This window comes from Dendronephthya gigantea, unplaced genomic scaffold, assembly GCF_004324835.1.
Source record: "Dendronephthya gigantea isolate DGI-Jeju-01 unplaced genomic scaffold, DenGig_1.0 000193F, whole genome shotgun sequence".
Lineage (NCBI taxonomy): Eukaryota > Metazoa > Cnidaria > Anthozoa > Malacalcyonacea > Nephtheidae > Dendronephthya > Dendronephthya gigantea.
The window spans coordinates 203,437-275,525 of NW_021163203.1; the positions used below are offsets into that span (position 1 = coordinate 203,437).

Here is a 72,089-nt window from a genome sequence, read left to right on the forward strand (position 1 = left end):
TTAAAACTCGCATATTATCTTAAGAATTTCTGAATTGTCCGTGCAAGATAAGATTGCTAATTTAAATGATGAAAGTCAGCAGTTACGTTGCCGTAATGCTTACGAATGGCTAATCAATTTGGAACAGTCGCAATACAATCACTTTGTACAATTAGGGGAAACATATTTACAGGAAGGAAAAAGTATAAAAATTCTTGATTATGCTTTACATTTTGACTTACTACAATTTCAGTATGATCGCTGGATGTATAAGATTGTTAGTGGCGCTATAAATACTGCCAGGCGTTTAAACTGTTCACCTGCTCGTGCACTTGAGACAAAGTTTTTTTCGGCCACCTTTTGGCAGTGGCAACATCGATTTTTGTTAGATGCTGTCGACCAGTTTGAGTTACCTGATGTTTTCATTACACTTAGCCCATATGAATGGTCTTTTCCATTTTCAACATGGATCGAAGATGTTAGATTAAAAACAGGCAAAGGTCCTACTCATCTTGCAGGATATGAAACTGCTCACATCGTCCACATCTTCGCTCAGATAGTTAGAGATTACTTGTGTGGCAGCAATAGCCAAAAGTGGTCAAATCATCCATTCAATTATAATCGCATCAGGTCGAAAAAAAAGGTAAGAACATATTTCTACAGATTTGAGTTTCAAAAACGGGGTACTGTCCACTTGCATTTATTAGTTTTGTTAGAAGACATTTCAAAAACAGAATTTCAACATATTCGAGCAGATATCCCTAATGATCAGCCTGAGTTATCGTATCTAGCAACTAAGTATCAGCCATCTGATAAACCATCTTCGTCCTTGCAATTTCAAACTGAAAATTCTTTTGTTGAACAAAAGGATGGCAAACAGCTATTGCACCTAAAACACCTAGCTGAAGCATATGCTCTTAACCTGCTTATATAGCTACATTACTGCCAGCATTGCAGTGTTCAATGGATTTTCAAACCACTGATGGGAGAGCAATGTTGTTGAGCTATGTGTCGTCTTATGTCACAAAGTGGCAAGATGGCATTGGCACAGATGCTCTTTATGCCTACAATATCTCTGGTGGGCAGGCAGCAATTAGATATGTAATGGACATGAAACCAGCTGAACCTGAGATGTGGTTAGCACTTTCATCAACCAAAATTGCATGGTCCTCTAGCAGAACAAAATGCTACACTGTCCCTCTTCCTGAGAGTGCAGCTGACCAAAAGACAGCGGAGAAGTATAGAAACCGTCTGTCTATGTTGTCCAATTACACCTTGTTGGACTGGTTGCGTATGCTTGACACTCAAAAAGCAGTTCCTAAGCTTTATAAAGGTGGGACAATGTTAGTAGGTTTGAAATTGGTGTCTTTCTTCAAAAAAGATTATTTTTTCCAATATCTTATATTGCATCTTGCACACATGCGAACTTCCCAACTAAGGCACCCAAATCATGACAATATACCTTTAAAACTACAGTGGTATGCAGCAGCTGTCCAACATGGTGGCGCTTTTTGGCAAAACAAGGATGCAATTAGTTCATTTTTACACGACCAAGGAAATTGTGAAGCGTTCATTCCAACTGCATTAGCTTATAATAGTACGTTAGAAGACATGCTTTTTCTGTAGCAAATGCAAGTACTTACCATTGAGACCATTGATATGCCTAATGAGGGAAAACCTGAGGAATTCATTTTAGACCCACAGCAACTATGCATGCAGAGACATGTGCTGAGATCTCTCGATGAATGTGCAAGAAAATAATCGTCATTTGTCGCTTCCAGTAACAGTGAACCTGTTTCTTCCTCTGACTCAGAATCTAATTTAGATTGTGAGCAACAGTTACTAGAATTTGGAAACATTAACCAGGGTGAGCCAACAGCAAATGTGTGGAACAAACCTATTCTCACTGGTAAACCCGGATGTGGAAAATCACATACTATTAGATCAATTGTCCATTGTGTAAGTTGCCAATATGCCCTAATACTCATAGCAGCTCCAACTGGTTTTCTGGCATCAGTCTTCAGGGTTAATGCGCCAGAACACGTCGTTTGTGACACAGTGCATGCTTCTTCCCATTTTCAAGTTGATTCCGATGTGTCTCCAAAAATTAACTGGGAATTGTTGAAGTATGACTTAATATTAATAGATGAAATATCAATGAGACCTGATGTTATTTTTAATCACATTCTTAAGACATTCCATGTTCTTTTGTTTCGCCCCGTGTTGTTACTTTCTGGTGATGCGGGGCAACAGCAACCTTTCACTCGAGAGAAAGGTAGAATTATGCAACTGAGTGGACCATTCGACAATGACAACCTGCTAAGAAATTGCTATCGCTATGACCTGCAAGGTCAACATCGAGTTGGAGACGACCAGTACCTATCATTTCTTAACACTATAAGGAAATGGGTTCCAAGTCAAGAATTACTTAATGAGATACAAAATGGTCGTGTAATCAGCCAAGGAGACAATGACATTGTTCATGCTTGCAATTTATCTCACAACACAACTATTCTTACCTTTAAAAGACAGGCAGCTAATAGAGTAAATGAATTAATAGCAAACACAATATTTAAAAATAGTAATGAACTAGCAATCGTTCAACTAGATTGTGACCTTCCGCCAATGCCAATATATTCCGGCATGCGTGTTGTCATTTCACAAAACCGTTACAAACTTAATGGCGTGGTGAACAGGCAATTAGCAACAGTTCACACAGTTCAGAATGCAACAATATTCTCAAAGCTAGCCACTGGCAAAATAGTTGCTATATATCCAGTAACAACCAGAATTCATGAAGCATCAAAAACTGTTTACCCTTTCTGCCTTGCATATACTACCACCATGTGCAAGGCACAGGGGCAAACATTGGCTAATGTGGTGTTATGGTTTGATATTGACAACATACCTCCTGGCACAGCATATGTTGCACTCTCGAGAGTGAGACGTTTAAATGATATCTTCTTTTTAAACAAACTAGAAACCAAATTTTTTGTTCCAGTAATAAGGATAGGTCAACTATTGTAGAAAAACTGACCACACGTACAATATACATTAATTAAAATTTTCAATCAATTTATTTCAGATGTACAAGAAAAAAACAAAGACGCCAGAGAAAATGTCAGCAGTTGGGTTTTTTAATCATTTTCCTTTCTCCTTTCTGAGGCTGTATGGACCTGTGTCTGATGCGCCCACAGAATAAATTCTCAGCAAGGTCAAACCGGTCAATTGTGAGTGGCTAGTGAGACCAAAAATCGGCGTCAGTGAATTTGCTCAAACAGTGTGGTCCAACCTTCAAATTCGCTCAGAAACCAAATCAGAACTCGTAAATGGTGAAAGATTTACAGATCTCCAAAGCCAAATGTCTGACCTGATCCACGTTCTGAAGAAGCTGGACAATAAATGCGAAGACGCAGGATCTGCCACACCCAATGATGTGAAATTGATGCTGAAAGCAATCATTGGTGCCGATGACAAAACACAAAATTTTTTCAACAAAGCTACAAAGCTAGGCGCAGCTATGTACCAAGTAGTGATACATTGGACAGTGTTACAGACAAAAAATCACGTTTTTTAATTTTTAATTATTTTCGCTCTATGGATTTTTTCTAACTGGTTCAAATTTTCTTTTTATAAAATAAAAAACTTTTTATAAAATAAAAAAATTGGGGTCAGTGAACTTGTTTTCGAGGAAAATGCGTGAATAGGTAAAATGTTGGCCATATTGAATCGTCATTGTTACCATAACAACGGTAATGACATCATGCTTATGGGCAATTTCTGTCCGTTAGAATGTTGGTTAATATATCTGAAAAAATTTCTTTTCGTTAACAAAAAATCTCGTGCTAACATTTTAAATCAAAACCACAAGTTTTCAATATTTTAAAAAATTGTAGGGAGCCATCTTAAACAAACATCCTTTTGGACGGCATATGATTTATATTTTAAATGTTGTGTTAAGGGTAGCATAAAAATAGATAATACACAAAGATGGAGATATTAAGTACTGGTAATTGGATTGACATGTTAATCTTGTTAATCTTTGTGTTATGTTGTGTGAAGAAGTTCCCTTTTGGTGCATGATTGCACATTTAATAAAATTGATGAATCGCCTTTTTAGGTTAACAATGAACAATTTATGTTGTTAGGAAAAAACCCGACATTTTTTGACAAAATCACTAATAAGCTTGTTTGTGATATTGGTTTTCAAGTACTCACTATTTACACGATTGATATGCCTAAAAAAAGAAAATTTGAAGAATTCAGTATAGACTTATAACAACAACTATGCATGAAGAGACATATGCTGTGCTGTCTCGATGCAGGTGCAAAAAAATACTCATTTGTCTTTTCTAAAAACAGTGGACCTGATTTTTAGTAGGATATGACACCGAGTGGCTGCCTGCCATAGCAAGCAGAAAACTCTACTTGACCACGGCAGGATTCGAACCCGCGGCCTTCTGTATACTAGACCGATGCTCTATTAACTGAGCTACATGGCCAACACGGGTTTTTGATATTTCGAAACAATACTAGTTTCTCGACATCAAGAGCTTATCGGCTCAATAGGTGAATTAATTATATGAAGATGACACCCCTAGCTTAAGCCTCTTTGGCTCGGATCGACCGGCCGAAGAGCGATCTTAATGCTAAAAAGTGGACATTGAGGTCCAGCTCCGCTTCACCGAATAAGTAAAAAATGATAAGAGTAGTGGTATTTCACCAGCGGATTGCTCCTCCCACTTATTCTACACCTCCCATGTTTTTTCACAGAGTCAGACTAGAGTCAAGCTAAACAGGGTCTTCGTTCCCCGCTGTTGCTGCCAAGCTTGTTCCCTTGGCTGTGGTTTCGCTAGATAGTAGATTAGGACAGTATGAATCTCGTTAATTCCATTCATGCGCATCACTAATTAGATGACGAGGCATTTAGCTACCATAGGACAGTCATAGTTACTCCCGCCGTTTACCCGACCTTATCGCCCATTGACAACCAACGTTGACGCTCGCTCGCCAGAAGTGCGTCGTCTGTGCACCGTGTCCAAGCGCGCCTCGTCCATGCGGGATCGAGACCGCGACCGTCGTGATGCGTGAGCGACTGAATTGCTAACTCAATTTGCAGGGGCGAATTGCTAACTCAATTCGCTTCCGTTTCAACGGTTTCACATACTTTTTAACTCTCTTTTCAAAGTCCTTTTCGTCTCTCCCTCACGGTACTTGTTCGCTATCGGTCTCAGCACATCGCAAGCGTTCAAAGATTTGCGTTCAAAGATTCAATGATTCACCATTTGCGTTCAAAGATTCGATGATTCACTGAATTCTGCAATTCACACTACGTATCGCAGCCGGCTGCATTCTTCATCGATGCACAAGCCAAGAGATCCACTGTTAAAAGTTGTATATTTTGTATAAAATGAAGGCGAAATGAAGCACTCATCCTGTTTCGAGATCGATGTGTCCATCCACCGAACATTGAAGAGTGAACGAGCGCTCACCTCCCTCGTGGTTTGTAAGTTCACAGCGCGTTCAATTGCGGATCGAAACGTTGATGATCCTTCCGCAGGTTCACCTACGGAAACCTTGTGACGACTTTTACTTCCTCTAAATGATCAAGTTTGACCAACTTTTTGGACCGTCCGTCAGATGGGTCTAAGCCCATCTCACAGTGCCAATCCGGAGGCACTAAACCATTCAATCAGTAGTAGCGACGGGCGGAGTGTACAAAGGGCAGAGACGTAATCAACGCGAGCTGATGACTCGTGCTTACTAGGAATTCCTCGTTCAAGATCAAGAATTACAATCATCTATCCCCAGCACGACGATGATTCACAAGATTACCCACACCTTTCGGTGGAGGAGCGACTTGTTGCCATCGTCAGTGTAGCGCGCGTGCGGCCCAGGACATCTAAGGGCATCACAGACCTGTTCTTGCCTTCCTGACTTTGGTTAAACACGCAACAGTCCCTCTAAGAAGTCGAGAGCGATTCGCGAATCGTCTGACTATTTAGCAAGGCAAGGTCTCGTTTATTAACGGAATTAACCAGACAAATCACTCCACCAACTAAAAACGGCCATGCACCACCACCCATAGAATCAAGAAAGAGCTCTCAATCTGTTAATCCTTACTATGTCTGGACCTGGTGAGTTTTCCCGTGTTGAGTCAAACTAAGCCGCAGGCTCCACTCCTGGTGGTGCCCTTCCGTCAATTCCTTTAAGTTTCAGCTTTGCAACCATACTTCCCCCGGAACCCAAAAACTTTGGTTTCCCATAAGGTGCCAAAGAGGTCATCAAATAACACTCGCTGATCCCTAGTCGGCATCGTTTATGGTTAGAACTAGGACGGTATCTGATTGTCTTCGATCCTCTAACTTTCGTTCTTGATTAATGAAAACATTCCTGCAAATGCTTTCACATTAGTTCGTCTTTCGTAAATCCAAGAATTTCACCTCTGACAACGAAATATGAATGCCCCCAACTGTCCCAATTAATAATTACTTTGGTTCCAGAAACCAACGGAAAACAGAACCAAAGTCCTATTCCACTATTCCATGTTTATGTATCCAAGCACAAGCCTGCTTTGAACACTTTAATTTTTTCAAAGTAAACGTCACATATCCAACACACACTCAGTTAGGAGCACGCGAAGTCTGCGAGAGGAAGGCTGGCGAAATTAGTCCTCACTGAAGTCAGTGGACAAAACTCGCCAAGCCCGAAATCACACTACGAGCTATTTAACTGCAACAACTTTACAATAGGCAATTGGAGCTGGAATTACCGCGGCTGCAATTGGTCCTCGTTAAGAGATTTAAATTGTACTCATTTCAATTACAAGACTACAAAAAAGCCCTGTATTGTTATTTTTTGTCACTACCTCCCCACGTCAGGATTGGGTAATTTGCGCGGCTGCTGCCTTCCTTGGATGTGGTAGTTGTTTCTCAGGCTCTCTCTCCGGAATTGAACCCTAATTCTCTGTCACCCAATGCAACCATGGTAAGCCACTACCTCACCATGGACAGTTGATAGGGCAGAAATTTGAATGAAAGATCGCCGGCAAAAACAGAGAAGGCCATGCGATTCGAACAGTTATTATGAATCACCAAGTGGGTTAGCGGCCGCAAAGCCGCATTGGTTTTTAATCTAATAAATACATGCTATCCGCGAGAGTCCGGACTTTTCGCATGTATTAGCTCTAGAATTACTACGGTTATCAGTAGCAAAAGAGTACAATCAAATGATAACTGATTTAATGAGCCATTCGCAGTTTCACAGTACAAGTGCTTATACTTAGATGCATGGCTTAATCTTTGAGACAAGCATATGATACTGGCAGGATCGACCAGTTAACTACCCTTGCGAACGAACGCCCTCCAGAGCGTTAGGTTGGTTTTAGGCAGGGCACCTTTATTCTGTGTGTTTCTTTGCCACGTCTTTAAACGTGCTCTTTCGTCCAAAAACGCAAAACGGGCGGGCAACCGCAGGTTTGCACTGGGAATGGTGCGTGCCAAGACGACCGATCGGTTGGTTGGGCAACAACCAACGGAACGGCCAAACTCGCGCTTTTGCTCTGTGTGTTCACCTTGTCCAATGGACATTCTGCACAACATTTGCGCCTCTTCAAAGCAAAACTTCGGAGAACGCAGCGCGTCTTTGACTTCGCTGAGAATGTTCGATTGTTGGAAAAAAAAAGAAACAAATCGTAGAACAAGAGCTTAATCTCAGCAGATCGTAGCAACAAGGCTACTCCTCTGCTTACAATACCCCGTTCTTTATTTAAGTCATCTGCAAATGATTTAGCTCTGGAAAATTTAGATTTTGATTGTTGTAGTGCTTTGGAGCATGGTCCGCTCTGTGGGCACGTTGTGACGCAGGAGGCGCGAAGGATTGCGTCTCTATTTGTGTTTGCTTAAGTCGTCCAGAGAAAAGGAATCGTTGCGTTCTAGCACGGATTCTGATTTAGAGGCGTTCAATCATAATCCAACAGATGGTAGCTTCGCACCATTGTCTTTTCAGGCAAGTGCATGAGCCAATTGTGTCTGCGGTTCCTCTCATACTGAGCAGAATTACTATTGCAACAACCATTCAACAGTAGGGTAAAACTAACCTGTCTCACAACGGTCTAAACCCAGCTCATGTTCCTTAGTGGCGGGTGAACAATCCAACGCTTGGCGAATTCTGCTTCGCAATGATAGGAAGAGCCGACATTGAAGAATCAAAAAGCAACGTTGCTATGAGCGCTTGGCTGCCACAAGCCAGTTATTACCACAAGACCTTCGGTTAATTCACTCCAAGGTTTACTTAATTAACATTTACAGTAAAGCACGTTTTGCACTAATATACCTTTGACCAGTATGCTCATTAATGTATATATATTATAACTTTTTTATCAATTTTGATGTGCAGATTTTTTTGGCCTATCTTATACAACTTTTTATGCTCTTTCAGAATCTGAAAAAAAATCAGGGGGGTACGAGTATTTTCTGAAATATAGCGGTTTTAGTGTCGCTATTTCATGCAGATTCTAATCCGTGTTAGATATTTCAATGTAAATTTCCGGACACAGTGTTTCGCATATTGCTCTGTTTTTTAGTCGTATCTTATACAACGTTTAACGCTGTTTCAGATTCTGAAAACTGTTTGCTCGCGCGGTTAATACCTTAGGAGATATAGTGGTTTGAACATTGAAATTTGTTAAGAACCATTATTGCGCAATCAAATTAAACAACTTTTTTAGTTCACCCAGTTGCTTTTAACGAATTGTCTTGAAACTTTGGATGGGTAGTTATGTGTGGAAAGTTAACTTGTTTGCTAAGTTTCTTGGTAATAGATAGCATAAAGAGAAATGCCTCTATGGGAGATTGGGTCTGACGTTGCTACCTGTACCTCCCTTATGTCAAAGATGTTGTATTTTGATCTATCTCATGGGCATGTATTTGGGCGCCCTGTGTTTCTATGCGCAATATAAGGCATATTATGTAAAAAGAAACCAATTTTACTTTATGACTGTTGAATTTTTAGTCTTGTATCACATAGAATGTAGTTCCTTTGACATAATTTGTGCTACTTCTGTTAGATTCTACTCCTGAGCGATGGAATTTTGGAAGTTGCGCATGGGCTCTCAAGTGAAAATTAAAAAATATTCTTACTGCACAAAAAAGGCTATTATTAAGATTCAGCACTGTAAAAAAATGAATTTTAAAAATTAATTTCCCTTTCTTGGGTGTCCTGTGCTTTCATACGCAATATGTTCTTTTTTATTGGAGCTGTTTGTCTAAATTGGTACTGTGCGAAATTTCATCTCTTTATGTCGACTATTGTGCCTGATATGCTATGATTTGTCCCCGAGCCGGTGCAAAGCACCGGGCGAGGGTAGTAATTCCGCCCGGAGATTTTAATTACGCCTGGGAATGCAAATGCGAAATGAAAATTGTCCGCCATTATGTCATGGACGTTGGGCGTTTTTGTAAGTTATGCGCATGCGTGAGTATAAGACGAGTTAAAACTGGTAACTAGCAAACGTTTACAAACGTGCGATTGGCTAAATTAAAATTTGGGTCACGTCAGCATAACTGATATTTTGAATTATAAACCTTTTTTAAATAATATTTTTCATTTGGATGGTCTTAAAAATATACGAAAAATTGACTCGTAAAATTGATTAAAATATAATGTAAAAGATACCTTTGGATAGAAAAATTTTAATTCTAATGGATGGTGAAATATCTACGATTTTGAAGCATTTTTAAAGTGTTTTTGAACAGGTAAATGGGTAGATTTCGGTAAACTATTGTTTTGTAAGGTATTAAATAAAGTAAACTATTGTTTTGTAAGTTTAATATGTGGATTTATCAACAAATGTATGACCCCTCTTTGAATTTATTCGTCAATATATCGTTGAAATGATTTGGATTTGAAAAGTATTTATTTTTAAAGGTGAATTTGTTTAAAAAGTAATTGAAATTTCGCTAAGAATTGTAGTATTTAAAACTATTCGTAGCACAATTATGATTATATTATAGTCGAATTTGATAGCTCGAGAGTCGACTTTATAATTCTACCAAGATATAGGATTTTACTTTACGACTTCGATCATTTAGCAGAAACGAGTATCATAGAATTTCAGTGATGGAAATATTGTTTATAGCTTTAAATATTGTTTATTGTTTAAAGTTTATTGCGTCAGGCGAGGGGACTTTGCATGCAATGTATTTCTAGTTATATTATACTCTTGAGGGATGCAATTTAGTAAACTCCTGAGCGATGGAATTAAGTAGGCCTGCATGCGCAGTTTTAAAAAAAAATTGGGTGTTTTTGCTGGAGAAATTTTTGTCGTTGTGTGTAATCTGCTATATTTTGGACATTTTTTTGACAAAATTCTAGTGGGAAAACAACGTTTCAGGTACATTTAAAGCTCTACTTTCCGTTTTTGACATTATTTTCCTTGTATTTGCGTGAAATTAGCTTGCTTTTAAGCTTTTTTTACTTCGTGTTTTCGAGCACAATTTTGTTGTTTTTAGTTCATGTGCAATTCGCAATATTTAGGACATTTTTCACTGAAATTTCTTTGGGAAAACTACATTTCGGGTTCATTTGAAAGTCTAGTTTCCGATTTTGACATTATTATCCTTGTATTTGCATGAAATTTGCTTGTTTTCAAGCTTTTTTTACTTCTTGTTTTCAAGCACTTTTCTGTCCTTTTATGTTTCCATAACATTTTCCGTTTTTTCAATTTTTTAAAATTTTTTTTCAGTGGAATAGCTATTATAATATTCTTTAAAGTGTTTTCTTGATGTAATAAAGGTTTTTAGCTATATTTTTCATTATTCCAAGAGGCGTTAAGCTATTCCGAGTGCATATCCAATTTGTAAATTCCACTCTTATGAAAGGGTTGTTTTCCTAGCCGCCGCTGTCCATTTTGGTATTTTCAAATGCAATTCTTCTAAAATGCATTTGTAATCGTCTGTAATTCTAATGATAAAGGCTTTTATTGCAATAGAAATTATTTTCTTCGAAATTTTCATGCAACTGATTCCTTTGCATTTATCTATATACTCGTTTCCATATAATCGCAAAGTGGAATGAAGAGTTGTCGAATTCCTTTTGGGATGAGAGACAGCTTTCTTCTGCTTTATGATAATCTCGAAGCTAGGTTAGAGGAGACATACAAACAACGCAACCAGCGAGAGGAATCTCAAATAGCGGAAAAGGAAAAATTTGCCACAGAGTACAAAAATTTTCTTCAGGCAGGAAACTCTCAACCTTTGCAGGCCACCGTTATTAGCAACAACCTTCGCTTTCGTATCGAACATCTCTCCAACCTCGTACCCAGGGTCTTCTGTGTTCACGGGGCGCGGAACTACGCGACGAAGACCTTGGTTGAAGCTGATGACTTCACATTTTGCCTGAGGGGGTACAGGGAAAATATCATATTACATGTTTCCACTTTCACCACTCTTTATTCCAGGTTTCGCCATGTTGGATTATATTGCGTTTTTGTCTTGCTTAGAATTTGCGGTTCTAAATAGTTTGTACCAAGAAACTATTTTGAAGCCGAAACAGGTTCTCTGCCTTGAGAACATGTATCTTAAAATTGATGTAATGTGCGTTTTGCCAACAGGTCATCTCCTGCCGATGTTGTTGCTCGCAAGGTTCAAGTTACGTGGCGATTTGCTTCTTTTATGGAGATCGAAGGGTATTTGTACGGCATCAGTTGATTCTATCGTCATTGTTGTGTCTCCACTAAATTCATTAATGAGTGATCAAATATCTCGTCTTGGCTTGAGCGGTATTCGAGCATCGGTTGTAAATATCAAACCTGTGAAGACTACACAGGATGAAACCAAAATCGAAGAAGATGATGTGAACATTGATTTCTGGCTTTGCGAAGAGCAAAAGTTTCGTGATGGTTATTACCACATTGTTTTCGCTCATCGAGAGTCATTTATCTCATGTAAACACGGACGTGATTCATTGATGAGCGAAAAATACACTGATAATGTGGTTGCGATTGTCATTCACGAAGCGCATTGTATACTAGACTGGTAAGTATTGAATTTAATTTGTATTATAATTGTATAAATAATGAATATATTCACCCTCACACATCATCACAAAGTTTTTGGGATTTAGCAACTTCTTGTATAAATTCAATCAGCTATTTTGATAGTCAATGATAATGACTACAACCAGTTAAAATATTGCCACTGTTTTTCAAAACATTAACAAAACCAGTAAAAGCAACTTAATTAAAAAATATTCATCTCTATCATCACTCACATTTTGTTTAAATATTGTTTTATAGGGGAAGTGACTTCAGAAAAGATTATGGCAAGTTAGGTGCACTATGTGCTTTGTTTCCTGATGTTCCTGTCCTTGCTATGACAGCAACAGCCAGTCGGGCAGACATGCAAGATATTTAATAATAATAATAATAATAATAATAATAATAATAATAATAATAATAATAATAATAATAATAATAATAATAATAATAATAATAATAATAATAATAATAATAATAATAATAAAATAATAATAATAATAATAATAATAATAATAATAATAATAATAATAATAATAATAATAATAATAATGAAAACTTTTATTCAATTTTTTAAGAAATACAATTGCAAATCTCGCTTAAAAGGTAACTTACAATTGGCTACTTGAGGTTACATATTTTACAAAGGGCTAAACTAGATTTCACATTACACAATATATTTTACAATTCAGATTTTCATCAAATCAGGACTAGACCATTCTTTGTTTCTAACACAGAAAATATAATAAGTTGATCGTATGGCTACATTTATAATCTTTCGAATTAAGTATTTAATATGTTGTTTATTTACATTTATATCTTCGAGCATGTCTATGAAAGAGGACGATTCTTTGTCAAAACACCAAGAGCACTGATTGATAGATTAATAAATTTAACAGATTTGAAGTGCTTCTCTTGCTCTTTAATAAGTTCTTTATATTTTGCGTGTTTGCGACTTATGTTATTTCTGAGGTTAGTTTCATATCCGACGGTTAGTTTAGTATATATAGCTGCTTGGCCTCTGTTGTAATGAGCAAATCAGGACGATACTTGTCACCAGTTATTATTGAGGGGTTAGAAAATCCGGGTATATCGGCAAATATATCTTGAAAATGATCTGATGGCAGATTATTGGCAATGAAATTTAGAATCGAGTCGTGTCTCCACGTGAATCGATCCAGGTATGAGTTGCAGCCAGCGACTACATGAAGCAAGGTCTCCGGATGGAGGCAAAAAGAACAATCAGAAGATGACGATATTCCCCATTTCGCGAGGTTCTTGCGGGTCGGTAAAGAGTTATTTATGTAGCGGATGGTGAAATTAAAAATGTTTTTGGGCAGTTTTGATTGGCAAGTTGACCAGATGGTATTTACTTGAGATAACGAGAACTTTGAAATACTGGAAAAGAATGATCCTTGACAGGATTTATTCTTAAGTTTATCTTCTTGCACTTTATGAAACGCTTTAAGGACTTCCTTTGTAGAGTTGTATTGATCGTATTGCAGATTAGTATGGTTATTAGTAGATTTCCACATATGTGATATAGACTCATTTGGAGACAACTTTAAGGCATTACGAATTGTTGACTGACATTGGACAAATTTCGTTGAAGGTGTGATAATGTTAAGGCCAAATTTATTACGGGTAAGATACACGTTGCTCAATGTTCCTGAGATGGGCACTTCGAGCCACTTACGGATGTGGTCATTGACGATAGGATCAAGGTTTTCTGTAATCCAAGTCTTAGAGAGGTTAGCAATCGTTAAATGCCAAGAAAGTTTGGATAAAACATACCGGATGTAAAGGATAACTTTGTTTTTGGGATGCAATGGCTTCAGGTCGATATCCGACATTAGATTTGTTAGAATAGATATGAGTTCCAATTTATGTTCACTATTAGACATTTCGAAGTCGAAGTATCTTCCTAAATAGCAAAAAGATTTTCCGAGTTCAATAGTTGGTATAAGACTGTTATTGATAATTAACTTTGGTAGATATTGGACAGATTTAGTGAGGATTTTTTTTATTCCAAATGTGCTGCATTTGTCAACGCGGACAATCATGTCAGACCATTGACACCAAATTGCGAAACGGTTTAGGAGGTGTTGATTTTCAGCCTCTTGAGTTGTAATTACGGCGGCGTCGTCTGCGAATTGGAACCAATGAACTGGGCTTAAAAGTTTATAGGAAAAACCGAATTGACGATACTTGTCTGACTTTATGTGTTGAACGAAAGTGTTAAAACAAAGGTTGAATAATAAAGGACTAAGGCAATCTCCTTGCAAAACTCCACGACCAACATAAATGAAAGGGGTGTTGAAATTGGATGTGATAATTGATGTTTTAAAATTGGTATATAAGCTTTTAATCAGTGTTTTGATATGAGCGGGTATGTGATGATAGCCAAGTACGGATTCGATTAGATTATGATTTACTTCACCAAAAGCATTCTTAAGGTCAAGAAGGGTTATCACAATTGATCGTTGTTTGCTTCTTGCTTGGTTTATATACGCCATTTGAGCAGTATGTTCAAAAGTTCCCGATATATGTGGTGTAAATCCTTTCTGAATATTGTGTTCAATAAAATTGTTTGCTAATAGGAATGAGAACATCGCGTTTCGAAGGCATGAAGTGAATACTTTTAGCGGTACTGACTGTAGTGTTATTGGACGGAAATTTGCTGGAGATTTAGCGTCATTTTTCTTATGGATTAATATTGTGCAGGCTTTCTTCCACACTTCAGGAATAGTTCCAGAGAGCCACACGGATTGAATTAAATTTGTCAAATATGTCCTCAAGTAAGGGCATCGTTTGAAACAAATGATTGAAAGCTGGTCAAGAGGACACGGGGAGCCGGATGTTTTCATCTTTCGAATGATATTTGTGATTTGTTGATACGTTGGGGGGTCGAGGTCAAATTCAACATTTGGATTAGGTAAGATTGGAATCCAGCTGGGTATTTGAAATATTTTATTTTGGTTGACTTTAGCTAAGGTTGTTTTGAAATACGAGATGCATTGTGACATATCAAAGTCTGGGAGAACTAAACTGGTTTGGTTAAGGACTTTCTTCACGTATCCCCAAAGATTACGCTCGCTCCATGAATTTATCGTGGTTGAACGATTCGTCGATATTACTATTATATTCATTATTCCGATTATTTTTCAATTTGTTTCGAAGAAGCCGAGACACGTATTTTATTTCTACAGGGTCAGAATTTGCCGATGATTTTAGGGATTTCAAACATTTCTTTAGGTCCTTCACGTTATGATTTTTATACTTATCTTTAGTTGAATCCTGAGGTAGGCTATCCACATAGCCAAAATTTTCGGCGAAATATTTATAAATAGTTTCATTTAATGCGGTTATTGATGTATTCAAATCGAGAGTTCTGATTGGTTGATTCAAGATTAAAGATAATTTGAAATGTTCGTTTGCCGTTAGCCATTCTGAATCAGTTTTAGGTAGATTGATACCCTTTTTTAATGTTGGATACTCATCGCCATTCTCGTTTATAACTTCAGGGTCGTCTCGAACATCGTTTGTATTTTCCAACTGGATGTCAGTACCCTCTTCTTGGTCTTTAAGATTTGCAATTAGTTCGTCGTTTAGGCCATGGATGACTCTACAACTACGTTGATGCATCTTAAGACCTCGAGCACCTTTACAAACTTTTCCACAACAGCATTTCACACCACTCTTTTTAGTAATTACTACGCCTGGCGAGTTGATAATAGGTTCCACAGGTATTCTATTAGGTATCGTTGTTTCGTAATGAGTATCATCATGAACCTTTTGTCTACAGCGCCATTGATGTCGACCAATACTTACAAAATCTTTTCCACAAAATGAACAGATTATACAGGATATTAACAAACAAATGATTCCCGAACGAATCATGATCAATAGCTCAAAAATATAAAATGTTTGGTTGTAATTCAAGTAAGAAATTTTGATTAAACGTAAGACATGTACAGCATGCGACCTGCCGCTACTGCTCGATGTAATAATAATATAATAATAATATATAATATATAATAATATAATAATAATAATAATATAATAATAATAATAAAATAATAATAATAATATAATAATAATATATATAATAATATAATATATAATAATAATAATAATAATAATAATAATATAATAATAATAATAATAATAATAATAATATAATAATAATAATAATATATAATAATAATAATAATAATAATATAATAATAATAATAATAATAATAATAATAATATAAATGATACATTTCTCCATTATGGCTTTTCAGAAATATTTACACAAAGAATGAAAATAACTAATTAAGTAATCTATATTTACATATGAAAAGTTAAAACTATTTATTGCTAAGATGAGTTCTGAAAAACTTTGAGTAGCGTCCCTCTAACTAATTTTTTAAAAACTTTAATACTTAGAGTATTCTTGATGTTATTGTCTAAAGCATTCCATAGTTTGGTAGATCTATATAGAAACGAGCGCTGGCCCGCAGCTGTCCGATAAAATGGTATATCCAACTCGTCCATTTGTCGAGTGACCCGGTCGTGCGTCTGGGATCTAGAAGTGAATCTTCTTGCAAGATATGGTGGAGCCAACCCTTTGAGACACCTAAATGTCATAACAGCATCTCTGTACTGTAGCATGTAAGAAACAGGTAGCCAATTCAGTTGTTGTAGAACGGGTGTGATATGATTGTACTTTCTCGCACCACTAACAATTCGTGCAGCAAAATTCTGCACAGACTGTAATTTGGCATATTTTTTTGGACGTATTTGCCCAAACAGACGAGCAGTAATAAAGTTTACTGAAAACTAAAGCATTTATGGTCACCATCATTGTGCGGCTGTCCAGAATATGTTTAACTCGGTTGATCTGACAAAGTGACTTTGTACATTTTGAAACCACTTCCGTAATGTGCTCATCATAACTCAAACATTTGTCGAACTCCACTCCTAAGTCTCGAGCTGAAGACACCGGATGTAGTACTTGTCCAAGAAAAGTCACTCGAAAATCTTGTACTTGGTTGAGCATTTGTGGTGTACCAAACAAAAGAAGCTTAGTCTTTTCAGGATTGACAAGTAAGCTATTTGAGCAACACCAAGCAGCAACTCTCCTCAGATCCTCTGTTAGCTGACTCTTGGCAGCATTTATGTCCTTGTATAAGAATGACAAATAAATTTTCGAATCATCCACATACGATTCCAAAGGACAAACAGCTGGAGTAGTTGGAAGGTCGTTAATATAAATGCTAAACAACGCAGGGCCAAGTATTGATCCTTGAGGCACACCATGTGTTATCATCGTACGGGGTTCTGAAAGAATATGACCAATTCTCACGGATTGAGATCTGTCTGAGAGGTAACTTTTAAACCAATCGACAGCTTTCCTAGACACACCCATCGCATGCAATTTCTTAAGTAGCAATGTATGTTCAATACTATCAAAGGCCTTGGACAAGTCTAATAATACAACAGCAGATAATTCTTTCCTGTCTATAGCCTCAAGAATCATATCCGAAACGAGTATATTAAGTGTCTCTGTTGAATGCAGCTTCTTATTTCCGTTCTGATGTTCGGTGAGACACCCTTTCTGAGACATATATTCCATCAATTGGTTGAGCGCCACCCGCTCGCAGATCTTAGAGGCCACAGGAAGCAGGGAAACGGGACGGTTATCATTTGCTATTTCATAATCCCCCTCCTTTAAAATTGGAATGACCTCCGACTTTTTCCAAGCTAATGGGAACACCGCGGTTAATAATGATCGATTAACAATCTCGGTTAAGGTAGGAAGGATTACAGGCAAAGCGTCCTTGATAACAGACACCGACACTTTGTCCATACCCGGTGCCTTATTTGATGGAAATGAATATATGATCTTACGTATTTCGCAAAATGACACAGGGCGGAAATAGAACTCGCTAGTGTTGTTCAATACATGTCCAGCGTTAGGTTGCACTAACGGAAGATCATTTGCAATGGCTATCTTCTTCGACTGCTCTGCGGCTTTCAAACCAACTGATGTTTAGAATATATTAAATTCATCAGCCAACTCTTTCATATCTCTGGTATATACAGGATGGGATAGTTCTTTACGAGGAATGCAACTTCTAATAACCTTCCACATCGCATTCGGTTCTTTATTTTTAAAGATCTCATTTTGGACATATCTTTTTTCGGCCTCTCGCAATACTTCCTTTACTTCGTTACGAGCAGCGCGAAAGCTGTTCCAGTCACAGATACGTTTGGTCTGACGTGCTATTCCGTGCAACCTATCCCTTTTTTTCATCAATTCTTTTATTTTGTCATTCACAAACGGAGATTGGCGATATCTAACCTTCATTGTCTTAACGGGAGCGTGTCCATCTAACACTCTGAGAAAATTACAGTTAAAATAATTCAATTGTCCATCCACATCATCAATCAGGGAAATATTCTCCCATTGCTCTTTCGCTACATCTTCCAAAAATCTGCCTCGATCGTAATGTTTATAACTTCTGGCATTAACAAGAGTTGGTTGAGGTTTTGATAGTTTCAATTTTAACACAATGTAGATCAAGTAATGGTCGCTTATATGATTCTCCATAACTCCACTTTCGGCAACAATAGTCGTATTAGTTGTCATAATTACATCAATTAGAGTTGATGATTGTGGCGTAACTCTGGTTGGACTAGTAATTAGTTGTGTTAAATTTAAACTAGAGCACAAATTCATAAGCACTCGCGACTCTTGATTCTCTTTTAAGATATCAATATTGAGATCGCCAATTATAAACACTTCTTTCCCGTAAGTAAGGGCTAGGGTATGTTTCTCTAAAAATTCATCCGCAAAACATGCCACAGAGCAGTCGGGAGGACGATAAACGATACAGAATATGACTGACTTTAGTTTCTTGTGCTGGATCTGTACCCACAATTGGTGAAAGCCAAACGGTGATATCCTAGTGAGCTCCTTAAGGATTTTAACTTTCAAAGAAGTTCGAGTATAAATGCAAACACCTCCTCCTGATCTCGTTGTTCTATCCAACCTTGATAATTTATTCCCTTCGATTTCCACTTCAGCATTTGACACCGTGGATTTTAACCAACTTTCCGATACTGCAAAAACATCATAGTCATTTTCTTTGACTAAACAACGTAGTTGTAGCAGATGGACCCGTTTCTTTAACGATCTTATATTTAAGTGGGCAATCTTAATTTTCGACTTTTGGAAAGACTTGGAAAGTAGGTTATTGTTAATATTAATTGTCCTATTAATATTGTTAATATGCGTCACAAAATCAGCATCAGATTTCAGCGATACTGATATTAAATTATTTCTGTCACTCCCTCTTTGTTTTGGTCTACGCTTGCTATTCCGATAGGAAGGCATTCTAGAACGGTCTGTGATGTGTACGGGAATGTTTACATCACATCTAGTTTTATTTGGTGTCGGTATTTCAAAGTTATCAAATGACCAAGTCTCTAATGCTGATTCATTATATTGCCGACATAGTCCAGGTAGTCTAGCCAATCTTTCCGACGGTGGGGACGTATGGCGGGTAGACTGCCCCTCCGTACTTGGCGAAAAGGAGGAATTAGTTGGTATATTCTTCTCTCAGGCGCACTTTTCATAGGGTTTACTTGCGGTCGGGTTTTTCCCCTTTGTGTACCTTTCCTGGGGTTCTTTCGAGTTGAATGAAAGCGGAAATATTGATGTTTTTGTCGATATAATTCTGATTGGACTTCAAATGACGTAGCTTTTCGAGGTGGCACATGGGTACTCTTACCCTCTTCACTGGACTGAGGGCGAAGGCTTTGATGAGTCAATCGGTGTTTCTGACGGTAAGCTTTTGATTGGTCGCTAAAAGACATAGGTTGGTGTTTTACTTGATACGATTTTAGTTGATCTTCAAAACCAACGCTTGTCGATTTCTCAGAAATTTCTAGTTGTTCGTTGGTATCTGACTCCCACACAGACGTAGTTTTTCCAGGTGCCATAGTTTTTCCAGATGGCACATGGGCACTTTTATTCTCTTGACTGGACTGAGAGCGAAGGCTTTGATGAGTCAATCGGTGTTTCTGACGGTAAGCTTCTGATTGATCTTTAAAAGACATAGGTTGGTGTTTTAGCTGATACGATTGATCTTCAATACCAACGTTTGTCGATTCCTCCAGAATATCTAATTGTTCGTTGGTATCTGACACCCCCGCAGACGGGATATTTGCATTTACTAGCACAGAATTTGCATCTGTTGTCACAGCAAGGACCGGATCTGCATTCGTTGATCCTTGGGTATTGATTAATTTCCTATATTTCTTGTTTTCAGCTTTGAGTCTGACCAGATCCGCCTTTAAAACTTCTACTGTGTTCAAAAGAATTTCATTCTCATCCCTCAACGATGTGGAATCAAACTTGTTTACATTAGACACTTGGTTTGAGTTGACTAAGTTATGCATCGAGTTATTAATCCCGTGTATTTCACTTTGCATTTTATCAACAGCGGACCAAATTTGATCAATTTGGCTTGAATTTTTACTTATAGCTTTCCCTTGTTCAGACTCAACGATTGTAATGTCCAATTTAAAACCTTCTAAATCAAACGACACTTCTCTACAACGACACTCAGAGGTATAGTTCTTTCCTTCGGCTTCGGTTTCAGGTCAATCGACTAGTATCCCAAGCAAATTCTGTTTTATAGACATTCCATACTCGTTGTTGAATTGCATAACTTTCTTCTTGCTAAACCAAGTTAAAAGTGGCGAACCATCACAGAAAAAGACCTTCCTTTCACCTCCTGGTGAGGTCCATTAGCCGTCAAGCTTTAGAAATTCAGAGACGGTTATTTTAAGAGACGAGTAATCGCCCATTCATGCTAGTTTAAGATTATCTTCAACTAGAGATATATCACTTTTACGACGGGAAACCTGAATAGGTGGAGAAAATTCACCACGAGGAGAAGTAGAGGCTGGCTCATTCCGATGGATATCGCAGCTCAAATTTTCGTGTCTATCCGCCATCTTGTCATTTACAAGCATATTAAAGACTCCCTTGGATTAAAGAAGTGTAGGCTTGTTGTTGGAAACCCTAATAAGAAAAACATTACATACCAAAAATTTTTTCGACATGGTGATGATGTTGAATCAATAAAGTCAATACTGATGCCAATTGCAACAGACCTCTTAGAGAAAAAGATTGATTACCCACTCACCATGATATATGTACCATTAAAGCTATGTGGGTTTGCATACAAAATATTTGAACATGTCTTTGGTGATAAACGATATTTCCCACCTGGTTCTGCTCATATTCCCATTAACAGAATGTTTGCTCAATTTCATGCTGCACAAACAAGCCAGATGAAAGATGAAATTTTGAAGCAGCTTTGCTTAAGACAGTGCAAAGTTCGGGTTGTTTTTGCAACAGTGGCTATTGGCATGGGTGTAGATATTCCTGACATTCGTCATATGATACATGTGAGTCCACCATGCTCAGTTAAAGCATATTTTCAGGAGACAGGACGAGCTGGCAGGGATGGCAAACCTTCCTTAGCCACACTCTACTACAACAATAGAGACATTGGAAAGAATCGAGTTGGTATGCAGGATGATATGCGCAACTTATGTAATAGCAATGACACTTGCTTGAGGAGATTGCTTTTGCAGTGTTTTGACTATACACAGGAGATTGTTGTTGATCCATTACATAGTTGTTGTAGTGTGTGTCAGGCACACTGCAAATGCTCAATGTGTTTTGATCTTCAAACTTCCTAGCATTGACATTGTCAAACTGAACTAATAAAACACAAAGAGTATTTTCAAACCATATTGTATTTTTAATATTTGTAACAAGTATTACAAAATTACATATCAATAAATACTTTTAGTCATTAATGTGCCTAAAGGTTTATTCACTATTAGAATTGAATCGTTTAGCAATTAGATGGAAAACTGGATTGTAACAGTAACAAGACAATAACTAGCCAACAATTATAGAAATACAAAAAGAAACAAATTCTAAAAAATAAGGTGATAGTCACAAAACTATAAATTTTTACCAACATTACAAAGAAATTGAGCGGGATACCACTCCTTTTTTTTAGAATTTATTCCTTTTTGTATTTCCTAAATTCCTTGGCTAGCTAAGATTTTTTTTAATCAAAATGCAGTTTTAACATCAAATTTTGAGATATCATTGCATATGCAAATACTTCACTGTGTAGCACACTGTATTTATAAACTGTTCTAATATAGTAAATTATTCTATTACTAACTGAATATATAAAAATCAGTTCTCTTAAACTATTACACACCATGACTTGGTACTCCTATAAAATGTATAATAAAATACATTAAAACAAAAAACTGGCATTTGTTTCACAAGACTTTCGAATCTTTTTTTTCTGTACAAAACTAAATCAAATTTTTATTAGGAATTAGTTGTTTTTCAAACAAACAACACAATTAATGTACATTGTACACAATATTTTTTTGTTTTGATCTATATAGAATTAGATTTTACTCACTCATTATTCATTTTCATCTGAAGATGGATAATGCAACAAAATATTCTTTTTGTGTTTTTCAATCCATTCTTTGAATTTCTCATTGTCCAATGGATGGGTTGGGTCAGGATGAATGTCGATGAATGATTCAAAATGGCTGCCTTCCTCATGGCTAAATGGTTGTAATGCCCGCAAGTCTTGGCTAATTAGACTTTCATCTGTGACTGACGACTTGTGTGTGTGCGTTGAGGATCTTCGAGGCATCTTCACTTGACTTTCAAAAGTTTTAACAACTTTGGACACTCCTCCTGATGCCTTGCTAGCCCAGCCAATAGCCTTCTCAGTCTTATTGGCCCCCATTGACTTTATGAGTTTCTCATCTTCACTTTGAAAATCATCTTCACTTTCACCATGGCACACATATTGGTCAAGAAACTTATTCAGAGTATCATCAATGTAACTTTTACAATAGTCCTCAGCAACACTATGAGGACCTTTTGCACTTGGTTTGCACTTTGCATCGTTCATTTGGAAAAATTCCAAAAGAGCCTCAATGACAAAGCATTTACCAACACTGACAAACAGCTGCTCACAGTCCTCATAGTGTTTAACATCAACTGTTACATTTCTTCTGTTAAGCTTCTCTGTGAAAAACCTGAGCGTGCCTTTCTCTCTTCCTGAATTTTTGTACAGTTTCTTATAAGCAGTCTAAACAAAAAAAATCACATAGCATAAAGTTTGAGTACTTCCATTCATCTAAGCTTTTAGACAATGATTAACCATTAGTATATGATTAAGACAAAAACAAATAGGACTCATAATCCACTTTCATTGCAGGAGGAAATCAACAAACATCTTTAATCCCTTAATCATCTGTAATTTGACTAAGAATCAAAAAAATAAAACAATATCTATTATCTATTATTTTTTTATGAGTCATTTAATACTTTACCTTCAAGTATCTTTATTTGGTGTGCCAATCCACAATACAAAAGGGATAGAGATGGTCAAATCGCTGGCTTGAGGAGTGACAGCCTGCACGCAAATCTTTGGCACCAGCAAACCGAATTATTGTTAACTGATCACCATAACACGGGATTTTTACAACATAATGGATCATTCTCGGAACGGGTTGGTGGCACATGTGAAGCTGGCTGATCTGGTCTAGATCTAGTTGATACTTGAGGTGGGGTGTCATCAACATCAGCAGTGACCCCTGAGCATAGGCCAGCAGCTTTATAAATATCCACATAAATGTCCACTTTTCCAATTGATCCAAAACATCAACAACATCTGAGTACTTTTTCTCATCCTTCATGAGAACTGGCATTGTCACAATCTCAGACTTATTCTTCATTTCTATCTTGTAAACACAATCTGTTGTCGCAGGAAAATATTTCTTGAAAGAATCAAAAGCTGGGAAATGGCTAAACATAAGCTGTGCAATTATAATTTTGTAGCGACTATGGATAGCTTTCAACTCAGCATCATTCACTTGAACAAGTTCAAACACATCGCACTGTTTCAGGTCTAGTTGCGGGCCAGCATCAGATAAGTCTTCCTCTCTAACTCGGTTGAACACAATGCTGGTTGCAACTGCATGCACACTCTTGTTTTGAATGTTCTGCCTCATGTCATGCGCTTTCTCTTCCCAGTCGATATTATTGAGAACATAGACACACCTATGGCCTGCTTTCACAAGTTCAACAGCTCGATCCAGAAAGTGGTTACCAATGTCATCAAGGATATGATACTTGCTTGTAGGCTCAAGGCATATGCCATATTTATTCAACTCAGAAATCAACTGCAATATAAAATATGAGATTAAGTGAAGTGTTGAAAATGCTTGAAAATTAATTACAATATCCTTAATGGACATTCTCATGGGTACTCTCAAATGTCATAAATGACCCATTTTTTAAAATGTTTTGAAAAAAAGTTCAGAAATGGGGATGAAGCTACTGTTGAATGTTCATTGCTTTATCAATAAACATTTTAGTGATAGAAACCCTATTATAATGTATTTATATGTGCAATAGTATTGCTGCTATTGCTGCATAGAATCTATGCATAAAATTCAACTGCAAAATAATTAATTGACTTACATTTACAGATGCTTGGCCTTGTACCTGCAGCACTGAGTTTATTCGTTGAATTCTGCTCAATTCATGACATCGCAAAAATGACAAGATGCCATAAATCAAGCAGATGGCAGGTTTCTTTTTTTCTGGGTACAGTGTGCTCTCCAACAGACTACACAGGATGCTGTTGACCACTGGACACCTGGTTTCCAACTCTCCCATCACTTCAGCCATCCATCCTTCACCTGACAACCCATCATAATTTCGGTGCCTCAGAACTGAAGAATCACTCCTTCTGACCACACTAATGAGTTCCTTGTTAGCCTGGGTGATGACTGGTGATGTGTCAACAAGCAATGGACCACCCTAAATTTAATACAGCACAATGGCAATTTAAGCAAGAAATTATTTCCAGATTTTTAAAAAGTTAATCGCAAAGTTACAAATTTAAAAACATTTTACACATACACAAGGAGTTAAAGACCTAAAATTATTATCGCATATAAATGAGAGGTTTGAGTTACAGTAAAAGCGACAAAGGCTTACTATTTTACATATGCATGATAGATTATAATACTAAGATTAGATGATTAACAGCGCAAATTATTCCAAAATACATATACAAGAATTGTGAACTGTTTTAATATAAATCATGAGAGTTGGTTACTTACATGGGGAGAAGCAGATACACTCGGAGCAGTCGGAGCGTCATCCTCACTAAAGTCTATGCTGCGATGAGAACTGCCACCCACATGAACTTTCGTCAATGGTTTCTCTACAGAAGGCGACAACTCCCCGCAACGTTTAGAACGAACTTCGCCTTGCAACAATGGCTGAGTCTCCGTAACAACGCTCTTGAATTGGCTGAAATTATTTAGTCTTCTTTCGCATGGCAGACAGATCAAATGAGGAAGGTTGCTATCTTTTTTCAACTCACCACCATAAACCATCTCAGCTGTGCGTAAGATCGCCTGATTTGATTCCCGATACAGATTTTTCCCGTGATTTGGATCCCCAACAGAATTACAATGTCTGCAGCGAGTAATAAGCGTCGTTTCTGGTCGTTTTGTATGAAGTTTTTTCGGCGTGCCTTTGCTAGCCATCGTCGCAAGGTGAAATATAAACAGTCTAGTGTCCGAAATTCGATACCGCGCTGCAGGCGGCATCTTTTAGCGTAATTCGACCTCCTTTTTGTCGGAAGTGATGAGAAATTAATGAAAGTAAGAATAATCTATCACCTTTGTTGGAAAAAATATAGAATAAGTCATATTTCGATTTCCAAAATCCATAGGAAATTTTCTAAACTCTACATAAACAACGCTACCACCCCTCCCACAGCATATTTTAAATTTACCTCCCAGAATCTGGGAGCTACGTCATCCGCTTCAACCATGGTCTTCGTCGCGTAGTTCCGCGCCCCGTGGACATAGAATTCCCTGGGTATGAGGTTGACATCTCTCCTGGTCGTTTTGTGACAAATGTGCGGTATTGGGTTACCAAACTTTACTGCCGAATTATTTTAAGCATGCTACACTTAAACCAGTGAAATCTTGTAATTGTACATGTGATACATATATGAATCCCACAATTAATTTTATACCGGATGTTCTAAAACAGCTCTCTCACAATGACATTATTGCATTGCGTCCATTCACAGTACATCTAGGCAATAATGTTTGCCAACAAAATGGTTAACGTCAAAAGACTGACATGGTCAACACAGAGCGTTTTAGAGAAAATCGATGCAATAACAGATATAAAAGCTGGAGAAAGATGCCTCGCTGCTTACAACTATCTAATGAATGATGAAGAATCCAGCTACAACATGTACGTGGAAATGCAAGATTCAGGATTGTCATCAGGAGGGAAGTTTAATGTGTATGATTTTACCTAAAACGTAGGAAAACAATGTGCCCTTTTGGCCAAATTTGTACCCCACTGTCGCATTTTGTGAGACTAAGTTTTCTGGGAAAGAAAATCGATCAAGCTCAAAAATTGCATTCATGAAAAAGGTGTTCGGTACAATAAGTGACTGTGGAACAAATTTTGAGTTATTACAATTTACTATGACCTTTGGCTGTTCAAGACAGTTTCTGGAGCTATTACTACGGCCAGAAAGGCCAAATGCTCGCCTGCAAGGGCGTTGGAAAAAAATTAGCACTGAATATTGGAAATTTAGCACTGAATATTGGAAATGGAAACATCTTCAACTGATTGATGCTGTGAAGCAGCTAGGACTACCTACCTTGTTCTTGACCATCTCACCAAGTGAATGGACATATGCATTTCCTTGCCCACCTTGGCTTAAACATGTTCAAAATTCAACAGGTTTTGGTGAGACTAAACTCACTGCCTTTGAAACTCTTCACTTTCTTCATACACTGAACTTAGGACTTGCGCTCGCATAGCTCGTCGGCGACCGTGGTCTGCGGCGCGTGCTCGGCTGGCGACCCGACCCATCGGTCCAGCATGTCGACCGTGGCGGATGGCCGCCTCTGCGCTAGAGCCGTTGCCTCTCGATCGTGACGGTGTTCGCACACTATGTGCCTAGGATGCTGACGACCATACGGCTCCATCCGACTTGTCTTAAAACACGAACCAAGTAGTCTAAGATGAGCGCGAGTCTCCGGGTCATCGAAACCCATGGGCACAATGAAAGTAAAGGCCGTCCTTGGATGGTTGAGGTGAGAAGCGGCGTTCGCATTCGTCACCGCATCATCGACCAACCTTGTCTGCTCTCAGAGAGATTTGAGTAAAAGCGTATCTGTTGGGACTTGAAAGATGGTGAACTATGCCTGATAGAGTGAAGCCAGCGGAAACTGGTGGAAGCTCGTAGTGATTCTGACGTGCAAATCGATCGTCGAATTTGGGTATAGCGGCGAAAGAATAATCGAACCATCCAGTAGCTGGTTCCCTTCGAAGTTACCCTCAGGATAGCTGGAGTTCATACATGCAGTTTTATCAGGTAAAGCGAATGATGAGAGGTCTTAGGGTTGAAATGACCTTAACCTATTCTCAAACTTTAAATTGGTAAGAAGTCCGACTTGCTTGATTGAAGCTGGACGCTCGAATGCGAGCTCTTAGTGGGCCATTTTTGGTAAGCAGAACTGGCGATGCAGAATGAACCGAACGTCGAGTTAAGGTGCCGAAGTCGACGCTCATCAGATCCCATGAAAGGTGTTAGTTGATATTGACAGCAGGACGGTGGCCATGCAAATCGGAATCCGCTAAGAAGTGTGTAACAACTCACCTGCAACTCAGCCCTGAAAATGGATGGCGCTCAAGCGTCGCACCTATACTCGGCCGTCGGAGCAAGCGTGATATTCCGATGAGTAGGAGGGTGCGGCGGTCGTGACGCAGCCTTTGCCACAAACCAGGGTGAAATAGCCGCTGGTGCAGATCATGGTGGTAGTAGCAAATATTCAAATGAAAACTTTGAAGACTGAAGTGGAGAAAGGTTCCATGTGAACGGCAGTTGGACATGGGTTAGTCGATCCTAAGAGATAAGGAAATTCCGTTACAAATTCCCGAACCAGAACAGGGGTACCGCCACGTGGTGACACAAGCGCCAACGCAACCGAACTCGGAGACGTCGGCGAGAGCCCCAGGAAGAGTTCTCTTTTCTTTTTAATGGGCAATGTTACCCTGAAATCGGTTTAGCAGGAGATAGGGTTTCACGTCCGGTAAAGCCCCAAACTTCTTTTGGGGTCCGGTGCGCTTTCAACAGCCCTTGAAAATCCAAGCGAGTCGTTCATTTTCTTGTCTGGTCGTACTCATAACCACAGCAGGTCTCCCAGGTGAGCAGCCTCTAGTTGATAGAACAATGTAGGTAAGGGAAGTCGGCAAAATAGACCCATAACTTCGAAAAAAAGGATTGGCTCTAAGGGTTGGGTCTGTCGGGCTGGGACTTGAAGCACAAGGACTCAGCGTGGGCAGACGGAGATGCGTGGCTTGCTGCGCATCGAAGTCGGACAGCAAAGGGACTTCGCGTGGATTGACTCAGCTGTGACTGTCAGGTCGATACGGCAGGCAATTTACAACCAACTTAGAACTGGAACGGACAAAGGGAATCCGACTGTTTAATTAAAAAAAAAGCATTGCAATGGCTGGTGACTGGTGTTGATGCAATGTGATTTTTGCCCAGTGCTCTGAATGTCAAAGTGAAGTAATTCATCCAAGCGCGGGTAAATGCCGGTTACCACTGTGGAGTGATGACGTAAACCTTATAGGTTCTCCACCGGGGGGACTAAACTAACCCTGGCAAGCTGCTTGCAAAAGGGGGGCGATGATCTGACCGGTGCCTTCCCGGGGCAGGAACGAGTGCTGCCTGCTCTCTCAGGCAAAAGCCTTCCGCTGTCCCATCTGTCTAGTTCTCGGAGTTAGTGGTGCGAAACCTTGTCGATATGCCAGCCCTTTCCGTTCATAGTTATAGGGTGTAAGACCGAAGTGGTTTTGGCATGTCCATAACCTGTAGCTCCGGCTTTGCCTGTGAATTATCCACGAAGCTCCATTGTTCGGCAGAATGGGTGCCATCCTAAAAAAAGCTCAACCATGTGGGTTTTGCTTTTAATAGTAATCGGATGGACGGGGCCTTCTATCTTTCAAGGCGTGTACATCAGTGGAAAGAGGACCTAGCCAAAGGTCCTCTTTTAAGGACCTAGTTTGGGGAGAGAGGTGGGTAGATACTAGGTGTCATGACCGTGTCTCAATAATTTTTGCACATGATTGTCTCTATGCAAATTTAAAGCTAACTGTGTGTCAGCTGACTATTGCCGACAGAAAATATAATTGTATCCTTTTCGTTGTTGTTAATGTTTCTCACTACAATCAAATAACTTTCGTAATTAGATTATGACGTAAATGACGTCACTATGACGTAATCGTCTAATAAAATTGTCCGAGAGAGTATTATTAAGGTGACTAGCAAGTTAGCATTTATTTTTGTGAAACAATTTCAGGAAGTAGGTAAACTTTATTAACTACTACCAAAAATCTGATGGATATAGGACTATATCAATATTAGGTAGAATTCACATATTTTCTGTTATATTTTTAGTTCTGCTGAATCTATAGAAGTGTAATGCATATCAATAGATTCCGTGTATCAAGAGGAAGCTTTTGATATGCATTTCATAGCTATACAGTTAATATTTGGCTTTTCCATACTTGAAATCTGACTTATATTGGACCATATCAAAATATTACGGAATATCCACACATATGTTCTGTTATATTTTTAGTTCGGTTGAGGCTACAGGCATGTAATGCATACCATTACATTCCTTGTAAACAGAGGAAGCTTTTGGTATTAGCATATATTGGACTATATCAATATTAGCCAAATCTCAAATATTTTCTGTCATATTTCAAGTTCTTTATGTATATATGCATATATATATGAGTATAATGCATATCATTTGATTCCTTGTACCAAGAGAGTACCGAGTTCATATCTATACAGTTGATATTTGCCTTTTCCACACCGGAAAACTGACATATATATGACTAGATCAATACTAGCCAAAGCCTATAGCTCTATTTCTTTTAGGCGTATCTGGCTGAAACTTTGCATGAATATTTGTGTCTACATTCTGCATAATCCTGCCGAGTCTCAGCAAAATCAATAAAATGGAAAGCTAGATTCAAAATGGCCCGGAAAGTTTAAAAACGTAGTATAATCTATAGTTATTTTCAAACTTCAAACCACGATATCTCGAAAAGTATGGATTGGGACTCAAATGTTTTTGCAGATTTGTGATCTACTCGAAAAGGGCTTTCCAACGGTATGTATATAGAAAAGGGGTAGGTAGATTTCATCAAAAAAGTTATAATATATATAATACATATATATGTCTGCAATGTCTATGTCACACTGGAGTAAAATGTCTGCAAGTGTTAAAGTCAATTAGTATACCCTGTGAAGTGACACTAACGTTTGTGTCACAGTTTAATAACCCACGCTTTTTTCAAGGTTGCATGTCCCAACCTACCCACTCTGCATCCTCTTTACAATAAATTCGTGACCATAAAGTTTATACCGTCACGCTGCGGATTTTCTCCTGCAGAAGCCCTCATACACTAAAGTGAGGCTGGCTTCTGAACGCGCGTAACTTTTGCCTGTTCGCAGGCTATTAATGAATAAAAACAACATGGCGACTAAAAACTTTGATCATGATGACTTTTTAAAGAAATCTCTGGAAGATATGAGAAGATTATACCTCCAAAAGTTCAGAATCGGAAATGGAAAATATGCGGAGACATGCAAAATGTTTGAGCATTTATAGAAAATTACGAGTGGACTAAGCAAAGGAGTTCAATCAGTTGACGAGCTTGAAAAGTTAAAACATCGCGTTGTTTGAAATTCATCCCTTGGCTACCCGAGAAATTTCGATCTGGCACTCGCAAATCTTCAAAAAGTTGCACAGAACTCCATTCGTGAAAACCAACTGGACAATTTTATTGATACGTGATGTGCCATTGAAGATTTTTGAGCATATGCTATCGATTTGTACTGCAAATACATCCTTTGGTACTGTGGTTATTCGAACTGCTAAGGAAGATATAGTTAAATTTGTTGATGCAAGGAAGATTGTGTATTTGTTTAAAAATATTGGTATTTCCGACAGCCTGAAGAAAACTATTTTAAATGCTGGAAGGGCTGAGGTTATTGTTTCGGATGACATACCTTTTCAATTGCTATACAAGAAAAATAAAGAACAAGTTTAAGGATTACCTGCCACTTTAGATTTTGGAATGCTCAATACCTCAATTCTAGCAAGGCAGTTTTACAACAGTTGCATATTATTCTGTCAATACACAAAGGATAGATATATCTGTAATTTTGCTTTTTGACAAGCATAATTCTTTTTGTGTTTTTAAAACCATGTTATATTTATCATGGGGCTGATATCTAGTAGGTAAAAAATCATGGGTACATGACCTTTTTGATGACATCAACCTCAAGCTTGCATCAACCTTTCTACTTTGAACACTCAAAGTTACATCTTTCATAATAGCAGATATGTAAATTTCACATTTGGCTGCCATGCTGCACAATGACAAAAGTTATCTGTACAACATCTAATTGAAACATATTTAAAATTTGTCTTACAATAATCATCTCGATAAGGATTTTGCTGCCTTAACCAAATTAAGGACATAATTATCAGATTTTCCTTCTTTGAACTATTTGTGTCATTCTGAAGAATGCATTTAACCAGTTTGCAGAACCCATTACACATTAATCTAGTTTCCTCGCCAGTAAATCTGATCTTAAAAGGGGAACCACTTCTATGCCCCTCATGGAACCAACTTAATATGGCTTTGTACAACCTATTGGCTTTGACCTTCTTCTTTAAACATAAGAGGAATTTCCTTAAGGGGCAGTTGTCTGGAAAATCTGCAACATATATATACTGCACTACTTGGTATCTTTGTTTTTGAATGAAAGGGCAAAGGTAAACAATTCAATGAACAAAAATTGCCAATTATTATTAGCCAAATTGCAGGGGTTCTGCTAGAGCTTTCTAGCAATTACATATGAACTTTTTTGAATCTTTTCAATATCTTTCCTTAACTGCCTACCATATGCTATAACTGATGGGTGTTCTTCTGGGCAATTTGCTCCAAAAATTAAGTGACTTTCATAGCAACTTGCTACCCTTTCTCCGACATTTAAGAAAGATAAAAGCCAGGAGGTAGCTTCATTGTGTTTCCCGAAAGGGGCCCCATCTGCACCTAATGCTACCAGGAATGAACCCTTTTCACGACCAAACCAATTTAAGAACCCTGACCTTTTACTATCAATTAATAGATACAAGCCTGCTAACTTAATTAAAAAGGACTCTAAGTCCCTAAAGCACCCTGCTACAGATAAGTGTAGGTCACCTTCAACATCTGCAGTTTCCTGATATTTTCCCTTGTCAGATTTGGACTTTTTTGCTCTCAGGATTTCCTTTACTTCCTCAATATCAATTGCATTTACAAACTTCATAACTCCTTTGTAATTGACAAGTTTTGGAACCTTGCATGCAGGCATGTAGGTTATTTGGTGCTTTTTACCATTGGCATCCATCTCAAATTGTTCTAGGCTCCTCTTTCGAATAAACTGCTATTTGCTCAATATTCCTTCTTCGTATAACAACACACCCACTGAACGAATCATATTTTTTTGGCTGTGTTCATACTGTTGAACTGCTGAATTAACAATACTGGGAATGACTTATTCCATTACTGTGGGGGATTTTTTCAGGTAAGACTTCATTTCCTGGGCATTGGCTGTAGTTATTACTGTGTTCCATAAACCATCTAGTGCATGCTTTCTTTGAGACGCATCACTCTCTGCAGTTGTAGAATTTACAGCCTTTGCATTGTCAAGCATTAGCTTCCTTCGTTTGCAAGCCACATTGTCAGGAAGATCAAGCTTCTCACTAGATTATGAACTACATATGGATGGATTTCGAGCATGTGACTGGCAAGGCAAGCTAATCTTTTCTTGTAAGAGCACCTCCCTCTAAAAATGTACAAAATATTTAGCTTTTTCACCAGCATCTCACATTATTTCATTGGAGCAAGGTTGGCGTAAGGCCGTTCCCAGAAACGGTTTACATAAGCTGTTTACCTTTATCCAAGCTTACATACAACAGTAAACAAGCTTTTTGTCAGTTTTATTACAAACTTACATCTTGTGTATGAACAGACTTGTAAAAATATATAAGGCCAAACTGGCAAACAAATGTTTAGATTAATATTCTATCCTTTGGTTAACCTCAGGTGCAGCTTTGAAGGACAAATCATCCAAAAGAGAGCTTAAGACCTTTTTGACATCACTGTTAGATGCTTTTGATGAACATTGGGCTTCACCTTTGTTGCTTAGCTTTTCCAAATGAGGCAGAATGGCTTGAAAGTGGTCTTTTAATTTCACAGGTAGTGATTGGTTTAGCAGGCTCCCTCCTTCGGTGTCAAGTGTGGGAAGGTTTGTCAGAATCGTGTTTGAGTATTTGGAGAGGGCGATGTGTAGTCGTGACAACCACTCACATGTGAAAGGTTGCACACGTTCCAAAATTTTCTGGGGTGCAGGCATTTTTTTTATTTGCCTCTCCATATGGAATTAGGAAATTCCAAATACACTGCTGCCACCAATTACACCTTGGCTTTTCCTTGGTGATTTTGAGGGTGACTTTTGCAGGTGATTTTTTACTCATCTGTAATTTAAAATAGAAAGATATGACATGAGCGCAATTGAGGACTCAGTAAGCTAAAATTGGTATCGCTAGTTGCAGTCACGTTTGTCAATTAAAGAGATTGTGAAGTTTATCAAAGAAGTTGAATAATAAGTTTTGGTCTGTTAGAAATAGTTTTTTTTTTTCAATTGTAACTTTGAGATCATTAAGTTTGGACGGTTTAATTTGTGTGCGATTCATTGGAACCATGAATTTAAGATTATTCCCATCCTTGCAATGAGATAATGCAACGTAAGCACTTCCTGGTGCAACCATCGGGCTGTCAAGCCAAACTATGCAATGGTCGACAGTTATGCCTCGTGCTTTTGGTATGGTAAGTGCATATGCCGGCATGAGAGGTACAGATGTTTTTATTATTCCATCTTCTGCTGGAAAAGAAACAGGGTACAATTGTTTCCTAATCTTAAAAATACTGTTTTCCCCTCCATTTGAATAACCTGCCCTATGCGACCATTAACAACAGTACGATCTTTGTTTCTGTTCTGTGTAATCATAACACGCATTCCCTTGAATAAAGGTATCTTGCCTAACTCACAGTCAGATTCGATATAACCTAAGAACATAGATTTTTCTAGTACATTATTTATGACAACTTTGTTTATGCGATTTGCGGCTTGATATGACACAGTTATTGACACAGTACTTGTTGTTGTTCATCCGTTGGGTCTTCATCATGAAGAATTGTGCCATGTTGTACTTCAGTCAGCGAAGGTTTGTTAAGGCTGCCAAACCCGGATATGTTCTAAGAATTTTTCATAATCACCTCGATTGTTTCTGTGCTGCTTATTTAGCAGGACTTTTACTGTTACATTATTTAATTCTTCCACTGCCACTGCTGTTTTCGTTGTTTGGATTTTACCATTTATTTCTTCTATTGGTTGCAGTTGACGGTCATCACCAGCTAACAGAAAAACTGGTCGAATAGGTATTTCCTGAAAGGTTGCAAGGATATGTTCAAAGATTTGAATTGGAATCATAGAAAGTTCTTCAACAATGACAATATCATAATTCGAAATATTCCGGTTGTAATTTGGCTGTTCATTTGCATTGACTGGATAATGAAATGCAGCATGCACAGTGTCAATGTGATTTGAAAATTTGTCTTTATATTGTGTAGACAGAAAACCAGTGGGCATTGCAACTAAAACCTTGTAATTCATAGATAAACCCATTTGAATTGCCTTGGTTAGAGTGTACGATTTTCCTGTACCATGTCGACCAACAAGTAACAGGAACTTACGCTAGTCTACATTATATTGGGTTGACATTGGCAAACTTTGACTTAAGAGTGGTTCTTGTGTAGAATTATCATCATCGCTATCACTATCGCTGTCAAAGTAATCTAAACCACAGTCAACAGATTGGTAGTGTTCATGCCTTTGTACTATCATAGCTTCCAAAACGGAAATCACCAATTGTTGCTTTTGATCTAATGGAAGCTCAACTAATAGCGGTTCTTTTAGTTCATGAAAGGAACTACAGACCAGGAGGAGCTACAAACCAGGATTTATTACCCTCTAGTTCCAAAATCCTCTTAATTTCCTTCTCACTTGTCGAAATACTAGTATGGTGATGTATAACACATACAAAATACTTGATAACATCTGGGATAGTTTCAAAATTTGCAACTAAAAACTGAACTGTATTCCTGTGGGGTACATTCAATAGCATGTCCTGAAAAAAATACTCATCTCTGAAAATAGAAGTAACCTTTGTCCCAACTAACGTTTTGCCCTCCTTGTATATGCGTGATTTAGATGTATCATATTGCCTAAGCCATTGCAAAAATAAGAGATTTTCAAGATTTTTAGCTCTGTCCCAATAACACTGTACAATTTTGTTATCATTTGCTGTTGTCGGCAGAGGAACAGCAAATCTTTTCAGACGATGAGGTGTCCAGGCAATCTTCTTTGATGAGATGGATAGCCTCATTTCAGGTTCTAAAGGTCTTATTTCCTTCAGATGACGAAAGGCAGCTCAAAAGGAGAAGTGTGGTTTGCGTATAAACAGTCAGATTTATATGCATGATGTGCCTTAGTAACATACGAGCTGACATACTTAAGAAGAAGGCCATGCCCATCCGAACTTTGCACATCCATTCTGCATTCAAGTGCAGGTAAAATTGTTGAAATATAGCCCCTTAAGTTTTCTCCAAAAGCCTCAGGAGGATGTCGGATTTTTAAGGTCGGAATGCCATTTTGTTTTTCAACAATTGTTTGGCCATCAGGTATAGTCAATGACCCTTTGTTGGAAGATTGCAAATTGTGTACAAGGTATGCAGAGTCAATATCAACCCAAGGAATATCTCCTCGAATATTCTGGAGCGAAATTTGCTCAATACTTTTTAGGCAGATGAGTATATGAATGTGAACTGTCCCCCTTTTTTGAAATTCAAAACGGTAAAATTAATAATATTCTGCATCCTTGACTTCCGTCTGTATAAAAAGGGGTGGCTTTTTCACGCTCGGTCATTTGAACCACAGAGATAAACTCTCACAATTTGTTCTAGAGAGTTGGCTATATGAAGGGTTTCAAAGGCAGGAAGTTCTGTTTCACCTAAACCACTTATTTCTTGCAATTTTCTTAGCCACGGTGGCAAGGGAAATGACCATTCCCTGGGAGAAATTGTAATAAATAATGTTGGAAAGCCAAATTGTCTTGTTGCATCAGTGAGACACCGATGGTGCCATTTCTTAAATTCAGAAAAGAATGTTTTTGTCTCAAGAGCTCGTGCAGGAAAGCAGTACTTTTTTTAGGCAGTTGTTATTGCACCAGAAACAGTTTTGAACAACCACAAATCATAATGAAACTGCAATAACTCAAAATCAGTGGCATAGTCACTAATTTGGCTGAAAACCTTTTTCATAAATGCCACTTTCATACTTGCTCTGTTCTGACTGCCACTCAGTGCAGTCTCACAAAATCGAGTTGTTGGGTACAAGTTGCGCCAAAGGGCGCATTCGATACCGACATTTTTTTGCAAATCATATACATTAAATTTTTTTATCTTTTGCTATGTCATTATCACGTAGATTCACAATAAGATGAATTGTCACTGGACATAAGAAATTGATATGACTGTAAACACCTATTCCTTGATTCCAGTTTTTCAATACAAAGATCTTACCAATGACGCTCTTTTGTGTCAGGGTTAGTCTGAAGAGGTTGTTTTTTTGTCTGTATCCATTCTTTGCCTTAACATATTGTCCATTATGAAATAATTCGGTAGAAGACGTTCTGTTTTAAGCTCTTTGCATGTGCTGCAAATGTCCATGACAGTCTATCATGCCAAGTTCAGCAAATCAATATTAAAGAATTTAGCTTTCAAAATCTGACACCTCATATAAGGGAAAAATTGCTATTTTGGACAATTGTTTTCAAAATTTTTTAACTGAATGAAATGAATTGCTGGTCTAATATTCTGGTGTATCGTTTGTCAATCCCTTCTGAACAATCGTACTGAATTTCAAGTCTAGGAAATATATATTAAAGAATTTAGCTTTCAAAATCTGACACCTCATATAAGGGAAAAATTGCTATTTTGGACAATTGTTTTCAAAATTTTTTAACTCAATGAAATGAATTGCTGGTCTAATATTCCGTTCTATCCTTTGTCAATCCCGTTTGAACATTCTTACTGAATTTCAAGTTCAGCAAATCAATATTAAAGAATTTAGCTTTCAAAATCTGACACCTCGTATAAGGGAAAAATTGCTATTTTGGACAATTCGTTTCAAATTTTTTAACTCAATGAAATGAATTGCTGGTCTAATCTTCTGTTCTATCCTTTGTCAATCCCTTTTGAACATTCTTACTGAATTTCAAGTTAAGCAAATCAATATGAACGAATTTAGCTTTCAATATCTGACATCTCATATAAGAGAAAAATTGCTATTTTAGACAATTGTTTTCACATTTTTTGAACTGAATGAAATGAATTGCTGGTCTAATATTCTGGTGTATTGTTTGTCAATCCCTTCTGAACAATCTTACTGAATTTCAAGTCTAGGAAATATATATTAAAGAATTTAGCTTTCAAAATCTGACACCTCATATAAGGGAAAAATTGCTATTTTGGACAATGGTTTTCAAATTTTTTTAACTCAATGTCACATTTTTTGAACTGAATGAAATGAATTGCTGGTCTAATGTTCTGGTGTATCGTTTGTCAATCCCTTCTGAACATTCCTACTTAATATAAAGTTGAGCAAATCAATATTAAGAATTTAGCTTTCAAATCTGACACCTCATACAAGGGAAAAATTGCTATTTTGGACAATTGTTTTGAATTTTTTTTAACATAATAAAATGAATTACCGGTCTAATATTCTGTTGTATTCTTTATTAATCCCTTCTGAACAATCTTACTCAATTTCAGGTCTAGGAAATATATATTAAAGAATTTAGCTTTCAAAATCTGACACCTCATATAAGGGAAAAATTGCTATTTTGGACAATGATTTTCAAATTTTTTTAACTCAATGAAATGAATTGCTTGGTCTAATATTCTGTTGTATCCTTTGTCTATCCCTTCTGAACATTTTTACTGAATTTCAAGTTCAGCAAATCAATATTAAAGAATTTAGCTTTAAGAATCTGACACCTCATATACGGGAAAAATTGCTATTTTGGACAATTGCTTTCAAATTTTTTTAACTCAATGAAATGAATTGCTGGTCTAATATTCTGTTGTATCCTTTGTCAATCCCTTCGTATTAATTTGAAATCTAGCAAATAAATATTAAAGAATTTAGCTTTTAAAATCTGACACCTCGTATAAGGGAAAAATTGCTATTTTGGACAATTCGTTTCAAATTTTTTAACTCAATGAAATGAATTGCTGGTCTAATATTCCGTTCTATCCTTTGTCAATCCCTTTTGAACATTCTTACTGAATTTCAAGGTAAGTAAATCAATATGAAAGAATTTAGCTTTCTATATGTGACATCTCATATAAGGGAAAAATTGCTATTTTAGACAATTGTTTTCACATTTTTGAACTGATGAATGAAATGAATTGCTGGTCTAATATTCTGGTGTATCGTTTGTCATCCCTTCTGAACAATCTTACTGAATTTCAAGTCTAGGAAATATATATTAAAGAATTTAGCTTTCAAAATCTGACACCTCATATAAGGGAAAAATTGCTATTTTGGACAATGGTTTTCAAATTTTTTTAACTCAATGTCACATTTTTTGAACTGAATGAAATGAATTGCTGGTCTAATGTTCTGGTGTATCGTTTGTCAATCCCTTCTGAACATTCCTACTTAATATAAAGTTGAGCAAATCAATATTAAGAATTTAGCTTTCAAATCTGACACCTCATACAAGGGAAAAATTGCTATTTTGGACAATTGTTTTGAATTTTTTTTAACATAATAAAATGAATTACCGGTCTAATATTCTGTTGTATCTTTATTAATCCCTTCTGAACAATCTTACTCAATTTCAGGTCTAGGAAATATATATTAAAGAATTTAGCTTTCAAAATCTGACACCTCATATAAGGGAAAAATTGCTATTTTGGACAATGATTTTCAAATTTTTTTAACTCAATGAAATGAATTGCTTGGTCTAATATTCTGTTGTATCCTTTGTCTATCCCTTCTGAACATTTTTACTGAATTTCAAGTTCAGCAAATCAATATTAAAGAATTTAGCTCTAAGAATCTGACACCTCATATACGGGAAAAGTTGCTATTTTGGACAATTGCTTTCAAATTTTTTTAACTCAATGAAATGAATTGCTGGTCTAATATTCTGTTGTATCCTTTGTCAATCCCTTCGTATTAATTTGAAATCTAGCAAATAAATATTAAAGAATTTAGCTTTTAAAATCTGACACCTCGTATAAGGGAAAAATTGCTATTTTGGACAATTCGTTTCAAATTTTTTAACTCAATGAAATGAATTGCTGGTCTAATATTCCGTTCTATCCTTTGTCAATCCCTTTTGAACATTCTTACTGAATTTCAAGGTAAGTAAATCAATATGAAAGAATTTAGCTTTCTATATGTGACATCTCATATAAGGGAAAAATTGCTATTTTAGACAATTGTTTTCACATTTTTTGAACTGAATGAAATGAATTGCTGGTCTAATATTCTGGTGTATCGTTTGTCATACCCTTCTGAACAATCTTACTGAATTTCAAGTCTAGGAAATATATATTAAAGAATTTAGCTTTCAAAATCTGACACCTCATATAAGGGAAAAATTGCTATTTTGGACAATTGTTTTCAAATTTTTTTAACTCAAATGAAATGAATTGCTTGGTCTAATATTCTGTTGTATCCTTTGTCAATCCCTTCTGAACATTCCTACTTAATTTAAAGTTCAGCAAATCAATATTAAAGAATTTAGCTTTAAGAATCTGACACCTCATACAAGGGAAAAATTGCTATTTTGGACAATTGTTTTCAAATTTTTTTAACTCAATGAAATGAATTGCTGGTCTAATATTCTGTTGTATCCTTTGTCAATCCCTTCTGAACATTCCTACTTAATTTAAAGTTCAGGAAATCAATATTAAAGAATTTAGCTGTAAGAATCTGACACCTCATACAAGGGAAAAATTGCTATTTTGGACAATTGTTTTCAAATTTTTTTAACTCAATGAAATGAATTGCTGGTCTAATATTCTGTTGTATCCTTTGTCAATCCCTTCGTATTAATTTGAAATCTAGCAAATCAATATTAAAGAATTTAGCTTTCAAAATCTGACACCTCGTATAAGGGAAAAATTGCTATTTTGGACAATTCGTTTCAAATTTTTTAACTCAATGAAATGAATTGCTGGTCTAATATTCTGTTATATCCTTTGTCAATCCCTTTTGAACATTCTTACTGAATTTCAAGTTAAGCAAATTAATATGAAAGAATATAGCTTTCAATATCTGACATCTCATATAAGGAAAAAATTGCTATTTTAGACAATTGTTTTCACATTTTTTGAACTGAATGAAATGAATTGCTTGGTCTAATATTCTGTTGTACCCGCACTTGCACTCATTCACTGAGCACATGCCCCTCATATATAGTAAAAATCGTAACTGGAGAACTAGCCGCAACAACATCCTCCTTACATACAAATGTTCTCCCTGTCGAACATCGACCAAATTTACGGTGCACATGCCTCTCTTATATTGCCAAGGTCGAAGCAAAGCTTCGATTATGGCAAAAAATTTTTCGCCCAAAGGCAGAAGGAAAGAACGGCATCATACCCTCGGACGCAGCCGAGTTCCCCACCATGACGAGCTATGTTGGTTTCGCACTCATACTAATTCATTGGGCACATGCCCCTCATATATAGCCAACTACGAAGCAAAGCTCCGATTAGCGCAAAGCCTTTTCACCCAAAGGCGGATCACACTGGCACTCATTCACTGAGAACATGCCCCTCATATATAGTAAAAAGCTTACTGAAGAACTTTCTGCAACATCATCCTCCTTACATGCAAACCTTCTCCCTGTCGAACATCTCAGCCAAATTTACAGAGCACATGCCCCTCTTTATATTGCAAATTTCGAAGCAAAGCTTGGATTAAACGCAAACCCTTTTCACCGGAAGGCGGAAGAGTGATGTTCATTTCGCACTCATACTAATTCACCGAGCACATGCCCCTCATATATAGGCAAACTTTGAGAAGCAAAGCTTCGACTAACGCAAAGCCTTTTCACCCAAGGCGGATCGCACTCGCACTCCATCACGGAGCACATGGCCCTCATATATAGTTAAAATCCTAACCAGAGTATTGGATACCACAACATCCTCCTTACATACAAACGTTCTCCCTGACGAACATCTCGGGCAAATTTACGGAGAACATGCCCCTCTTCTATTGCAAACTTTGAAGCAAAGCTTTGATAAACGCAAACCCTTTTCACCAGAAGGCGGAAGGAGATATTGGCAGCATACAATCGGACGCAGCCGACTTCCCCATCACGACGAGCGATGTTCGTTTCGCACTCGTACTAATTCACTGAGCACATGCCCCTTATCTATAGCTAACTTCGAAGCAAAGCTTCGATTAACACAAAGCCTTTTTACCCAAAGACGGATTGCACTTGCACTCCATCACAGAGCACATGCCCCTCATCCCCTCATATTGCCCCTCAGGATATCAAATTTCATTTGTTGGAAACACGATAATTACGCTTTTGGAGTCGTGTGGTGGGTAGGCTTGAAGCATGTGGTGAAGTGGGTTGAAGTAATATGCTAGAATGATCAGATTGGCCAATAGTTTTAAACTATAAATCGCATTAAAATAATATAAATAATTATTTACAAAATACTTTCAAATCCCTAAAACTTAATACCTAGTCTAGCTACTTATTTACATTAAAAATGAATTGTCTTAATTAATAAATGTTATGAAATAAATATATGAAATATAAGATTAGGCAAAAAAAATTGGCCAATAGGTGGTGGCAGGATGGTAGCATCATAGTAAGCCGATAAAGTTGAAAATGCCTGATCAAGGATATTACTTCCCCTGGTAGGCTTGGTGACCAGAGTTTTCAATCTAAAGGAATTGCACAGATTTCCTGGCTTAAATTGGTTAAAATCTCCGAGAACCAAGACAGCGGAATTAAGATAGTTGGCCGGTGAGGAATCTAAACATTTGAAGATATGCGTTCGAAGCACGTGGTCATCGCTTTTGGGGGGGTGATAAACTGTTCCCAGGATAATGGAGTTTATTCCTCGGGGTAATCGATCCATTTTGATTAAAAACCATTGACTCTCAATTTCAGGATCGCCTAAGTCAGTTAATTTGGTAAAATTAAGGTTTGAGTTAAAATAGGAACAAAGACCACCACCACGCTGGTTATTCATTCTATCACATCGGCACGATACATAACCAGGTATATGAATAGACTCGTTAGTTATTTGTGGATTTAACCATGTTTCAGTAATTACGGCAACCTCACACAGTTCGATAAAAATTGATGCAGAAATTTTGTCTAACTTGTTGACCATCGACCTAACATTACTAAACCAAATCTTGGGATTGTAACAGGAGTCTTCAATAGGATTATTAATCTAAAATTGGGAACCCAGATGCGCTCCTGCCATTTGTTTTTTCTGTAAGTAATCCTAGTAGTTATTCTCATCTCTGCTGGCTGATATTGTTTTGTGTTACTCCGTGGACATAGTGGAGGTATTCCTTCCACAACTTCATTTGTTCTATGGGCTCTATTTGAAAACTCGAGTTGAACTTTATCAGGGGCTTTTTAAACGTTGGCGGCTGCCAGAACTGGACCCTTGTTGGATTTGGAGGCGGTCTTGGACAGTAGTTTCTCCTTGGACGGTGGTTTCTCCTGGACGCTTTTAATTAAAAATTTTGATCACGATTTCTGACTAGATGTCGATCAGTTATAGGGGGTGATTTGGGTCTTGAATTCCAGGTATAGAGCCGCAATGCCTGGGTCTTGCAGGGAAAGGCTTCTTGCGCAATTCGCTTTCGCAGTCTTGCTTTTGATGGAATGCTTTGTGTTGTTTAGCACGGTAATGATGAACCTGTTGCCTTAGTGAGTCATTTGTATTTTGTTGATTTCCATTTAGATTATCTAGATTTGGACTAAGACACCAGTGGCTTTTACTTGCATTTGGGAGATGACCAGCAGTTGGATCTTTTAGTTGGATCTTTCTGACTAGATATCGATCAGTTATAAAGGGGTGATTTGAGTCTTGAATTCCAGGTATAGAGCCGCAACGCCTAGGTCTTGCGGGGAAAGGCATCTTGCGCAATTCGCTTTCACAATCGTGTTTTTGAAGGAATGCTTTGTTTTGTTTGGCGTGGTAATGATAAACCTGTTGTCTTAGTGAATCATTTGCATATAGTTGATTTGCATTTGGTTGATCAAAACTTGGACTAAGACAGAGGTGGCTTTTACTTCCATTAGGGAGATGACCAGCAGTTGGATCATTTTGTTCGTCATCAGTAACAATGATGACTGAATCATTAGCAGCTGTTAAGCCCCTCGTTATACGGTTATGGTTTTGATATTCAAGCACCGATTTGTGACCCAGATCATTGGATAAGTTTACTTTTGCCATTAACTGAGGCTAATCCGGGAGGACTTGAATCTGTATTGTTCTCTATGTTCGCTGTTCCCTTTAGAAATGATTTATTTAACAAAATCTCATCTTTGAGACAGTTTACCTCATGCTCTAAAGCACTGTTCTTTGCCTTTTCTCCCTGAAGATCAATATATGTAGGCAAGCTACTTCTTTAGACAGTTTAGATACTATGATTGATGGGGGATCACCACGGGAGTCGTTTAGGGCCTGCATTGAGTCGACCTTGCTATTCAGAATTTCAATCTTCAACATTATACTTTCTAAATATTCACAGTTGTTATCATGATGGTCAATACTTTTGAAAGCATTTTCCAGCACATCTTTGGGTGGCATCAATAGGTCGATCAAACAGGCTTTTGCTGTTTCTCCAACTGTTCCTTTAAAAGTTAAGGTATTTGACTTTCCAGTATACCATGTCATAGATAGATCTGTGCTATGGGCATCAAAACACTTTGAAACGCCTTGTGACTGCCGCCACTTGCCTTGTTGACCAAAGGCATTCGCCACAAATTCTTGTAATGATTCGTAGCTATCCTGCCATTTAATTCGTTTACCGTTGTAAGAAATATTATCCGATGTTATATACTTAGTTATATTAAGGAAATCAAAGGCGTCAATGAGATTTTCATTTGTTGACTCGGAGCTATAAACACTGTGTCCATCCGCCATGACGTTCAAGCAATTTTTTTTCAAATTTAATATTGTTTAGTCTGCAGGGATGCAATGCATATCGATAGATTCCTTGTATTCAGAGGAAGCTTTTGATATGTATTTCATAAGCTATACAGTTAATATTTTTCTTTTTCATTCTTAAATCTGACATATATTGGACTATATCAACTTTAGCCAAAATTCACATATTTTCTGGTATATTTCTAGTTCTGTTGAGTCTACAGGAGTGTGATGAATATCATTAGATTCCTTGTACGCAGACGAATATTTTGGTATGCATTTAATAGCTATACAATATTTGGCTTTTCCGTACATGAAATCGGATGTATGTAGGACTATATCAAAATATTATGCAATGTCCCCACATATTTTCTGTTATATTTTTAGTTCTGTTAAAGCTACAGTGAAATATTTGCCTATAAAGCTACATTTAGTACTTTGCTTTTCCGTACTTGAAATCTGATGCATATAGGACAATATCAAAATATTATGCAATGTCCACAGATGTTTTCTGTTATATTTTTAGTTGTTTTAAAGCTACAGCAGTGTAATGCATATCATTTGATTCCTTGTATCAAGAGAAAGCTTTTTATATGACTTTTATAGCTATACAGTTAATATTTGCCTTTTCTGTACTTGAAATCTGATGTATATAGGACTATATCAATATTAGCTAAAATTCACATATTTTCTGTTATATTTTCATTTCTGTTTAGTCTGCAGGGATGCAATGCATATCATTAGATTCCTTGTATCCCAAGGAAGCTTTTGATATGTATTTCATAGCTATACAGTTAATATTTGGCTTTTTCATACTTGAAATCTGACATACATTGGACTATATCAATATTAGCCAAAATTCAAATATTTTTGTTATATTTTTAGTTCTGTCGAGTCTACAGGAGTGTAATGCATATCATTAGATTTCTTGCACACAGGCGAATCTTTTGATATGTATCTCATAGCTATACAGTTAATATTTGGCTTTTCCGTACTTGAAATCTGATGTATATAGGACTATATCAAAATATTACACAATGTCCACACATATTTTCTGTTATACTTTTAGTTCTGTTAAAGCTACAGGAGTGTAATGCATATCATTAGATTCCTTGTATCAAGAGGAAGCTTTTTATATTACTTTTATGGCTATACAGTTAATATTTGCCTTTTCTTTACTTGAAATCTGATGTATATAGGACTATATCAATATTAGCCAAAATTCACATATTTTCTGTTATATTTTTATTTCTGTTTAGCCTGCAGGGATGCAATGCTTATCATTAGATTCCTTTATTCATATGAAGCTTTTGATATGTATTTCATAGTTATACAGCTAATATTTGGCTTTTTCACACTTGAAATCTGACATATATTGCACTATATCAATATTAGCCAAAATTCACATATTTTCTGTTATATTTTTAGTTCTCTTGAGTCTACAGAAGTGTAATGCATATCATTAGATTCCTTATACACAGACGAATCTTTTGATATGTATTTCATAGGTATACAGTTAATATTTGGCTTTTTCATACTTGAAATCTGATGTATATAGGACTATATCAAAATATTATGCAATGTCCCCACGTATTTTCTGTGATATTTCGCGACTTTTTTGGACATGTTAGAGAGAACTCGATTTCCTCTCATCTTAGTCCGGGTCGAATTTGCGACTTTCCCGAACATGTTCGAGAGACCTATAGTTGTTCCCTTCTTCTGCCGTTCATGTTCGAGGGACTTTGATATGCTCCCCCTTCTGCCGAACATGTTCGGGAGACCTCGAGTTGTTGGCCTCTTCCGCGGACATGTTTGAGCGACTCGGACTTGTTCTGCCCTTTGGTCGACTTCGCCGAGGATGTTCGATTGTTGAAAAAAAGAGAAACAAATCGTATAACAAGGGCTTAATCTCAGCAGATCGTAGCAACAAGGCTACTCTACTGCTTACAATAAGATGATATGAAATAAAATGATAATAAAATAAAATTAGAATTATTGGTCATTTTTGCTCCATCACCACTGATTTTAATTTGAATTGAATCAGTCTCTGCACAAAAACCAGGATTTTTCTTTATATAGGCTGAAATGTGATCTGTTAGTAGATTTTCCACAGAGCTCACTTTGGCTCCAGGAAACTTGCTCTTCAATCCTTCCAAGTGATACATGTTGTTCAAATCTTGGCGGCATTGCTTTACCAAATATGACCTTGGAAGTCCATCGACCATCATTGACAACTCATGATAGAAATTATCTTCCACACAGAACTTGTAAAGCAGAAATAGGATTTGCTCAATTTTGTTCTGTTCTCCTGGCAAAGTGCTGAAAGTTTATGCCCTACCAGATTCATCATTGGATGCTGGTTCCTGAATAAAATTTTCTTGTTGCCAGTTCACAATGTGAACCCGTCCAGTTTCATGCTCTCTGACTTTAAGAGTGTCTAACTCTTGGCCAAGTGATAAGGTAAACCATAATGCCATATTTGCTCTTGATAGAAATGTTTTCAAAGTCCTAGTCTTATTCTTGGCTTCTGATACAGACTTACCCTGGTAGGAACTAAGACCAACAACTTTTGAAAGATTTTCAGCATGCTCCTCAAGTTGTTTGTTACTTTTCTGTAAATGCTCAATTACTTTCTCTTTTTCTTCCAACGCGTTTTGCATTTCTTTATGAATTTTTTCTTTCTCCTCTTCCAAATTCACATATTTTCCCTTCCATTCTCTTAACTCATCATGAACACTCTTAATTTTTTCATGGAAATCATGAATTGGCTTGGTTTGTCCTTCAAACAAATGAAATTTACTCATCCGTTTATCCAAATCTATTTGAGCTCTTCCCCTGGTCTTCCTATAAAGTTGTGCCACACCACCAGCAATTTTTAAAAGTGTTTGATTTACTTTTTCTCTCACTGTTATATCGGTGCTTACCATAAAAAATCTGTCTGTAATACAATATTCTGGCAGATCAACAAAATTCACGGGCTTGCCTTGATTAGCCATCGAAGTAGGATCAGAACTCGATGACGATGGGCGATTGGGGCAAATATCTGGTTGACTTGTCTGTTCTGAATTTGGCTTATTAATATACCCGTATACAACAATGCCGTGCCATTGCTGCAAAAGAGGATAAGGTATATCCAGCGTACAGATGATCTTTTTCTTATTATTCCTAGCTGCATACCATAAATCCAGTTGACAAAGCCTGATTTCATCCTCAAAAAACCAGCGATTTTTAGATAAATTGTCCGACATTTTATTTGCAAATGAGGTATTAAGACATGTTTACATGTGGAAGGTTAGGGAAAACCCCTGCAGACATTCCTAAAATAACATGGCGAAGTATACGACCGAGAAAATGAAAACACAACAAGAAATTGCCAAGTTTCTCGTCGTACAATTTCAATCAATGGCCATAACGCATGCTATGATCACCGGCGATATTGTGCAGTTTTTCAAAGCGTTTTCGAACAGGTTAGAGCACAAAATAAATCACTAATTTTGAATGCAAAATGAAGACTAACATGTAAACATCGTATACAGATTTGTGGAAGTAAGTCAAACTATGATGCAGAGGTGCAAGAAGCACTTATTTGCATAAAATTTGTGATAATTTTGCATGTATGAAGAAGCTAGTATGGGGGGTCTTCTCGTTTTACAGTCTCATGCAAACGTGAAAATGGAACAATGTTGAACTAGTCATGTATAATAATATTTTAATTTTTTTGGAAAGAATATAAAATAGACTGTAGTTTAAGATTTGTGGGACTTGATGATGCGTTTCGTAAAATTGGTAGAAATAGTTCATGCGTGCACAAACCTTATACTATTTACTAGTAGGATTTTATGTCAGCCAGATTTCCTATCACTCAAATTTAATACGATGCACGCGTGCGCGGCGGCCATGCTGTATCAGATTTCTGGCCATGGCTATATCAGGCTACGGATTTTCCAAGTTAAATTCTTTAATATTGATTTGCTAGACTTAACATTCAGTAGGAATGTCCAGCAGGCATTGACAAAGGATACAAGGGAATATTACATCAGCAATTGATTTTATTGAGTTCAAAAACTGTCAAAACATTTGTCCAAAACAGCAATTTTTGCCCTATATTAGCTGACAGATTTTGAAAGCTAAATTCTTTAATATTGATTTCCTAGACTTGAAATTCATTAGCAATGTTCAGCAGCCATTGACAATATGAGGTCACAGATTTTGAAAGCTAAATTCTTTAATATTGATTTTGCTGAACTTGAATTTCAGTAGGAATGTTCAGGAGGCATTGACAAAGAGTAGCAGGGAATATTAGACCAGCAATTGATTTCATTCAGTTCAAAACATTTGAAAACAATCATCCAAAATAGCAATTCTTGCCCTATATTAGGTGACAGATTTTGAAAGCTAAATTCTTTATTATTGATTTTTTAGACTTGAAATTCATTAAGAATGTTCAGCAGCCATTGCCAAAGAATACAAGAGATATTGAATATGTTCTATTGTGACGTCTATTTGTTCGCATATGGTAATGGCGCGAAGTGTCCGCATTTCACAAATTTAACAATGTGAAACTACACATGTTTTCCAGTGCTAAAGTCGCAAATTAACAGTGCTTTTGTACATTGCACATTGAACGAACCAAAAACTAGAATATTAACAGATTCATATTATTCATGTTATTCAGTAAGAGAATGTATGTTATAGAAACACATGTTTAAAAAGTGTGGTAATAAGTGGTACGTTTTCTCTTTACGTTGAAAAAAATTACTATGTGTTAAGCCTGTATTTTAATGCAGTATATCCTTGCCTAATGAACGCACAGAGATAAAGCAAATTTGGGGGTTTTGTTACAACATCTTTATACCAACAGTTGTACTATACCAGGTACTATTTACTATAAGATTTAAATTAAAGGAAAAGAATCTCATATTCCTACTATATTTCATACCCGTAATGAATCTAAAGATTCCTATAACGTTAACAAGGAAGGAGCTAGACTAGGAAGGAGCAGGTAACAGTCTGCAAGCAGGCTAATAATGCCATTGAGTGCAGGCGAAATTCTGGCCAATCAATAGTGTTTGCTTAGCTGTTAGTTTAGTGCCAATCAATGCTACTAAACTTTTACAGTCCCCCCCAACATTTTAGCAAAATTTAGGACTGACTGTGTTGGTACAATTGAATTAATGTTCAGTCAATGTGTAGAATAAGCGACTGCTAAAAGCAGAGTTTATTGCAGTTCATGCTCCATTAGTATAATCATTACCCAGTATGTTCCATTATAAAAGTGTAAGGCACCTAGTAAAGTGCCATTTGCCTGATCGGCTGAATAGTGAATACATACATTGTCACCCAATGTTTTCTCGCTAAAGCATACTAATTTGATTGTGAATACAAACTATAGCCATAGAAACTTCATTGCTACGTTTGTTTACGGTTATTGATATAAATCACAAAGGTCCAATTCCAAACTAGGAAACATTTAATATGTGGGGTTTTTTATTCTCAAAAATTAAATCAGTACTCAAGAGTATTATTTAACACTCTACCTTCGTAAGGAAACAAATGAATCTCGCCAATGAGACTGATGTAAATGATTGAAAAGAGCTCAATTTGCCTTTGAAAATTTCGCACTAAGAAAGAGCGTATGGAAAAGAATGTTTCCACCACTGGTTTCCACAGTCCCAACTTTTGATATCTTGAAATTTCTCAAACTGATGTAGGAAATTTCTCCGGGGAATGGCGGAAGAATACCACCGGAATACCAGATATGAGGTATGATACAATTTCATTGGTTGGCTACTAGACAGATATTAATTTAATTTAATTTAATTTTTAATTTATTAACTTCGCCACGGACATATAATAACTAAGTCATTATAACATATATTACCTAACATTACTAGACTAAAACAAGAAAAAAAAAATGCGGCAGGGAAATCGCAACAGCTAATACGCCAATTACTGCGGTCTCGTTATAACAAAGGAAAAGTAAAAGTGAAACTACAATTAAAAACAACAAGTTATAGGTGCATGCAAACGTCGGGCCGTGTTACAATGGACACAAATAGACTTTTAAGTCCGAGAGTTTTCAGAGTCGTAACAGCCAATTAAAGCAGAAGTATAATACTTCCACAATTTAGCTTTAAAAGACGACAAGGAATTGTTCTTTTTACGAATATCATTGGGTAATATATTCCAAACTCTAGTGACTCTATTTATGTAAGAGGTCTGATAAGTTTTTGTATGACAAAAATGTTGTTGGAAAATAGTCTCATCACTAACAGCGGAGGAGCATGTTAATCGACTCGATAATTTAGGCTTCGGTAACACTTCAGCGCTGATATCAACTAGACCACTTGATGCTTTAAATAGCAGGACAAGATCTAAAAACTCATACCAATAACTGATTGGAAGCAGGTTACATTCCAATAATCTTTCTTGGTATGTGGTAGAACAGCGAAATGGTAAGTTTAGTATAAACTTGGTAGCTCGTCGTTGTACTCTCTCTATCCGCTGTATGAGCAAACTAGTTTGTGGTGCCCAAAGTTGCGTTCCATATCCAAGATGGGATCTTACTAAGGCGAGATACAGTGAACGACGAGCAGCCACATTCTTAATGTCCACCATCAACCTCTTAACACATCCCAGTAATTGATTGGCTTTAGCACTCTGGACTAGCACCCGCTTTTTCCATCCGAGATCGGATGAAATCCAAATTCCCAAGTCCCGAGATTCGTGACAATTTCGGAGGCGGTTACCATTCATAGAATAGGGCCAAACTACAGGATTTTTCTTCCTAGTTATAATTTGCACTTCACATTTTTCGGTGTTAAAAGGAATGGAATGCATAATATTAGCTCATAACCTATCTAGTAGAGAAAGTAAACAAAATGGCTGAAAGATTTGGGGTGTTGAGTGAAATAGAAATCCAAGCTTTAGTTGATAATAGCACACCAAAATGCACCGAAAAAGCGACAAAGTTTGTGTGTATCGAGTTCGCAGAATAACTGTTAAATATATGTCATATATAGTCACCTATTGAATATTAGTACCATTTAAAATTATGTAATATGTTAAGGTCTGTTAAACTGAGCTAACCTTAAAGACAGTACATCATTATGAAATAACTGGCTTGTGGCAGCCAAGCGTTCATAGCGAGGTTGCTTTTTGATTCTTCTATGTCGGCTCTTCCTATCATTGCGAAGCAGAATTCGCCAAGCGTCGGATTGTTCACCCGCCAATAGGGAACGTGAGCTGGGTTTAGACCGTCGTGAGACAGGTTAGTTTTACCCTACTGTTGAATGGTTGTTGCAATAGTAATTCTGCTCAGTACGAGAGGAACCGCAGATTCCGACAATTGGCTCATGCACTGCCTGTAAAGACAATGGTGCGAAGGTACCATCTGTTGGAATATGATTGAAAGCCTCTAAATCAGAATCCCTGCTAGAACGAAACGATTCCTTTTCTCTGGACGACTTAAGCGAACACAAATAGAGATACGAACTTTTGCACCGGCTGCGTCAAAACATGCCCAAGGAGCGGCCCATGCTCCCAAGCACTACAAGGATCAAAATCTGAATTTTCCTGAGCTAAATCATTTGCAGAAGACTTAAATAAAGAATGGGGTATTGTAAGCAGTAGAGTAGCTTTGTTGCTAGGATCTGCTAAGATTAAGCCCTTGTTCTACGATTTGTTTCTTTTTTCAAACATTCAAACAACCTTGGAGAAGTTGACCGAAGAGCAGAACAAGTTGAAGTCTCTTGAACATGTCCGCAGAAGAGGCCAACAATTCGAGGTCTCTCAAACATGTTCGGAAGAAGAGGTGAACAAGTCGAAGTCTATCGAACATGAATGGCAGAAGAGGGGAACAATTCGAGGTCTCGCAAACATGTTCAGCAAAGTCGCAATTTCGACCCGGACTAAGAGGCGAACAACTCGAGGTCTCTCGAACATGTTCAGGAAAGTCACAATTTTGACCCCGACTAAGAGCGGAAAAAGTCGAGGTCTCTTGAACATGTCCAAAAAACTTGCGGTGGTGCATGGCTGTTCTGAGTTGGTGGAGTGATTTGTCTGGTTAATTCTGTTAACAAACGAGACCTTGACCTGCTAAATAGTCAGACGATTCGCGAATCACTCTCAACGTCTTAGCGGGACTGTTGCGTGTTTAACCAAAGTCAGAAAGGCAATAACGCACACAACACTGACGATGGTAATGAGTCGCCCTTTCACGAAAAGGTGTGGGTATTCTTGTGAATCATCCTCGTGCTGGGAATAGATCACTGTAATTCTTGATCTTGAACGAGGAATTCCTATTAAGCGCGAGTCATCAGCTTACAGCTCGCCCTTTGTACACACCGCCTGTTGCTACTACCTATTGAATGGTTTAGTGAGGCCTCCGGATTGGGACTGTCAGATTGGGCCTCGGCCCATCTGACAGACATCAAAAAAGTTGGTCAAACTTGATAATTTAGAGGAAGTAACAAGGTCTCCGTAGGTGAACCTGTGGAAGGATCATCACCATTTCGATCGGCAATTGAACGCACTGTTCATTGAATGCTGATGAGTTTTGCTTACTGCTTTTCGAATATTGGAAGGCGTTTGACTTTTTTTCACATTTTATTTTATTACCTATTGTCTATATACGATTTTTTGCGTTTTTTGCCATATGGTAACAATAAACTATTTGCAAACTGGGTAAATATAATTATTTAGGTACATGAGCTAACTTTTATGACCTTTTTAAATGTTGCAATGTTGTTTGACATAAAAATATGTAACATTTTTTTATTTGAACAAAATTTTCTTTTCATTTTTGTGCTTTTTTTGCCTGTTTTTAATATCTTTTGTAATTTTTTTACACTATGTAACAATAAGTTATTTCTAATAACAATGAACATACAATACAATGTCAAGATACAATAAATGTGTTCATATTCTGATCTTGTCTTTTTTATATTTTATTTCATTTTCCTCTATTTAGACCAATCAATTTTAATTTTTTTTAAAGTTTTTTTAACCCATGTAACATTAAAAAACCACTTAATTCTCAAACAAAATAATCTAAAGTAATTGAAAACAAAGTTGTTTGCAATGTGTTTATTATATTTTTGTTTTCTCTTATTTCCCTTCTCTTTTGTTGGAGTGTGCTCTTGTTTTGTTGCTATTGATTTAGCACAGACATTTGAGGGCTCACAAGCAGCATTCTCAGTATCGTCATAATCAAAGTCAAGAAGCTGCGCCAGATTTCTTTCTGCTCCCTTTGCAAATTCCGATGTGGGATGTTTTTTTCTGGATGAGCATGAATCTTTGAGGTAGGTCTATAGCCCCTTGTTTGGCAAATTACTTACCTCCCAATTGTGTATCTACAAAAAATCACTGGAATCTCACTAGTCGTTTCAACAAAAACCGTGTCAAAATCTGTATATTCATCTCGCTCCTAAGCACATGTAAATACAGTCTTCCTATTGGCTAAATTATAAATAGTTCACTTCCAGTCTCGCGAGTGTTTGCGACAATTTCCGACACTGTTCCCCATATACATTCCTAGGGGGATGTATATGCAACTCTTTCTAATACCAATGTCTTTATTTCCTACTTAATTAATTAACGCAATGTCCATATACATATTTATATAAGTTAGATATTCGTGTTCGATTTGTTTGTATGTCTCATATGTCACCTTCTTCTGCCATCTCTTGAATACATATCTGTGCTGCTTCGCAAGCTGCTCTGCTTGATCGAGGTTCAACATGCCAGTCAAAAATGCTTGCAAAATCGCTAATAGACCAGGCTACGGTTGAGGTAAGTACCACCTGGGGCCAGAGAAAATGAGATGCATATTTTCGGGTAGGTATTCCCTCGGGTGTATGGAATCGTCATGGTAAACGGGGATCTGCGGGTGCATTTGGTAGCAGGGGGGAGTTTTTCATGTGTAGTAGCGTAATTAATGAGCTAAAGAATCGACTTCTATCAACCCGACGTATCTTGTTTTATTGCTTCAATTTGAATATTACATGCATTAAATCGATGTCACAACTGAATATCGATTTTTCTAGTTCAATGACATGTAATGTAATTACTATTGTAATGAGAGCATTACATAACGCAAAACATTAAGTCAGCTTAATTTTCTTCGTCATCAGTTTCTTCATCTCCCTCAAATAAATATTCAGTTTCATCAAACGCTGGATCAAATAGTATTTCCTCAATATCGTCTGGAAATTCTTTTAAAAGCCACTTGATTTCATAGTTCGCTGTCCACCCATACTTTGAAATGTCTGGCATAACTACCTGAGCTTGATTGGATGACCTCCAAATCTTCGCTACGATGTTTGCTCGGTATGCATGAAGCTGCAATACAGATCGACAGGGGGGCAACAAAGCAACATCAATAATCTTGCAATCTTTGCTGTACTTATTCTGAAACAACTGGTATCTAGCAGAGTTCACACTCTTCCTTCGGTATCCGTAGAGAAAGCACACAAATTCTTCTAGCAGGGCAAATGTACCATCTGATAGATTCCAATTATCTCCCAGGAGTTGAAATGCTTTGCAGAATTTCGGATTAGATTCTAGGATCTTCCAACAAGCTTCTTTTCCTTTCCGAAAAAATGATGAAATGTAATCATTTCCGGTGAATGCGTGAAAACCTATTAGACCTTCTTTCATACTGACATCCATATTGACATCACCAAGCCACAGACCTCTTCTATTCTTCCCAGTTCCAAAATCAATGAAACATCGATCTTTCTCCTCAATACATTGTCCAATGAAAATAACTACGATATCAATGTCTCCAGATTGCGATCGAAGAATAATGTTTTGATTTGGAGATCTTGTTAGTGCATGTTTACAGTGCAAAATAACCTTTGTGTCGGCCTCCTCGTGGTTGCTAACAAGATCATTTTCAACACAACAGGATTCACGTGTAAGTTGTATGCAGTCGTTTTCTGTGGAAAAGTAGATTTCTTCACATGCAAGTAACTCCAAGTCTTTTAGTTGGTCCTTTACAATCACTTCCTTCATTAACAAGATCAATCTCGTTTTATTCTTGCCATTCTTTAAAAATGCAGTGAAATCCCTGGGTATCTTTGATTTCGGGGATCGAATCTTAATCTCCCGTGAGATTCCTCGTTTGGTTCGCTCAGCTGCTTTAATAGATTTGTCTTGGTACGTATCAGCAACGATGTCCACTCTTGTATACCCCGTCGGTAAAGCTTCCAAGAATTTCCATGTCAGTTCTTCGTAAGTGTCGGGAATGCCGACTATCGTGCGAATGACTGCCATAAGATCAATGATGTAAGCTGAAACATTTTCCTTTCACGGCTGACTTTCCCGTGGATGAACCAATACCGACCTGCAATTCTTTCCAATAACTGTCATCATTTTACTTTTCGTCGTTTTCCTTGGTGTTCCATCTGCATTTGCAATACTAAGTGGAACGGAACAAAGGGGGTATTCTAAAGCACATTCAAAATCAATGATCTTTTCTGTCCTCGCTGACAATGCAAGGAGAGTTCCTAAAATGTCTCTATTCACCTCTAGAGTTTTTACGGAGCCATTCTTTGTCACAGAAATCTTTTTTGAACTGGTATCAAATAATTTCAACTTCCTTCTTGGAATAGGGTCGTGGAACAGGACTTCTTTGTTTTCCAATCTTTCTGTGACAAATTTCTGGAAAAGATTTTCGCCCTCTTGTACTGTACTCAAAATTTCATCACTAATATCTTCACTGATGGGCACACCTGAGCTTAAGTTGTAAAGTGACTCTTTGTCTAGTTCAGGATCGAAAGGATTAATGTACTCCTCCTTTAACGTTGTAACAATCTTACTGCAAAAGGATTCTGATTTTAAGATCTGCGAAGGCTGTAATGATTTGTAAATGTCCCCTGGAGTCTGGACATTGGCCATATGTAGAAGTTCGGTTGCGTGTTTTGCCTGCTCGGAACGATTCAGTGTCCATTTCAAAACCGAATTGCTATCTTTGGCAAAACTTTTAATCCCTCCAGCAGTCTTAGCATCGCGATTAAACGTTTGTTCTCCCCTTTGGTCTACTGCCGTTCGTAACGGATAGCGTTCTTGAGCCTGGACAGAAAGCCCACTTTTACTCAATAATTCGTCGAGTCCAGGATAAAGAACTTCAATGTTTTCCAGCATCCCAACGTAATAAGATGCATAACGAGCGTAATTTGGCTTATTTAATGCGAAGTATATTGGCAAGAATTGTTTCCACGCTGCATACCTAGAACTGTAGTCATTTTCCTGCACGGCTAAGTGTGCTCTTCTTTGCAACTCAATTAAGTCAAGATAAAGCTGGACCCAAAACTGGGCAGTTTTTCCGAACACTCCTTTGCGAATTTCATCTTTGAAAGCGTTGTAATGGGCGTACAATTCTGCCGCATGCTCAGCGAGATCATGGCAGTTGGACATTTGGTCTTCATCAAAGTTGTAGAAGCTCAATGGAATAACAAAATTTTTCTCTTCCAAGAATCTCTCAAACAAAAGCCTTTCTAAGGCCTCTGAAAAACTTGCATGTACAATCCATGCTCTGTTGTAGTGGGACCCGGCCAGAACACCCCTGAGGCTTCCTGTCGAGCATACTCCAGACTGGAACACGACGTCTTCAAAACCAGATGCAGTGATGAGTTTGCCAATAATGCCAAAATTCTCTTTAATAAAATGAAAGTCACCCAGGCGGATAACAACATTGTGAAACTTGACTGGAAAATTCCAAACAAATTTAAACGCGTTCATCGCAGCTCCAACGTCCAAACAAACGTTGACGTAAGGCATGTTTGCTTCATCAGCCAGCTTTTGCATGTTTTTCAGATACTGGTTAATTGTACTGAAATCTGTGACTTTGGAGTTGATGGGAGGTAGGTAGGTCGTCAAAGTCTACCTTATCGTTCCAGTGTAATTGAAGCTTCTCAATTTCATTTTCCAGGCAAAGTATGATGAAATTGTCTGGTCTCTAGAATTTAGCATTCGTAATATCATCCATGTCAGAAAAAACAATTCGGACGAGTTAACCGTTGTCGACTGTCGGTTTGTAGTTGTAGTACTGAACATCGGTGGCCCTTTTTGGGGGTTTACTTGTATATTGCTGGGCTCTTCTATGTTCAGTTCTAACGATCGTTTTTTATTCCTTTCCAGTTGCACTCTTTCGCCACTATGGAAGGAGAATTCTGACTCTTCTTGAAAGATGATCATATGAGTTGAATTAATAGCTCCATGACCACTGGGTGTTTCCAGATTTAGGTCGAAATTATCTGCCCAGAAAAATGTCATAACCACTTGGTTGTCTTCCTGGGGCTGAAGAGGCAAAGTGCCAGCTACCTTAGAGAGCTGTTGATTTGCTTCAGCATGAGCTGTTTCAATTTCACATACCATGTTATAATCCATACAATGACCCAGGTGGTTAAGAATCTGAATAGGTGTCTTTTGCCCTGTAATGTAGTGGAGCCCAAGACCTACTAAGAAGTGTTTTGCGGTCAGCACTTTCCCTCTTGTAACACCATGTATCAAGTCTGCTGCATATGATTCCACGAGGCGTTGCACTGTGGATCCCTGTGAATGATTTTAACTTTTTAAAAGGCGTATAAGAAACGACATCACAGAAGCAGGTGGTTGTCTTATTTCAGAAGCGAGCTCTTCAACGTATGATGGCCACGAAGACGTTGGAAGTTTAAGAGCATATTGCTGGATATCTTCGCGGAGAAAATCAGCAGCTTGTTGGATAATGTGCTCACGATTTCTAAGTAAGGTATTTGATTTAATCCCATCACTGGTAATAACCACCTCCGGTGTTTTGCCATCCATTGTTAAGAATAGCAATTTGTCTGGAAACTTGGATAAAATTTTTGCCTTGAGTTTACTACGATATCTTGTATCTTGTACATGTACGCCATATAAACTGTGGAGCACGCTCATTCAAATCGCCTGATTTTCCGATATTATTCTTTCTTCTATACATCTTATTACCGCATCAAAGTTGCCTTGAGGGGTTTCATCTGAAGTCTGATTTGGGACAGACTTTTTCTTCCTGGTAAATTCTCTATAACAAAAGTCATGGTATTTAAATTCTTTGGCTATCAGGTCTAGATGTTTAATTTCATAGAATAGTTTTTCATCATTGGCCTCTGCAGCGTCCTTAATCGATGTGACAGCGGTGTCCGTCGTTACTGTTATTGGGGTTGAAATAACACCATTCCTCTTAACTCTGTACTTATGACAAAGGTTGCATTCTTTTGGATAAATATGACTGGAGCTGGAAGTTGCAGATAAACTGCATTTTAGACGAGAAGACGATTTCTGATTTGCTTCTGATGTGCTGGAACCATCTGACGACGACTGACGTTCTTGGGAAAGAATCTGAGTGAACTTTTTGTAACATGCCTCAAGATGAATGCCATGTATAGATAAGTCAAATTCTTCTGGTATCGAATCACACTGTTGCTTGTGATAATTGAGACCTCCTTTTGATTTACGAAGATTTTTCGCCTCTTCGATTCGCTTTTTGTTTACATCTGACAGTGGTTTAATGTTGCTATATGTTGCGCCTTTTATATCGTAATGAATGATGCATCCCAAATTGGCCATTTCTATAGTGTTAAAGCACAATAAAAAAAGTAAATAAATCGCTCATTTTTCCATGCGCTACTTCAAACCATCAGTATCACGGGCTCATACTGCACTTAACAAGTTGGATGCTCTCTTCACAAAATTTTTTACTACTGTATACACATACTGTATTTTAATCAAATACGTGTATTTAATTTACTCAAGAAAAGTATATTTGTAGCAACAAAATGTCTATTTTCTCAATTTTTAGCCAGTAATTTATAAGTAAGTAATTAAGTTGTAGCAAAATGTTTTGATCAATTTAATTTGGGTCTCCGGCTTTAAATACCACTTATAAACACCATATCTTAGAAGCATGAAAGTTTCACATGACACTACGCTTTTAAAGCTAGTTTTGTAAATTCTTGCAAGTAAAGTTCGCTAGAATGTGGTAGTGTGCACATTCACTTGTTAATTACACTTTATTCAAACGTCATCACATAAATGTAAATCAGTAACGGGACGGTTGTTGAAACAAGGTTTCTATCTAGCGTTTTGTTTTAATTATCTGTCGAGATAAAAGAAAGAACTTGGAGAAAGCGATAAACGATGTCTCTACTTACCATGTAAACAGACTCATTGTTTAAAGGCGGAAATTCCAAGGCTGTAGCCTGTCGTAGAAGTACAGAACTGGCACTGTTATTATAAAAAAACAATATGGCGGATGTCACCGTTGAGGCCTGGATCCAAACTTGCATTCTGTATCCATCGAAATACATCGAAAGGCTGTAAATCACACGCTAAAAAATTCTCTTATTACTGTTTAATTTCAATGATTTCATTATGCATAAAATTTAGAATATTACTAATAAAATATCTTTTATTGGTGAAGAAGCTTAAGTCAATAGTCGAACAAAAACCGGAAATCCAGACTAACAAGCCTCATTGCACGCTTTTTACAAAAAAATGTGCAGCTTTCTAGTCTCTAAATAAATTGATATTTAGCTTTGACATCGATTAAATGCATGTAATATCAAAAACTGAATCAATAAAACAAGATACGTCGGGTTGATAGAAGTCGATTCTTTAGCTCATTAATTACGCTACTACACATGAAAAACTCCCCCCTGCTACCAAATGCACCCGCAGATCCCCGTTTACCATGACGATTCCATACACCTGAGGGAATACCTACCCGAAAATATGCATCTCATTTTCTCCGGCCCCAGGTGGTACTCACCTCAACCGTAGCCTGGTCTATAATTAGAAGTGTCCAAATGTTTCAAAATGAGAGATCAGCAAATCTGGCTAATTAATATTCAGAAATATTGCCCAGCTTGTCTTGATCATTGTATTAAAATGGATATATGGGAAAGCAATGGGCTAGGCAGGATAAAAAGTGGGAGATTCAAGGATAATTTTGATATCAAGGTTGCTATGGTTACTTTATTTGCTTCGGTGCAAAACAGTGCAATATTTTGCGCAAAACGCGACGTTTGTTGTGAATTCGATTAATTCACAATGTTTGGCTAGTTATATCTTTTCTGTTTTTAATTGAATTGTTTTTATCCTTTTATTTTATTGAAGTATATATGTCTGTGAACATTTGTATGTTTTTGGTTTTTTGATATTCGCGCGATAAAATCGCAAAAATGCCGTGGCCAAAGGCATCACAATACAAGCGTTTTAATGTTGGCCAATATATGAAAGAACGCAGACTCGGCTGGATCGAGAACGAGAAGCAAGCCAAAAAAAGCCAGGCTACGGCTAAAAGAATTAAGCGATTAGATGAGAAGGTAAGTCAAACTCTAAGCTACTTTTTAAATTTATTACCAGAGAATATACATCGAGTATGTTTACTAGAATGGCATGTCAATTGTCAAAAGATGTTTTCGTGGTACCGTACTGGCGTATTGTATACAGTGTGTTGAGTAAAATTATCATTCTCAAACAGGCTTATCAAAGTACACCATAAATATATGGTACTTTCAAGATTTCATGAATGAAATATACATGTATTGAAGGGTATAATTTAAGGATTGATGGCCACTTGATTAGCATCCATATGGCCTAATACTTTTAGGTAGCTAAATTTGTTAGCCAGGCAGAAGCAGTAGATGAGATCAGAGAAGAGCTAGTAGATGAAATTAGACAGAATGAGGTAGGAAAACAAATGGAAGAAGGCTTTACGATTACAAAAAAAACAATTAGCAGGCGACAGTCAGCACCAACTGGAACACCCAGCTGTAAGGAGGCATCATCAAGACAGCGTAGGCAGGAGACAATGAGGGCAGCTTGTGCAATCCATGGAGGTAGCTTAGATGATAGAGCACCAGCAACGATCGGAATGGTTGAGACGTTGGAGAAGAAGTGTAGGGAAAAGGATGTGTTGGCAGCAATAGGACAGTGCAGGAAAATTAGGAAGAATATTTTACCAAAAATCTATAAAGAATATCTTGTCCAGTTTGAGAGCTCAAATGAGAATATGCTTAGGTCAATTGCTGTTTATTATAGTAGTGGGATTATGGGAAGGGATAAGTATAGATTGGTTTATAAATCTAGTTTGTACCAGCAGGTTTCAAAAAAGAAGCGAGCTGTGCGTATAAAGGTTGCAAACTGTCCTACTCCTAAACTTGTTCCTTACCATAGGTTGATGACATATATCAAATCTATTGAGGTTGGTAAGTTGCACAGTGTTCGGGAAGAGTTATGTAATGGTTTGGATGAAAGCATGCGCAACTAGCATCATGACAGCATGCGCAACTAACACATGCATCTTGAGTTGACCGTACACCACATTTTGGTACATAATAGTCAATAAGTCTTAAGTATATTGTACAATTTGTAACTGGCAGTTCTTTTCTACTGTTGTTTTGGCAGAAGTGCATTGAATGGAGAATGTTCGAAGCAAATGCATATTGTCTGAAGAATAAATTGCTGCACCTAATTTAGAATTCTTACTGTTTTTCACTTGGTGTAGCCCTCTGGTAGTGTGGTATTTATGCATATTTTTTGTATAACTACTCCGTCGTGGGAATTCCTAAAGGTAATTATAAATAAAAAATTTATTATGATGCTAACTATGAACATGGAAAAGAATTGGAATATATATTTGTAATTTGGCAGTAAGGTAATTAATTTAGGGAAGATTGAGTTAGGTACATATAATAATAGAGTATATAGGGACAATTTACATACCATGGTTTATCAATAAATTGTCAGTGTATATTCCAGGCAGGTACATGTGTAGTTTTTTTTCTCAATGCATTTGGACCATTCCTAAAGGTTAGGACAACAAGGTTAAGTAAAGGCGTTAGAAGTGTTAAGGGGAATATATAAAATGGCAGTAAAAAAGTGGTTCTTACGTGATATGGTATTTATTGGTGATAGAGTTATAGAGTGAAGTGAATTTAGGTGGCTATATTTATTGCAAAGCTTTCTTGCAACCATATTGACTGTTAATTACACAGTTATATTCTTCCACATACCAAACCTTGGGTGTTTTGTACTACTTCTGTTTAAATGAAGCCCAAATAATTTTATGATCACTGAAATATGTCTCAAATACACCACAGTCAACAGTGATCTGATCATCAGTAATATTGCAATACAGATGGTCAATTAATGTGTTGTAGTCTGTTGAACAAGTTGACATTAATTGTTTGTAGCTTTTTTTTTCAATCATAACTTTATGCAAGGTTGTCTTTGATAAGCAGTCATCCAATTATTATTAAAATCACCTAAGATAACAGTTTTATCACCACTATACTTGGCTAGAATATTGTTCAATGCCATTAAAAATGTCTTGTAGGAACTTTTGGAGAACGATTGAAGCTTATGACAGTCCAGTGATCATTGTTGATCACTTTCACTATAGTAAACTCAATTCCATTAATGTTGTTAATGCGAGGATAACCTTGTACAAATGGTACCTTACTGTAAACGGCTGTACCACCATATGGTCGTGTATTATGAATAAAATTTAACGAGTCATTTCTGAACAATTCTTTATATCCATCAATAATATACAACTCATCAGGGTCACATGGTAAAAATCTTGTTTCTGCAAATATTGCTATATCGCTAGAACGCAAGTTGAAATCCTGTCGAACATCTTCAATGTGCTTGTGTAGTGATCGGGCATTCAGATAACAAACTTTGAAATCAGAATAATTCATAGTGTAAAGTGGAGTGAAACAAAGTTCCAACCTTCTTTCTGTTTGTAGTTGCCCCATCTCTGCTACAACATTGGGATCAACAGTAATTTTATGCTCACACAGGTCAGTAACATACAAACCTTCAGTAGTTGTTACTCGGCTTAACGCCACATAGTGGATATGTGAAACAGCTCTTTTAGTATTTAGATTAACAACAATATGACTCTGAGTATCACCCTGTGAGCGATGGACTGTCTTTGCAGCAGCTGGACATAGTGGAAATTGTTTGCGAACGACTTGGGCTGAGACTCTTGTCTGGTTTGCCTGCCCACATCCTCTTGGTCAAAAAGTACCCATATAATGCCAGATGGTGTATTTTCTTGATTTAATTTTACAAGCTTAACTATATTACTAGCACCATTTGTTATTCCATCATCTGTTCTAATATTTGTTGCAAGCTCAGTTCTTTGACCGTCAGTAAGGTAAAGCTTAGTTGCTAATTGTTTAATATTTTTCAGTGGTATATAAGGGATCTGCCTCATCATTTTGTCTCGTAACACAGTAGATTGAGCTCCCACGACACTATCTTTTGCTTTGATTGTGTATTTGTTACCACGGCATGCGTTAAAAACTTTGGTATTGTATTCGTCTACCAAAGCATTTTGGAAAAACAAACGAACAGCCTCGCGGGGACACTTACTTTCATTTTGTACACACCTCTGTTTAAGCTGCAGGAGTCACCTTCAGTATGCTGACCTTCTTTTAGCCTGTTTAAAATTTCAGCAAAAAGCTTACTTTCTCTTTGTCTCATTATTTCATCCAGTTCAAACATTCTAAAATGCTTGGTCCATAAATTAGGTGCAAGAATGCTGTAATCTAAACTATCAATGTTCTTGAAAATATGACCATCCATTACTGGTTTGAGTTGAACCAGATCTCCTATTGCTATAATACTAACACCACCAAAATCCTCTTTGCTCGCTTTTATATCCTTTAAGCGATTGTTCATTTGAACAGTAAACATATTGTTGCCAACCATAGATATTTCATCCACCAATATTAATTTAACACCACCGAGTTGGCATCTTAATGTGTTAAGCCTACTAGAGTCCAAAGGTTTATAATTTCCAAACGACTGACTGGCTGGTATTGCCAGGGCACTGTGAATAGTATTACCTTTGATAATAAATGCAGCCTTGCCTGTAGGTGCTAATAGGAGAATTTTTGTTTGATGAAAGTCTTCACCAGCATGTGAATTATAATATTTAAGATTAGCTTGGTAAATGGATTTGATAAGATGAGATTTTCCTACGCATGCACCTCCACTGAGAAAGGCAAAAAATGTTTTTTTTTATGTTTTTATCATATGTAATGCATGATAAAGGAATTCCTTTTGTTTTATATTAAGTGTTTGGACAAGTTGTCGGTATCTGTCATCTTGCATTTCATTTAATACTAGTGGTTCATTGTTAGGCTGTGCTGATGGAATACCTAAGTCATCAGATATGTGAAAAGTCAGGATGCAAATCTTCATTTCCCTCGTTTTCATCTTGCAGCTCAGCATGTTGGGTAACTGGTGCTACTGTTTGATATTCCTCATCATCATTTTGTTGCATATTTTGTTCAATTCTGTCAAGGTCATTGGCACATACAGCATACTGTTTCATTTGTTCATTTATTTCTTCACAATAGGCCATATAATGATCTTTATAAGATGAAAAGTTCTTTATCAAGTCGGTGTATTCATTTCTCCATGCTGTAAAAAGCATAATTAACTCACGATAATGTTTTTCTGGGTCAATATCTTCGTTAAACCACACACTTCTTATGATCCTTGCCTGTGCTCTCTTTTTTACTTTGATTTTAACAGGGGAGTTATCCATTCCAGTAGACTCATCACATTTTTCATCATCATTAATTTCATTGTTTAATAATTCTAATGGGAGCTGATCAATATCCTTTTGATTGTCAGTTCTTCTGTTTGGCTGCTGGTGACAAGAGTCATACCATGCTGCCCAGTCAGCTAGGGTGACATTGTGAAGGCAGTCGGCACGCTCAGAATATAATTTTAGTAGACCACCAGTGTAGATCTGTAGGCCACGGGCCTGCAGATTGACAACTCTACCTTCATCGCATTTCGACCAGTTTTCGTGCAAAGGATTATGGCAACCTCTTTTAAATTTTGGCATTTTCTAGCTGTTCTATTGTAAACGCTTGGGTTTTTCAAATTTTGAATAGAAAAGAGTATTTTTCCCGCCTTTCCTTTTTTTCCTGCGGTTGCCAGGGAAAACCCACAGAAAATAAAAGGGGAACCTCAGGTTTTAAATTAAATTGTGTTTTTCTGTCGTTTCATGTTTGAATACACATACACAACTGATATGAATAACAATCAGGTTTTAAAACAATGAAAACATGAGACGGAAAAGAGAATCTTGAGAAGAAACCAACATTATTCCCCAAATAATTTATCGGGTTTAACGATATATTGTAGCCATAGAGCGCGATCATTGCAGTAATTCAAACGTCGATATTTCACATTATGTTTTGAAATTTAAAAAACCCCACGGCAAAATTCAAGATATATTTGTTTTATTGCATTCTTTCGGTTTCGAATATAAAAAGTAAATATTCTGGCTCACGGATGCCTTAGAATACGGCAATATTTTCTCGCTCCTTTTGTTTACAATTTTTATTTTCAAGCATTCTGATTGGCGGAGAGCAAAAATGTCAACAAACGCGCTGATTGGCTTAGAACAAAATCTGCCCTTGTTCCATCAAAACGTTACGTACACCAGTGTAAACCTGGAGATAACGTTCTGCCTTAATAAGCTTAATGTTTCCATATGGTTCAAGAGCATTACGAATTTCTTCCTCTGGAACGCCATAAGAAAGGCAAGAAATATTAATCCATTTAAAAGCCGAAACTGGTTTAAAATTCTCTGGAAAACCAGGTACAGTGTACCCAAAATTTTCAGCCACTTCCAATTTTCTGGCGCTTTTACAAGTCACTTGAAAACGGTTAGGAGCCATATAAACAAACGCTTCAAAGACTTCTGGGAAGTTATCAGTTTGACTTCTAAATTTGTCGATAACATCTTGGACTTCCAAATGCGTTAAAAGGATTATATGGGACGTCCGATTGATATAAGGAATCATACTTTGGCCGAGGTGGCCACCCCAACGCTACCAAAAACACACACGAGAGAAAAGGAAGAACTTCGAACCAGGTTTGGGGTTCACCCGGCCTCAAAGTACAACAATTATTGAAAAGCTCAAAAGCTCAATTCGCGATGAGTGGAGACCCAATTGTTTGCCCATGGAAAGTCAGGATTCCAACCGAAATGATCGATGCGAGGATCCACTGTCACATTGAAGTCTCCGCACATCAACAAAGGGATGTCAGGATCAATGGCTTGATAAAGGGACTCAAAAAATTGTTTCCCTTTGTCTTTATCATGAGGTGCATAGAGGCACATAACTTGGAGATCCCACTGTTGCCAGAAAACTCAGCAACAACAAGTCTTCCCTCATCATCCCTCTTCGTACTTTCCACTTGAAATTTAGGATGGTAAAGAATAGCAACACAGGAGGACCGCGCGCTACCCAGGGAACTAACACATATGGGTTGGATGCAGAAACAGAATTGTGTGAGTCTCGCCAACCCTGGAACTCGGCAATAGAGGTTGCATGCGTTTTCTGTAGACAAACAATGTCCGGACTAAAACATGATAACCACTAAACAAGACGAGTTGAGCATCCAAGGACCGCAGACCTTGACAGTTTAGAGTAATATTTTAGTTGGATTCGGCTTTATCGTTCAGGTGGGAAAAACGGTTGGTGGTTGACGCATAAGATTCGGAACATGAGGAGGACCAAACAATTAAGGATGGACAACAGACACCAGCAAACAGGAAAACTTGAACCAACTTGAGAAAAACTTCACTTTGAAACTTCACCACCAACAATGTCACTGCTCATTATTTTGCCGCGGTCGTGTTGTCCTTGCAGTCACGCTTTGCCGCTGAGCTATTATTATTTGAAACTGTTGTTGTGTGTCATCGTTTTTGCTTTGGTCATTTGTTTTTTTTGATGATTGGTTTTTGGGGCAAACTATATGCACCAGCTACCACTGGTATTTCTGTCCAGGACTTGGCCGTATTTATCTACGTCTATGTGTTGCCTCGCATGAGTTGTGGTGCCATGCAGTACTGGCCCTGTTTGCATATATGCTATCTGAGACATTGTTATAGTGTGACGAACTTCTCGACACAGCGGTAGCGGTGCTAGTATAGTACACCATCCATCGATGGGTAGAGAGTGAATCGATGAATAGGTGTTGAATTTCAAACGAACAATTTTGTTATTAGCTTTCACACGGTATTCAAGGTTACTGATGAATTACTCGCCACGTCTTGCTGTTGTTAACAGAGCTCGGTCTTTTGAATCACCTCAGAGGATATGTGAAAATACTTAGTGTTTTTAACTGAAAAACCGACCTGGTATTCAGGTCGTAACTATAATCTTCATGCTGAGAAAAGTAATCGGCTTGTGTGGAGGTGCAAAGCCGGGAGCGAAAAAAGTTCTTTCAGTGATCAAACAATTGTCAGTGAACCTCGTTCATGCATATAGCTATCATGCGAAAGACGAATCTTTAGTTGTTCTATATCGTTATAAATTAACACATAGTTAGTTACCTGGCGTGATGAGATTCTTTCCTCCGCCAAGGCATATGCATACATCTTCTATATAGCTGTGAAGGAAGAGTGAGCAGGACAGATAGATTTCAAATTGATATTTTGCACACGCACATGTTAATTGTTGCTTCTCAACTTCAGGCTTGTTTTGGTTTTTTTTTGAAATGGAATAAGAGCCGGCGGACGAAGGGGACGAGCGTGAATGCAGGTCCCACTACCAGAAATTATACGCTCGAGTTATTCACATTAGGGGTAATCGCAGGAGTCAACCCAGTTGAAGGGCAATCAAAGGGCCTCATCCTGAGAGGATTTCGTAGTTGATCAAGGTGCCTTGAATTAAGACAGAATCCTCCCCTACGGAGAAGAGCGAAAGGAACAAAGGTCCCAAAACAGTTCCTTCCGGGACTCCTGAGGTTACCGATTTTGGTTCGGCTGCTTCCCCTTCGCAAACAATTGTCTGATAGCGATCTGTGAAAAATGATTCAAGCCAATTACTCAGGGGCCCTCGTATTCCGTAACTTTGTAACTTTCTCAACAGGCGTTGATGCGGAACTTTGTCGAAAGCTTCTTCAAAGTCGATGGTTGTCCAATACTGTTGCAAGCATACGGGTCGTTCGTTTCGTAAAATTTTTTATACGGATGGTAAAGTGGTTTAGGCATTTCTAATCGTTAGAAGTAGGCAACCATTCGCACCATTGGTATCGAATAGACTCTTAGTTTACGATCCGTAAATAGACTATGTCGATTCTTAAACGCATTTTGTCGACTAGAACATGAGGCATGGAAACTAGCGTGTGTCTAAGGCGTAAACAGCTGTATCCCCAAACAGACTGTGTCCATTTGTAAATAGGGCAAGTTGTGTCTATAGGATAAGGCGATCAAGAGATTGTCGATCCGTACCATTGGTATCAAATGGACCGTTGGTTTACGATCCGTAAACAGATTTTGTCCATTGGTAAAAAGGAGATGTGCCAAGCTATACAGGTCGCTCTAAATCTTGTCGATCCGTACCATTGGTATCGAATGGACTGTTCGTTTACGATCCGTAAACAAACTGTGTCGATTCGTAAATAGGGCCAGATGTGTCTGGGATAGGCATCTAAAAAGCTTGTCGATCCATACCATTGGTGTCGAATGGACGGTTCGTTTACGATCCGTAAACAGGCTGTGTCGATTTGTAAATAAGGCCATATGTGTCTAGGACAGGTCTCTGAAAAGCTTGTCGATCCGTACCATTGGTATCGAATGGACTGTTCGTTTACGATCCGTAAACAGAGTGTGTCGATTCGTAAATTGGGCCAGATGTGTCTAAGACAGGTCTCTCAAAAGCTTGTTGATCCGTACCATTGGTATCGAATGGACTCTTCGTTTATGATCCGTAAACAAACTGTGTCGATTCGTAAATAGGGCATGATGTGTCTAGGATAGGGCTCTGAAAAAGTTGTCGATCCGTACCATTGGTGTCGAATGGACTTTTCGTTTACGATCCGTAAACAGACTGTGTCGATTCGTAAATATAGGGAAGATGACAAGATGTGTCTAGGATAGGCCTTTGAAAAGCTTGTCGCTCCGTACCATTGGTATCAAATGGACCGTTGGTTTACGATCCGTAAACAAACTGTGTCGATTCGTAAATAGGGCATGATGTATCTAGGACAGGGCTCTCAAAAGCTTGTCGATCCATACCATTGGTATCAAATGGACCGTTGGTTTACGATCCGCAAACAGATTTTGTCCATTGGTAAAAAGGAGATGTGCCAAGCTATACAGGTCGCTCTAAATCTTGTTGATCCGTACCATTGGTATCGAATGAACTGTTCGTTTACGATCCGTAAACAAACTGTGTCGATTCGTAAATAGGGCCAGATGTGTCTAGGATAAGCATCTGAAAAGCTTGTCGATCCGTACCATTGGTATCAAATGGACTGTTCGTTTACGATCCGTAAACAGGCTGTGTCGATTCGTGAATTGGGCCAGATGTGTCTAGGACAGGGCTCTGAAAAGCTTGTCGATCCGTACCATTGGTATCAAATGGACTGTTCGTTTATGATCTGTAAACAGGCTGTGTCAATTCGTGAATTGGGCCAGATGTGTCTAGGACAGAGCTCTCAAAAGCTTGTCGATCCGTACCATTGGTATCGAATGGACTGTTCGTTTACGATCCGTAAACAGGCTGTGTCGATTTGTGAATTGGGCCAGATGTGTCTAGGACAGGGCTCTGAAAAGCTTGTCGATCCGTACCATTGGTGTCGAATGGACGGTTCATTTACGATCCGTAAACAGACTGTGTCGATTCGTAAATAGGCCGAGATGTGTCTAGGACAGGTCTCTGAAAAGCTTGTCGATCCGTACCGTTGGTATCGAATGGACTGTTCGTTTACGATCCGTAATCAGACTGTGTCGATTCGTAAATATAGGGAAGATGTGTCTAGGATAGGCCTCTGAAAAGCTTGTCGATCCGTACCATTGGTATCGAATAGACTGTTCGTTTACGATCCGTAAACAAACTGTGTCGATTCGTAAATAGGGCATGATGTATCTAGGACAGGGCTCTCAAAAGCTTGTCGATCTGTACCATTGGTATCAAATGGACCGTTGGTTTATGATCCGTAAACAGATTTTGTCCATTGGTAAAAAGGAGATGTGCCAAGCTATACAGGTCGCTCTATATCTTGTTGATCCGTACCATTGGTATCGAATGGACGGTTCGTTTACAATCCGTAAACAGGCTGTGTCGATTCGTAAATAGGGCCAGATGTGTCTAGGATAGGCCTCTGAAGAAGTTGTCGACCCGTACCATTGGTGTCGAATGGACGGTTCGTTTACGATCCGTAAACAAACTGTGTCGATTCGTAAATAGGGCACGATGTGTCTAGGACAGGGCTCTCAAAAGCTTGTCGATCCGTACCATTGGTATGGAATAGACTGTTCGTTTACGATCCGTAAACAGAGTGTGTTGATTCGTAAATAGGGCATGATGTGTCTGGGATAGGGCTATGAAAAATTGTCGACCCCTACCATTGGTGTCGAATGAACTGTTCGTTTACGATCCGTAAACAGACTGTATCGATTCGTAAATAGGGCATGATGTGTCTAGGACAGGGCTCTCAAAAGCTTGTCGATCAGTACCATTGGTATCGAATGGACTGTTCGTTTATGATCCGTAAACAAACTGTGTCGATTCGTAAATAGGGCATGCAGATGTGTCTAGAATAGGGCTCTGAAAAAGTTGTGGATCCGTACCATTGGTGTCGAATGGACTGTTCATTTGCGATCCGTAAACAGAATGTATCGATTCGTAAATATAGGGAAGATGTGTCTAGGATAGGCCTCTGAGAAGCTTGTTGATCCGTACCATTGGTATCAAATGGACTGTTCGTTTACTATCCGTAAACAGATTTTTGTCCATTTGTAAATAAAGTAATTTAACACCATGGGAGTGATGCGACTAAGGTTTGCGCCCGAAAAGGTGTCGATTGAAAACAATTTGTGATAAAGATACGTTTAAATTAACGCTGTTCCTTTTCAATAACGGCCCTCCTGCCCTCCTAGTCATTGTCGAATGGATTGTTTCGTCGCTATAGTAGCTACATATAACAAGTCTATTTTAATATCGTAGCTAGAGATTTGCCAGGCGAAAAACGACTTCTTACTATAAATATGAGAGCCCAACATAATTATAAAATTATGAAAGCCATCAAAACAATTCAGAGTTTAAAAAAATACATTCCTACCCTTACAAAAATGTTCTATAGAATATTCCATTAAAATTCTCTACTGAATATCCTATAGAATATTCTAAGGGATTTTGGAACCTATTCTATGAAACGTTCTACAACATGTTCTATAGCACCTTTAATAGAATATTCTATAACATATGCCATGTTTTATAGAATATTCAATAGAATATCCTTCAGAACATTCATTAGAATGTTCTATAGAATACTGGTATTCTATGGAACATTCTAACACATATTCTATGACATCCTATATGAAATTTTCCGTAAAATATTTTCAATCTATGGAATATTCCATTAATGATTAACGTTTTGTCTTTAACTTAAAGACATCTCTATTTTATTAATAGATATCTTGTG

General features: G+C 37.6%; 2 protein-coding genes and 2 non-coding genes across 4 annotated transcripts; 2 read left to right on the forward strand and 2 right to left on the reverse strand.

Moving 5' to 3' along the window:
• Positions 1–5,221: 5,221 nt before the first annotated feature.
• LOC114538988 lies at positions 5,222–5,373 on the reverse strand. Its single transcript, XR_003688838.1, has one exon. It is a non-coding gene; the product is annotated as a 5.8S ribosomal RNA (ribosomal RNA).
• A 6,177-nt stretch (positions 5,374–11,550) lies between these two features.
• LOC114538980 (ATP-dependent DNA helicase RecQ-like) lies at positions 11,551–12,392 on the forward strand. Its single transcript, XM_028559821.1, has 2 exons — positions 11,551–12,014; positions 12,275–12,392. Exons 1-2 carry the CDS (start codon positions 11,551–11,553, stop codon positions 12,390–12,392), a joined length of 582 nt encoding a protein of 193 aa, XP_028415622.1.
• Positions 12,393–20,986: 8,594 nt separating this feature from the next.
• LOC114538981 (mediator of RNA polymerase II transcription subunit 34-like) lies at positions 20,987–21,778 on the forward strand. Its single transcript, XM_028559822.1, has one exon. It carries the CDS (start codon positions 20,987–20,989, stop codon positions 21,776–21,778), a length of 792 nt encoding a protein of 263 aa, XP_028415623.1.
• Positions 21,779–68,180: 46,402 nt separating this feature from the next.
• LOC114538989 lies at positions 68,181–68,340 on the reverse strand. The gene has a single exon (XR_003688839.1). It is a non-coding gene; the product is annotated as a U1 spliceosomal RNA (small nuclear RNA).
• Between the last annotated feature and the right edge of the window lie 3,749 nt (positions 68,341–72,089).

Coding starts and splice junctions, on each gene's coding strand:
- LOC114538980 (XM_028559821.1), top strand. CDS start 11,551: ATGTATCTTAAAATTGATGTAATGTGCGTTTTGCCAACAGGTCATCTC. Junction 12,015..12,274: donor GCGCATTGTATACTAGACTG/GTAAGTATTGAA, acceptor ATTGTTTTATAG/GGGAAGTGACTTCAGAAAAG.
- LOC114538981 (XM_028559822.1), top strand. CDS start 20,987: ATGGATATCGCAGCTCAAATTTTCGTGTCTATCCGCCATCTTGTCATT.